Raw genomic sequence first — 67,397 nt, 5'->3', positions numbered from 1 at the left:
CAATTTTCGAGGGATGTGATGGGGTTTATTTGTTCTCCAAGGGCAATGAGAACTCTTTTGACAGTGGCAAAATGGTATTGGTCACTCTTTCTTTTGTTTAATCACAGTTTTTTTTTCTTTGTAAATTTCTAAAGGTGCATAGCATATCATAATAATTATCTTGTGAATGAAGATCTTAAGGAGGTTGGATGGCAGCCGTTTCTGCTCTCCCTGATGAGCACGGCTTGCACACAGACACTAATACACATACACACACGCACACAAACACCCCCCACACACAGAACACACACACACATATACACAATACAGCACACTCTTATACAACATCTACAACATATCCAACGTTGGTTTATGTTTTGATAACCCGGAAAAAAAAACCCAGAAAAAACACAAGTTACATGCAAGCAACAGCATTCATCGAATATCAAGGTTAAGCCATAATTGAGCTACGGTTAAACGCTCACGAATTATCTTTACACTTCTGCCCAGTCATACTTGGGAAAATTGAGAGCATAATCATGCACATTATCATAGACACAGAAACCTGTCATTTAAGTAAACAGTCACACATTTGCAAACACACACATACACACACATACACACACGTACACACACAAAGTCTCTTCTAACAAAAATCTTTTGGAAAAATGAGCAAAGAAAACGGAATTTCCAAATATTTCAATATACCTTAACCTACCACACACCCACAAACTTTACGACAATGTACTTTGAATCAAAGTTATAGGAGAGTACAAAAGTAAGGGTTAATGTAACTTTGCATGTTTTTCACCCCCGCACAAACTCCGAAGGTTTGTTCTGTGTTTGCCTTACATTACCCCCTGCTGAGTTACTTCATCATAACGGGAACACAAAGGAGTTCATGAGTTGAGTCTCTCTTATTCTCAGCTCATAGGTTGAGCTCTTTATTAATCGTGATGGCTTTTCTTTTTCTTTTTCTTTTCTGGTAGGGTTAGACTGTCACGCTCTAGTGTACGCAATGACTCCCGCTCTTCTTTGTCTTTTGAATCTTGCATGCGTTGATTGGTCACCAATAATTTCACATAATTGGTAGGTACAGACATTCTAATGATTACATTTTTCGTCTGTACTTGTATTTGTCATTGATTTGTTATTGGTAATCACCCATACATCAACAATGTCATGATATTACAATAGGTCAGGGTTATACTACTACTACTTCTACTACTACTACTACTAATAATAATAATAATGATAATAATAATAATAATAATAATAACATTAATATTATTATTAATAATAATAATGATAATAATAATAATAACAATAATAATAATAATAAGGTATTATTTATCCAGGGTAGCCTCTTTTGCCACTGCTCTTCCAGAGGGCCCTGCCATTATTATTACCCTAACGTTGCCAGTGGTTGCCAGGTACCCATTAATACACCCGGGTAGAGAGGGACATGGTGGGTAAGACATCTTGTCCAAGGACGTAAGCGCTGGGCGGGATTCGAACTCGAGTCCTCTGATCGGGAGTCGGGAGTCTTATCTACCAGTAGTAATTATACGGCACTGTTATCTACTATGCCACAGCGCCCCCAGGGTTATGTGAAGTAATAGCGGATCAATTGATATTAAAGAATTTCAAGAAAATGATCGTTACAGATTATCTAGCTGTCTGTCAGCCGAGTTTACTTTGAAATCATAGCGATGCAGTTAACACACAAACAAAACTTAAAACCATCATTCGTTTGATATTTTTTTTAATGCTGCAAACGCTCAAACTGATGTTATACCATTAATTGTGGTGTGAAATCCATATCCCCAAGCTAATGAGGATATGTATCACTTCACGACATTGTGCATTTGCGTAATGGATCTTATTGTGAACACAGCACGTCTTACATGATTCAGTTCATGATTTCAATACAGTACTCTGCAGATCAGTTTCACTATCTTGCATTCATAAGCCAATTCAGACCTAAAGCTGGTTCGACAGTGCATTGCGCCGCCAGCGCCGGAAAATTATAACTGTACCAGTGCACAGGGTACTTCATTAATAGATAATCCATACTGCTTACCCATGATACTAAAGGCAGTTCAGGGGATCTAATATAAATGCTTAGAACCGATAGGTTTGAAAGTTGGCTCTGTAGTCTCCACTGTTTCACTTTATAAAGGGAGAAATTTACTGGGAGAGAATGAGGATTTATTGTAGGCAATCCAACATCAGCTCATAGTAATCACGCGCTCCTCAAGCCCATTACCTGTCATCGATGTATGTGTTCTCTATCATTAGAGTTTAGTTAAAACCTATTCATTTCTAACTAAATGTATCTGCAAAAACAAAAACAAAAACAAAAAATAAAACAAAGACACATATTCCATGGTGTAAAATTAAATAAAAGTGTAACCCACATACCACTTTAGGAAAACAACCACAGAAAGAAATGGATGGAATCATGTGGAAACCAAGTATACGAAAACTACATTACGTTTTGTACGTAAGTTCATGTACTTCTGAAAGACCTTTCATAACAGCATAACATGATTAACATTTTGTAGGTTGAAAACCACTAATGTACTCCTAGTGGGCCTTCTGTTTCGACTTCTACTATAGTTACAGTATATTATAGGTTTTCCCGGCCAATTTCGCACTTTTGTCAGTCCATTTGATAAAAGGTTCATTCAATTTTGCAAAAATCCTCGTCACTGCACATTCTGTCATTCAAAATTGCAACTTGTTCATTCAATATTATTTAGCATTTACATGTGCCTTTCGAATTCGTAAAATGGGCATTCAAATTGGAACGTGCTCTTCAGTCATTCAAATTCGCCAGCACTGGCGGAAAATGGTATTTCAGTCATTCAATTTCGCGTATGGGCATTCAAATTCCAAACATGTTCATTCAAATTGGCGTAATGTTTGAATTTTTGAAAAGGTGAGAACCGTGATTTATACGTATTCAAATGTGATTTTTTTTGTTTTGTTTCATCCTTACACTGTTAAGTATATTGTAAAGGTATTTTGACTCTCAATAACTCAAGTTTGTCGTTCTGTAACGTCCCTCTTCTTTCATACATGTTATCAGAACTATACATGCACCAGTACCATAGATTCACTTCACTTTCTTATGTCCAGTCATGGCAGCACAAGTTAGATACAGGCGTATCTCTCAAGAAGACAGGGAAAGAATCATAGAAGCATTTGAGGGTAATAACCGTGACAAATTGATGACTAGAGCTCATTTAAAAACTTTATTCCTAATGATGATTAACGCAATATAGCACCCACCAAATGAAAATAATGAGACATGCAGATGAAAGAAATAATCACGATGTCGTGAACCTCCTTCTCCCAATTAATGTCAAAACAAACTTAAGATTAATGTATCTTTGAATGAAATAATCAAACATTATAAACAAATACACATATTTTGAAAGTACTGTTGCCTAGATGATATCAGAATAAAGAATGAATACGAAAATATGAAATGTTATGATGCTTGCAAACAATACCTATGATGAATGAAAATGAAAAAAAAAAGGAATAAAAACATTAACGTGTCTGTTAAATTGACTGTAGTAAATGCGAAATTGGGTGCCCAAGAATGAATTCGAATGAACGAGCGCAGCGAATACGTGATCGCGTGACTATATCATGCTAAATTGAATGTCCGATTTGCGAAATGGTGCTTCTCTTACGATTTTGAACTGAAAAAAAGTGCTGATTCGAATGATGTTAAAGGTAATTTGAATGCTCCAAAATGAATTTTAATGAAAAGATTATAAAATTGAAATACCGAACATGCCATCTGGGCTAAATTGTGCTAAATTGAATGCACCAATTAGGAATTGGACTGATAAAAGTGCGAAATTGGCCGGGAAAACCTATGTTTATACTACTACTACTGCTACTTCTACCAGTAAACTCTATACTACTACGAATAATTATACGAACAGTAACAAACATGTGTGATAGTCCTATTTCACATCAGTATTCATGTGTATAGTTACTTTTACTTCATATTGCCAAAAAATAATTTTTTTTTTCTGAAATTTTTGTTACAATCCACTTGATCAAATACATTAAAACGTTTGCCTAGTCGAGGATTATGAAAACAGTAAAACAACATCTTTTGCAAATAATTTCATTGTACGGAAACTATACAGAAGCTTCGGAATCACACTTAGAGGCCTATATCATGTATATGCTAAGAAAAAACATAATTAAAGTGATACTTTTGCAGAGAAAATATACAAAAAGTATAAGTTGCCTCAAAAGGAAGAAGCCTTGAACCATGATGTGGTTCTAGAATGGGATTGGATTCACTGTGGCAAGAAATGACAGTCGACATGACAGCTGCTATAAGGCCACATCATTTATATTCAAATTCACATCAAACCAGACTAGACACCATCAAACTAGAAAATCTACCATTTGCGAGACAAGTACTCTGAATAATAATGATAATATTGAAAATGATATAATATGACTTCTATTGCGCCAAATCGACTCTGTAGAGTGCTCAAGGAGCATACATACTATTATTACCACGGTCACTGGATAGGTCTACATTTAATATTTCCAACAGGCACTAATGTCAGTGTTCACTCTCAACTCCTGGGGAGTATTCCAGCCAGTCGCCATTTTAGGCGCGCACATGCTGATCAACCAACATTCTCATACTGTCGGTTACCAATTGGAAGATGGAAGCTGGAAGATTACATCAGGGGGCATTTCATGAAGCATTTTGTCCGACAAAGTTGTCGGACAAATATAAGTAGTCGGACAAATATGCTTTCAGCCATCAGATGCAAGGATTTCATTAACTTGTAACAGTTTGTTAGAAAAATATCTGACCAAAACGCTTCATGAAATGCCCCCAGATGTCATTAAGACCGGCAGAAGTCACGAAAAGTGTTTACTAACTACATCTTTCAACCTGGTTTACAAAACTACTGTATATGAGAATTCGATTCTAGATTTTGTTATGTGAGGTCGGTCCCTCATATTATGAAAACAGATAATTAACAATTCACCAGTAGCTCCCTCGTTACGAGACGTGGACTTATATGTATCCTTAGAGTTATTGAATCACTTTAAATCTACCGTAGACGGGGTGTGGAGTGGGGTAGGGTGGGGAAGAGAGAAGCAAGCTCCGGACACAATGCACTGAAATATTGAAGCAATTATAGTAGGAGTATAGACTAAACGTTGATTCTATCATACTCTCTCAAACAGAAATGAAAGAGGGCGTGCTTTCTCCTGCAAAGTCTGAGATTAAACATTTTGCCATGTATTCCATTTTTTTTTCTTGTCCGGCTTCATCAATTCAATTCAAGATTTTGTCCGCATAAAGTCGATCTACAAGACGAAGAAAAGATGTGACACAATGTTCTATGAATGATACAAGCAAAATGGTCATGTGTTATTGGTAAACATTTCATTTTTATTTCAATTCATTTCATTTCACTTCCTTTATTTCATTTCCAACAAATACAATTATAACATTTGAATACACAGAGAAAATATGATACATATTTATGGGTAAAACTGGCAAAAGATCTTATGAATGTTTCATGTCAATGAAAAGACTAATATGGCGAAGACAACAAATATCAAATCTTTCATGATGTTTTAAATGAAATCAGTACGAAATTTAAATCTTTTTGAATGAGGAATATTGGTCCACTGCCATGCGAAGCTTTATAATCTCTCATCTAATAGCTAATTTAGAGTTGCTAATCTGATAAGATGAATGAGTTACCACTATTGTAAGTATAATGTGCATACCTCGAATCATTGCCACACGTTTTTCTTTGGGGGCGCTGTGGCATAAATATGGATGAAACTCCTGACTCCCGATAGGAGGCCTGAGTTCGATTCCTGCCCAGTGTTTACGTCGTTTGGACAAAATGTTTTTACCTTCCATGTCCCTCTCTACCCAGGTGTATAAGTGGGTACCTGGCAACGCTAGGGTAATAATAATGGCATGATCCTCTGGTAGAGCAGTGGCAACACTGAAGAGGCTACCCTGGGTAAATAAGACCCTATTATAAATATTATCTTTGTTTGTACTCAATTGAAATTTCTTTTTGCAGGGGAGGGGGATTGAATGAGGAGGTAATGGGGAAATAACTTTGAAAAATGTTTGAGTTGGGTACTTGAGTATCTCCAGTGAGAGCTCAACGCTTTTTTTTTCTTCGTTCTTCTTTTTTTTTTTTTAAATTCGACCTACTTTATTCGCAGTCGCCAAGTGTGTCCTGGAATTTTTATGCTTTTCCTCTCAAGATTTAAAAAAATTGGATGTATCTAGCTAGGTGATTTTAGGGTGTAAATTTTGTTCAAGAATTAGTTGTAACGGACGTTATCTTACAAGCCCTAGAAATCTAGCTAAGACTCAGTTTGTAAACATTGCTGCCTGTTCCTGAATTGTTTCCCAGATGTAGTGAAAGCCGAGATAAAACTGAATCTGGACGAAAAAGAATCATCTTCTGTCACAGATTGCAGACAAACTTGCTATTTAGGGCACGTCTTTCTTCCTCTACATAACGATGACGACGCATATCACGACGGCAAGAACGAAAAGGGAATTGAGAAGGCCGCAAGTTGTAAGTAAGTTATCGCAAGTTTCTGCAGTATTTCAGCTACAGAACCAGGAGAAACAAACAGACAGAGAGACGGTGAGGTATATTATGTAAATGACGTTTTAGTCATTAATATTTGGATCTTATCAGATTGTGGTTGTTGTTTGTAAATTAGCCCGATGAAATAAACTTTTGGTACAATCGCACATCACCAAACATTTTCCGCCATGAAGCATAACTAAAGTTACATTTATTTTCTCCTCAAAGTAGATGTTATCATGATCTAATATTGTTCTGAATCTCAGTTTAAAAATCGTGTTTTAACCCTAAAAGTGCTGGGGAAGGGGTTGAATCAACCCCCTCCCCCCTCGACATTTTTCGCGACTATTCCGCCACGCGAAATTTTTTGACCGCTCCATTCGCTGACTTTTTACTTTTAAGTCTCACACATCTTTTGACACCATTCTCGTGAAAATCGCACGTACTGTTACGACGCTGCACGACATATTATACTTGCCTGTCAGACCGAAAATGGCTCAAAAACGTGATTTTGTGTACAAAGTCTATGCAAATAGAGTTTTCTCACTTTATTCAAAAAGATATGATCATTTTCACTTTCAATTGCTAAAGTCAATTGATTTTAGCATAATCATGCTTAAAATGGGTTCTGTAAGAAATTTTGTTAAAAACACACAGAAAATGATCTTGAGATGACCTCACCTTCTAGAGTAATTCACAAATTTTACAAGCTATGCTTTTCTTGTGAATTCCTCTTTTCCACGTAAAGTTATAAATTAAGATTGTATTGCTTACGTGTTTATTTATCCAAACCAGAGTTGATATCATTATGATAATTGTATTCATGTTTTGTTGAAAATCACGTAATTGAAAGTTCCTTTTGATGTTATATACTCATGTAAGCGTTATGTATATTGCTTTGTATTACTTTATGTGGAAATAAAATCATTTGAATTGAATTGAATGGAAAACAAAAGGGTCAAATAACAAAGAAACACATAAGAAATTAACTTTGATACCAGATTTTTTTTCAAGTACATTGTTACAGATGCTACAAAGAATGTTATCACCAAAAATTAGGATTCGAGGAACTTTACTTTCTTGTTTAGAACAAAATGTATGATTTTATGCATATATTAGCATAATAATTTAATATAATGAAAATTTCAATTTCTTTTTTATTTGTACAGTTTGGTAGATTACGCTACAGGTAATGCGTGTGCCAATTTTCATGGCGATTGCGCGATCAACGGCCGAGATCTCCGGGGGGTTGTTTCAACCCTCCCCGGCCACAGAACACCACAAAAAGCTGGTTAGGGTTAAAAATCGTGGCTTACACTCAAGCGTACTGGGATATTCATATATAAATTGATAATATCTATAGAGTCTGTAGCTACCTTTGCGGCAATGCAAACTACACAAAACTATTCAAGAGAGGTCATTGACCCATGGATATTGCATCCTGTCCACCCCATCTATCAAGATCTAATGGGGGAAGATTGTACTTCATGTAGATGTCACTGAATTACAGTTGGGTTATTTACTTTTCCCCATAATCTACAAACTAGAGCATTACGTTAGAATATCTCGTGTTCTTATACTTCCAACATTTTCATCTTCTTTTTCTTGCTTCTCTATAGTCATAGAACTGGTTTAATAGCTATGACGCCTCCAGTTTCTTTTACTCTCAGACTATCAACTTTGAAATGCAGGGACTCAGTCTGTACTGAGCAATGTTGTGTGTAAACATACCGTCCCCTCTAGCAAGAGGCAAAACACTCTGTCCCTCGGATAGGACATAAAATGGAGGTCCCGTATATGAGAGCGTCACAGCTCATGCACGTAAAAGATCCCGCTTCATTCATTCATCGCAAAGAGCAGGGTGTCTAACCCGGTGAAGTGGTCCCACCCCACCTCCAACTGGACCCTATGGAAGACCAGCTTAGTGTAGCTGAATATGGGCTATCCAGCCATCTTCACAGATGGAAAATGAACAACAACAACAACAACCATTTAAGATGTTCATAGATTATCTTTATTTTTCTAATAAATTGTTAGGTATCTATTCAGATTTGTGATATTCTCACGGAAAACGATGTTTCCAAAATAAAGGAATATGGAATCTTTATTTTTTGTCCCGATTGTCGAAGATGAAATAATAACGATAGTTGATAAGTTAAATAAAAAAAAAGTTCGGGATATGATGGAATCACAAACTTCTTGGTAAAAAAATGTGATTCATGAAATAATTTCGCCTCTTATATATATTTTCAATCCGCAATCTTTATCTACTGGTAAAGTTCCTCAAAAAATGAAAGTAGCAAGAGTTGTTCCCATTTTTAAAAAGGGGCGAAAAGACCTTGTCAATAATTATCGCCCCATTTCTCTTTTAACTTCCTTTTCAAAGATACTTGAAAGACTTGTGTATAAACGCACCCTTAATTTTCTTCTTCAGGCAAAAATATTTACTGAATCTCAATTTGGATTTCGGAAAAAACATAGTACAACTCACGCATTACTCAAGTTTATTGATTAGATAGCTCATGCTATAGATGATGTTTCTCACACTGTCGGTGTTTTCCTTGACTTCTCCAAGGCGTTTGATACAATAGACCATGACATTTTACTTTATAAGTTAAATCATTACGGAATTCGGAGAAGGGCGCTAGAATGGTTCACTGATTATTTAACAAATAGAAAACAATTTGTAAGTATCCACGGTCACGACTCCCAACCAAAACTGATTTCTTGTGGTGTTCCACAGGGTTCCTTGTTAGGCCCACTTCTCTTTATTTTATATATTAACGATATCCAGAACTCCTCTAAGATTCTTTCCTTCGTTTGTTTTGCAGATGATACAAATTTGTTCTTCTCTCATCAAAATCCTGATGCGCTTAGAAACATAATAAATAAAGAACTTATTTCTGTTCAATCTTGGATTTTTGCGAACAAATTATCCTTAAACATCGATAAAACTCAGTATATGTTATTCAGTAATTCGCCACCTGTGTTACCTCTCTCTGTCAAGATAAACAACATTGATCTGTCACAGGTCAACAGTACAACATTTTTGGGTCTTTATATCGATAGTGATTTGTCTTGGAGAACCCACGTTAATTATGTAAGCAGAATTATTGCTAGAAATACCGGGGTTCTTAAAGGGGAAGGCTAGTAACTGATCAGTGGGAATCAGTGGAAATGCTGGGAGATGATTGTTCCAATCCTTATGGGATTCATTCAAGAGTTCATTGTATATCTATTGTTGTGTGAAAATGATTTGCTTCAGAACGGTCTCATATTCAAGTAATGTGCAGATTAATGCTCCGTCACTGACCAGGGACGCTTACCTGGAAGCATTAAACTGCACATTACTTGAATATGAGACCATTCTAAAGCAAATCATTTTCACACAACAATAGATATACAATGAACTCTTGAATGAATCCCATAAGGATTGAAACAATCATCTTCCAGCATTTCCACTGATTCCCACTGATCAGTTACTAGCCTTCCCCTTTAACAAACTTTGCTATTATTTTCCATGTAATATTCTACAGAGCATAATATTCAACTTTGATATCTCCCTATCTCAACTATGGGATTCTTGCGTGGGGAAATGCTTCTAAAAACCTTATCGATTCCTTATTTCTTGTACAAAAACGCGCTGTTAGAATTGTTAACCACACTGGATATTTATCCCACACGAACGAACTTTTTGTTAGTAACAAAATTTTGAAAATTCCCGAGTTATTTTATTACAACGTTGGCCTGTTTATGTTTCAATTTTCAACTGTATGGCTAATTACCAGACGTATTTTCCCAAATGTTTACACGAAATTATACAGTCCATGATTATCCAACTCGTCAACGTTACGCATATCACCTTCCACGTACCCGAACAATTTTCGCGAAAAAAAAACAACATTATGTTCACTGGGCCCAAATATTGGAACGAACTCTCTATACGGAACTTGTAAGTTGTACCACTGTAACCTCATTCAAACGAAAACTGAAGCAATATCTTCTTAGGGTGGGATTTCACGGAGCACGCGAACGATTTGCGAATGACGCGAATGGCAAAATCCAGCATTCGCATTTTAGTCTGCAAAAGATCGCCAAACAAACGTGAGGGTTCGGAAGCGTCGTCAATTGTTCGCGAATGTCGTTTTTACTTCGGCGAGAATTTCAAAAAAGTTTGAAATTTTTTGCGAATCTTTTCCGCACACTTAGTCGGGATTTGCTCGTGAATTGTTCTCGAAAGTGTCTTTAAAGCTTCGTCATAGGCGCAAGACCTTCGCAAGACACGCGCGATATTCGCAAAATGTTCGTGAAACCCCAAACAGACTCCGAAACTTTGGAGAATGTCTCGCATATGTTATGCGAAATCTGCGAAGTTTTTCCGATCATTTTACGACGTAATCGCAAACTGTTCGCGTACCTTTTGAGACATTCTCGCGAACGTTTACCGCACGATTGGGGGATGTATGACTTATACGTTATCTACAGATAAAAATCGTAGAATACATCTAAACATCAAAGAATTATTAACAACTATAGTAACAAAAGAAATTAAAAACTAGCAAAGAGAAAGAAATGTTTGATATAATATACAAAAAAAAATCGCAGAATGCACTAAAAATTAATCTCAAGTATGTAAAATTTCATTTGAACTATAGAGATTATGTGCGGGAGGAACTGCTAAAAAAATCAAATGCTTTACTAGTGGAGATAGGTCCTAAACAGGAAAAAAAAATGTAGGCAAGCACGCGATAGAGAAAATAGAGAAAAAGAAAGGAGAAACAGAACAAAGAAAAAAAAATCAACTGAAGACAGCTTCCACCTCTCCTTGGGTACATTTTCTCCCATGATTATTGAAAATTTTTCGTTGTTCGCATTTCCGTCGCGTGTTCTTCGTGTACGTAACATGCTGTACTTTAGCAATGATACACACGACATTCGCACATACGTCGTGGAAACTTCGCACAAATTGCGCAAGAATAGTTTTCGGCTTCATTGTCGGAACACATTCGGAGAAAAACTTTTCCGAATGTTGGATTTTGTCATTCGCGTCCTTCGCAAATCGTTCGCGTGCTCCGTGAAATCCCACCCTTAGCAAGCTACATTGTACGGCATGCATAGTGTATAGTTCTTGTTGCTCTTTATGTTACCCCTTGTTTATCCCTTATTAGTAGTCCGGCGGGATCCTAACCATGAACACTATTTTTGATCAGTCTGCCTGTTGCGCTTTTCATGCACCTAACTGCAGTTACTGTTTATTGTTGGGTGTTGAAAATATGTGGTGAAAGCTGTCCACTCGGTTATTGAAATTATCGCGCGTGACAGCTGTCGGTTACTATGGTCACACGGAATGCTTGGTTTTAGGACCCATGCTGGAATGTTACTCCTGAGCTTTATTTCCCTAGTACACGGTATTGTTTACATTCACGACAAATCTCATCATCATTCCACCTTCTATTTATGTATTTATGTCATACAGTTACGCCATTTTCTATACTCTGCAACACACCCCTTGAATCTCTGCAACCCCAGTTGTTGTTCTACCAATGTCCTTACTAAGTAGTAGGTTATACTGCTGCAACATGTGGCCTTTCGGTATTTTTATTTAGTGACAATTGGATTTTTTGTTTTGTTTGTTTTAATTGGTTTCCCCATTCCAGTTGCATTTTAAACTTCCCCTAATCTGATTACTCACGGGACCTGCGGCTGTACAAGCTAATGCTTTTACGCAGGCCCCATCATATTTTTTTCGCATCATGACCACAGTTTAATTCGCATGCACACAGACCTTGTGTTTATACAAAATCAAAACTTCTGTACATTCCGATGAAGTCTCATCTAAATTATGTTTTGTATAATTTTCGTATTTACAATGTATATACTTTATTGTGATATATGAGAGAAATATGAAAATAAATTGAAATGAAAAAAAAAAACGAAATGAAAATGACGCATTTGTAAAACGTATAAAAGCATTTTGATCATTCAATTTAAGCTGCTTGGAAAAAAAAAAAAAACCCGAAAAGATAAAGACATACACAAAAACATCACGTAAAACTCACATAGTAATACACGTTTTCTCATTCGCACGCATAATTATACACTTACACACACACACACACATAAACAAAACAAACGCACGTATAATTTTACTCGAATCTGTGAATCTACTTTATTTATAGGGCAGTATAAGCCTACTGTTAATGTTTCCTCAGTGTTTGTCCAACCAAGATCTTTAGTCCCAATGTAAGTTACTTCAGTACAATTTTTAGGTCTTGTCGATAAAGTGGTCGACGGCCGGGATGATAATGACAAAGTCTTCTTTCCAACCTCGATTCGGAATGTATGCAGTGGAGGATGAATCATAGCCGTTTCATTTACGTGACAGTTTACGACTAATATTGGTTAGTTGTTTTCACCCCGTTCCTCTTCCAACTGAATGTCGATCATTCCAGCAATAGATTGATCTGTATGAAAATTCTATCGATCGAAAAACCTAGTTTGTCGCGATAAACTGAGTTTATTGCCCCCCCCCCAAAAAAAAACAAACAAACAAACAAACAAACAAACATCAGTTTAAGCTTAGTTTTCGAGAAAAATTATGTTTATTGAAAGTGAAACTGAGTTTATCACGATAAACTTTTTTTTTTTTTCGCTAGATAGATTGAGTTTATGAATTTAGTTTATCGCTCGATAATTACAGTTTCTCTTTCTCATGTATACCAAGGGTGGCAAAACAAAATGCTAAGACTTGAGAAGATGTGAACTAATGATGGCTTAATGTACTTGGATTCATAACATACACGAAAAGGCTTACTTTACCCAGATTTTTGCTTACATTTAACGTTATTTTACAATGAAACAAAATAATAGATACAAAAAAGTACATCAAGAAATGCAGCTGTGTAAACATTCTGACTCCAGATAACCCACATTACTTGTACTTGTGTAAAGCAATTGCTTGATGTAAGTGATTTAAAATAAATGAAAAAAATCCTTATTTTTCAGCATGAGCGTTTTCTTAATCTTTTCTTTCTGACTTGCGAGCATTGCATCTTCCATAAGTTAGTCACGCAGTTGTGACTATAGTGGGTTCAGTTGCTCGTGTACTGATGAGTTATTCTCTGTTGATCAGAAAAAGAGAGATGTGCCAATGTTTTTTTTTTTAATTAGACATTATAAGAGAAATGAAAATGGTGTGAAAAGCACTGTACTTTGTGAGGGATAAGACAGTTTGTAGAAGAAGTGGGACAATAACTGTCTTGCGTTTAATAAACTGTAAGAAACGACACAAAGTGTATTATGTGATGCTCTTGCCAGATAATTTCATTTTATTGTTGGATGACTGTCATATCAACCTGTATATTGCTATCTTGAAAATCTCGATTTTGATATCTAGGCCTTTTTCATTTGAGCTTTGAAAGATGTTAATCAGGATAAACATCAAATCCTGATTGTGTTGAGACCTAACCATGAACGTGACGAAGGCAGAAATTTCAAACAAAGCGGACTCTTTTTGTTCTGGTTTTGGTTTACTTGGCAGAAAATTTAATATTCACTTCTGATAGAACAAATATTTCCGATCTGATTACAGAGCTCGCATCGCTTAATAAATTGATGACTCATTTGAGTGTATTATATTCAAAAGACACAGAAAAATACATATCTACAGCTGAGGCGCAAATGCCTACACATCACAGTTTCCAGTCAACGATTTTCATCATTTTTATTTTGGTTATTGGTGCACGAGATACGAGTTAGGAGGGTTTAGATAATGATAAATGATAAAGTAACACAATGACAAAGGATAATGTGATAATTGCGCGTGTATCTATTAACTTTAAACGCTCATAAGGGTGTTATTGTGTTGCGGTAAAACAGACAAGAGAAGAAAGTATTAAAGGTCCAGTTTACCTTAAACTGATTTAAAAAATGTTCAAGATATCACATTTGATGCTTATGTATAGGTCTGTTGTATCACAAAACATTCCTACTATATAAAATTTTAGCAATAAAGCCTAAAGTATAAGAAGATATCAGCGTTTTTTCTCAATAAACGTAACTGTAGACGGTTAAGCCTGGAAACGTTTCTATTATAACTATTGTTCACATTTTGAGTATTACACCTAACATCGATTATACGGATTCAAAATTTTAATGAGGTTGTTTCTATGCCTAACTCACATTTTAGAACTATTTTGAAGCACTAAAGCTGGGCTTTTGTTTCATCTGCAAGTGGTAAACTATGCCTTTGAGAGATTATGGTGTACGTAGCTTGAGAGCGGCGTAGCGAGCTGCCTGGAAAGACTTGGTCGACAGAGAACGGCGGTGGATGTCGTGACCATCGAAATTGCCCTAGTATCAAAGAAAAATAAATTATATATATATATATCATGTATCAACGACAACGCCAAAATAAACATACACACACAGGTAGCACACACAGGCATCGACATATTGATAGGTAATAATGAGATTAAACTCATTCATGTACACACGCAGCATAACATTTATCACTAATATTCCTCAGTTACCATTCTTAAAGGAAGCTGAGAGGAGTACCTGAAATACAATTTTCATCATCCTTTACTTTCATTTGGTAACGATTGTTATATTCCAAATTATGTAAAATTACAACGATTTATCCAGTATTAACATCAGCAGCGAAGAGGCAAAATAACATTGCTCAAAATAAAATGTTTTGAGGAAAGGTATTCTTAAGATATTCTTCAAGAATACTTTAATAGAATTTCAGAACAAAATAATTTGCTTGTCGTTTTAGAGTAAATGCCATTATTTGTTGAAATACATGCATGAATCACTTTGTATTTGCCTCTCTACTATATGAATATTCATATGCATGCCTTTCAGGTGATACACTAAATCAATCTCAGACAGCGCTTGGTACTCCTCAAGTGAAATAAGATGTCATAAATCATTAACCAACTCACAGAATCGTACTCTTCAGGGCAGTTACTGGGAATGACGAATTTTTTCTCATCAACCTCTGGCACATAGTCCACGTATTCAGAACTGAATGAAACTGAAAGAAACATAATCACGGACACTGAGATTTAAGGTGAGTAAAATGATTGCAAACTATCTGGTTATCTTACTATTAGATATAAAATGGCTATAATTATCATTATTATCAATGTTATTGTTATCATCATTTTCATCATTATTATCAATGCATAATTGTTGTATTTATTATCTTTACCATCATTATCATCATCATGATTAATATCACCATTTTTATCATCATCACAACCATCATTACTGAGCACTGTACGCGTTCTTCAAATTATTGCTCTTATGTTATTTAACACTCAGAATTGTGTAAGTGGAAATCTGTTGAGTGTATTGTAGGGTCCGAATGAATGTTTGTATATTATAATTGAAAAAGTTTGGAAAGGACTGTAGCATTTGGTATATTTGTATATATCATATAATGTATACCATCAATTTTTGATACATTAAGCTGCATAAATATAGGGCTCGTATGTGCCATGTACGCAGAGTGTGAAATTGTATTCTCATTGCGGTTTTTTTTTTCCTATAAAGCAACAAATTTACCTGCGTCTTTAACAGACAATTACCAAGACGATATTATTGCAATAAGTCGTATGAGGAAGAACAAGTACATTATAAAGCATATAATTTGGATTGGAATGACAATAGATATCGCAGTTTACATCACATTATGCCCATCTGCCTGGATAGAACAGTTATCATATTCCTTTTATGATCATGCCAAGTTAATTCATTATTCAAACTAACTGCCCAAAATTTAGTAGATGTTCGTCCAATTCACAATTTTTGAGCTTGCCGGTCGTGTGGTAAAATGCGAAAATCTTTCATGACCACAAAAATAGAAAAACGATCGGATATTTCGGAACAGTATACTACAAAAAAAAAAAATAGCAGTGAGAAAACTGTATGGAAAATAAATCATGTCATCAATACGCGTTTTTTGTTGTATAAATGTATGTTTATTTAGTAATGTTGGGAGACATTGTATCACGAGAATGTTGACATAAATAATAATGAAATTATGTTTCCGCTTAAATAGCTAATATAATGAAAAAGAGTTCGAAATAATGAAATACAAGCAAGAAAAAAAAAACTCACTGAGCTCTGATGAGTCAGAAAGTTGGAGTGATCCCAACATCTCTTCTCTGAGTAAGAGGTAAGTCTCATCAGGATCATCCGAGTTTTTGGTATATGTCAACCACATCTGACCAGTTACCCATTCGTCATCAAGGTCCATTCTGAAAGTTTCTTGGTTGATCGCATTTGAAGAATCTTTGAATCCACCTAGATATGACGTGCTTTCAGGGCTCATCACACCTAATACAATAGACACGAATGAGATATGAGATAGATTTTTTTTTATTAGCTTCGTTGTGTACTGTAAATGGTATATGGGTACTGAATATTAAGTTGATAGAAATAGAGCGATTAATACATTTACTTATTATTAAGACTTTATCAAAGGAGAATTCATAAATTGATACCATCATCGGTAGGATATACTTTTCTCACGCTGGCCTGAAAGGTGTCTCGCAAGAATAACTCTATTCCAGAAAGCTAACTAAGCGGGCATGCTATTCAAAGGGGATTTTTGAAGCGTAAATCGTATGCAATTGAAAATCCACTGGAATCGAATTTGCTGATTACTCTGTGATTACTCTGTATTGGACAAATTGAGGTGCTTAGTATATGAACTTCGGTCACACATGATTGCACTGATAATAGGGCTTTATCGCACTTCTTAGCGGTGTAGAAGTACCTTATGGCATCTGTTGATATTTGTAATATCAAAACACTGTTGTAAAGAAATTGTATTCTGATAAACGAAAGTTTGTGCAATAGAAAACATAGCCTGTCTATATCTTTAGATAGGCTAGTTTTTTTCACTTTTCTACAGATTAATAACATTCATTTTCTTTCTTTCTTTCTTTCTTTACATATAAAAAAGCAACAGTCTGTGAATTCATCTAACTGATTAAAGTAATGAGGCGATAAATGTCTACATCATCACTAGTTAACAAGGCATTTCGAAAGACAGGTTATCTTCTTTTAGATTTCAAATTTCAAATTTATTTTTATTTCTACCAAATAAACAGAAAATTATTTTCAATGTATAAGCAGAACATATTTGTAATAATTGCAGAAAAACGTAAATTAACAAAATACATGTCATAATGAGTAGCAAAATGAAAAAAACATAAATATACTAGGTGTTTAAAAAACATTTCCCACTTTTGATTCTTAATATTTAATAAACTGTATATTAGATAACACTGTCATTGATATGAGTGATAGCTGAATAGCAAACAATTTTGTTGGAGGTGGTTTAAATATGAAAGCATAAATCAGTTTCATGAAATCCATGATTAATTTCACAGTTAGGTTCCAGATTTTGCTCTATTTTCAACCCTCTGTACAAAACTTTCACTTTGCTCAGGTGTCAATGGTGTGTATGGGAGTGTGTGGTTAACACACTGACAATGGTCCTGAACAATGGCCAGGGTTTGACTGCTCACTATTTATTCATGAGAAATTCCACTATCACAACTAGTCTTTATTCAGCCTCTGGCAGTATCTGTGTAAAGTCAAACGCCTGCCGATAGTGTCGTTGAGTGGCGACAGTGCTCTTCCTACTTTTGAAAAACGAAATTACAGTGAATACCTTCTGTTCTGTCGTAAACATGGTGACAGGAAGCAAAGAATATTAATTAGAGTATACACTTGTGTATATGGAGCCTTAAATAAATCTACTGTGAAACAAATCGCCCCAACGAAAAGTGCTGCTTAACTCTTTACCAAAAATGATCTCTTTTTATCGAAAAAGCGACAAATTTGTCAGACTATTAGTAGACAGTTATATCAAAATGAAGAACTTTAGATCATTTATGCTTATTTGTATCCCAGATTTAGTGATATGTGAAGCAAAATTTGAAAATGATTGCAAGCTAGTAGAATGAAATGTGGTGTTTGCGAGCACATAGATCTAGAAGCATAATCGTGCTTTCTTTTTTCATGTGCATGCATTTTGCCCTTTACCGTGCATGAATTCAGACCAGCAGTGCCCAGGGCAATCCACATGAATTAATGATTAGGCATTCATGTCCCTGGGAGCGCGAGACTGACGCCTAGGCAACAGGTGGCTCAGGCATGTCCATTGTTCAGTGCCATTGTCAGCACACACTCACATACACATCATTGGTTCCTGTGCACAGTTCATTTTTGTACAGAGGGTTAAAATTTGACCTAAATCTGAAACCTTACTTCAAAATCAATCTTAGATTTAATGAAACTGATTCATGCTTTCACATTCAAATCACCTCCAACAAAATTGTACATTATTCAGTTATTACTCATATCAATGACACTTTTATCGGATGAATAGTTTTTGGACTATTAATGATCAAAAGTGGGAAATGTTTTTTGAAACACCTAGTATGCATCATATATATATATATGTATATATATATATATATATACAGATTATATATACGTATTTTCTTTAAATATATACATATGCATAGTACAAATTAAATAGAAATGGGAATGGAAATGGAGAGTCCCAATAAAAAGGAGAGCTTGTGCGATTGGGACCCTCACAAAATGCATAAGAGAAAAAGTAATGTATTAATGAATCTACAAACAGATATAAAACGAAATCAAAGAAACCAAACTTTGGAAGTTTGAAGGCCATTTCACCCTGTTTAAAGATCTTCCATAACCGGCACAAATCTCTGAGAAAAGAAAATTACTTTGGAAGTATATAAATAGGAGGATGTCGAAATTTTGAGCATGTATAAGCATTCCACCACATAACACTCTAACATACTTCAATATTGTGATATATCGAAGCATTCTAGGAAAAAAACACACACACACGTACACACATGATTATCTAGCTCCTCGCTGTAAGTTTTCTACTGTGACGTATGTTGGATTTCCCACTTAACATTACTTAGAGTGCACCTTTTGTCAGATTCGAAGCGTTCTTTCACAAGGAGAAATGTAAGAGAGGGAGAGAGAGAGAAGCATAGGGGGAGGAAGGGGTGGGGAGATGTCCTACCATTGAAGCATGATGTGAAGCTGCTTTGAAGTTGTTCTGTCAGACGGTACTTTCTGCATTCTCCGTTCTGGATCATATAATTCGCGTTCTGATGTGGATGAAAAATAAAGAAGAATATTCTCATTCAGTTTCTGTTTGTTTTATTTTTCCTTTTTGTTCGAAAGAAACTAGTATGACAAAATAAAAACAAAAAACACCTAAAAACATATGCAAGAGTACTCATAAGAAATAGATAATTACACGAATAGTATACGTATATGATATTTCAGGTTACATGTATTTCCTAAGGTGTACAGGTGGAGAATACCGATATCGATAAGCAATTTGTTTGACTTGGATGACGGCCTCTGGACATTATCATGCCAGTTTGTTACAGTTCTCCCCTATTCTTAACTTTCCAATCTAATCCAATCCATAGGAAATATTGATGAACAATTTTGCGCATGTAATTTATATAATTTATTTTTTTTCTATTTTTTTATTTTATTATAATTTTATTTAATAGAAATACCTCCCGAGTCTGTATGTCATGCGCAGTGCTGACTTTTAATGATACAATCAGAATTTTATGAAGATGTTGTCTATCCGACTGGCGAGGACTTTGCTTGCACACACATCACGATTGTGCAAACTATCAAAAAAAAAAAAAAAAAAAGGAATGAGAGAGTACCAGAATAGGTCTGCGTTTTACCGATAACAAGCAATGCATGCTTTAATCACGTAAGCACTCGAAAGTTAACATATCGCATTATTAGTGACACCAAAAATGAGGATGTGTAAAAGAGTGTATCGAATTCAAGTGGAGGTGTCTTAAGACTACGGATTACAGAAAATATTTCATTAGTCTCACATTTTGAATATCCATGATAAGCTCGTATCCGACAGTCTTGGCCGTAGAGTCGACAGGGAAAAGGGTATAGTTGGTGTAGTATCGCTCGTTGACGTAATCAAAAGCTGAGAGTGAACGATGTCTTCCTGTCATGGCAACGTTTCCTGAGTTTGACTGGATGCCGACTATGGGATGTACCATGGACAAAACAATCAAGTTGCGAAATAATATCGACGTGTTTCGCGTTATATAGAAATTCTGGAAAAAAAGACAAATCCAAACGAGCGGTGTCGATATTGAAAGAATTATGCTGCTGCTCGTGTGAATCTTCCACGATATGTAGAGATAGAATAAGCCTGATTCCCTTTTTTTTTTCATTATTTCCAACCGCCAAGTCTGATTTTTACACACAATGTATCCATTACTGTCACTTGAATACATCATATTTTATGAAATATAATTCTCTGATTTATAATATTTGTAGTATTTATATCTGTCTGTATACGATATGCGAGTTTTAGATATTTATTGCACTATAAGGCCAGACCCTGCATTTAAAACTAGAAATCATCTGAAGTGCTCTGGCTGAGAACCCCTCCCCCTCCCCCCCAAAAAAAGTAAAATAAAAATTTTCTTCAGCAAAATATCATATAAAAACATTTGTACGATAAGCTACTTACAAAGGAATTCTGCAATATTTGACTTCTATAGAATCGCATACATCTCCCTTGTCACTGTTGCTTGTGCATACTTCCAGCATGTCGTTACGTGTAACTTTTTACCATTTAGAAAGAACTAAACTAAAACCCACGATTTCTTCCGGCAGTTTTATACATTATCACGTTATCATGGATGTATACTGTCGTAATATCATGGTAAGACGCTATTGATTCATTTTTATTTCGACGGAAATGTTATGGAACTACGGAAACAAAAATGTTAAACTTACCCTGAACTGCCGTATATTGCTTTATGGAACAATAAGTAGTCGTCTCTGCCGTGGAGGCTTGTGAGAACGAGGCCAGACAAAGAAAAATGACATACGTGACAATCATGTCTTTTAGTGAGAAAAGAATCTGGGTAATACGTAAGTTTGACTCCTGTTAATTTCTCGAGCCTTCACACTCCTTAAGCCAGCCACGCCCTCTTATACAGTCTCGTCAGGCAGGTGATCTACCAAACGGGGTTGTGTGAGAGAACGCGAACACACAAAGCCACAGAAGAAAACGTCTTTGCGACTTTGGCATCAAATCGCAATCTGACTGTGAGAGGTGGTAGCTGTTTTGTGAAAAATAGTGTGGTGTGGCTTGGCGTGGGATGGTGTTATTATCTGTATTATAATATCAAACGTGATAACTTACAGGTTGAACAGTTCTGTGTAAATATCTCTTGCTTGACTGGGAATGCCACGACAATAGGTCGGTCGTAGGAAAACCGTGGGCTTGGCCGTATGACGTCAAGTCATCAATTTTGTTCCCACTGTTGTGAAGGACTCCGAATGGGTGCAGGCAATAGCCTTTTCATTTTCATTTCGACTACCGATCCTAATGTGTTTGTGTGTGTGTGTGTGTGTGTGTGTGTGTGTGTGTATGTGTGTGTTATTTATAATGCGGATTATGAATTAGTTGTTAATTGCAGACCAGATCAGGGAGGCGTTGCGCCTCAAAATCTAGACTATTACATTAAACTGTTACATTAAACTGATCTCAGTGTAATGAATACCTTACAGAACACGCTCTTTTTCGTGTCAGCTAGTGAAAAAAATAGAAATAAAGAAATAAAAATCACAGCCGGTGTAGTATACAGTTTCCAATATCACGTCGTGACGACTCCTTGAATAGATGTAATTTTGTATTAGATAGCCCAAATATATATGTATATAGTGGCAATCCTTAATATGGGTGATTGAAACCTAGATTTGTTAAAGTGTAAAGAATGATGATGATTTTTTTTTCACAAGATGTTTTAGATTTGCTTCTTCTATTTTCTTATGTATGCTTCTCTATATAAATTATCCCCCTCTCTCTCCCTCCTAATTGATATGCATGTCAGCGTGTTACTAGTATTGTAATTCTTATATACAGTTCTCGATATCTAATGGTACAATAGTTATTATCTTCATGAATAATTCGTGGTAGACAACGTCGGTAAATTTAGATGAAATACATGCAGTTCATTTTAGGGTATGAAGAATTCTGTATTTATTGAATGAAGATACAAATAATGTCGGGTAATTACTACCATACACATTTCCCATATACCTCTGGCATTGTCTAGCCTCAACGCCACTATGGTAACAGACGTTACAAGCTATAGCCTACGATTAATGTGGGTTTTTTTTTCTTTTGTCCCCCATATTAAATAATTTACTGCATCATCTCTGCCAGTTCAAGAAGAACTAATATGGATTACATTCTTCATTAATTAATTTCGTTTATTCATTGTATGCATGTTAATTAGAATTACTATTGAAAAATAATGTCACCTCGAATCAATGACAAGTCATCTAGCAATTTATAATTGCAATTTATTAAAATGCCTTTTCGTTGTGTTTTCTTTCAGACCCATGTTGTAACGCACTGATGGATTAACGATAAAAAGTGCACTCGCGTAAACTGCTCTAAAATTGATCACAGATCAAATATCATGGAATAAAACGGCGAAAAGTAAGGATCACACAAGTCATGTACCCAGATTATTTATTGTACCGTTTTGTTACACATTGTAAAGCCAGTGGAAACAAAACTAGGAAGATGACAACACGTAATGATGCAACGTAAGATAAATTATGCTATCATAAAATAGAATATTATAAAAATTACCACTCACTGAGTAAACATGGTAAACAGCAAGCAAACATCAATTGTTCAAGTCCGACAGCAATCACCAGAGGTCATGCGTCTTTTGTCACACTCATCAGGAATTTGGGGCATTAACTCACTAAAGGGTAAAGCTTAGCGACAGTTACAATAATGAATAATGAATGACTGTCGTATCATTTCCCCGACTACTTCTGGTATGGAGGCATGCTTTTCATTTAGTTTCACGTCACTTCCATGACGTAGATACGTAAAGATCATTGGTATACAGGCAAATTAGTCACTTTAAGAAACTGTAGATGAGATACTAGTTTGATAACATGAATAATTTTGCAGTGAGTTAAGATACAAAGTGTACAAAATTAATTATAATTCCTCATTCAAAAGAAATCTTGTTGCCAAGCATCCACAGCTTTCCATTACGATGGCCCCGGCAGAGTAGTGTACCTGCAGAAAATAGATGTCATAAAGGGGATTTTAATTTGATAGGGTGCCAATAGTATATATATATATATATATATACATATATATGGTTGAGAGCGTCCTGTGCTCTCAATAAAAGCAAGTTTGTCTGTTGAAAGGCAGGTGGCATGCTGATGCATGGTTTTAAAAAGTGTACAACGAATACAAGCAAATTATCTGAGGTATTCCTGCCATTTGAAATTAAAACACAAGGAAGGCAGTGAGTATACGTTGCGAAAGAATCACAAATAAAATAAAAGTGTAGGGCATTGTGCATCCAGAAGCATCTAATAAGACGAAAGTGGATGATGAACGGTATCGGCCGCAACATTTAAAGTTTAAAGTTCCCCTGTTTAAAGTTTGGAGTGTTTATATTATTGTTAAAAGGCATTTACCAAAATGACCAAGTATACGAAAAACGCAGCATGTATTGTCAGTCAAGCCAAGAAGTGTGATTTTTTCGAAGAAAGTTTGTTTTTTTCATAAACGATTCCATCTCGTTTGCAATTCTCGTAATTCTAGTTACGTGATGACCTCCTTTAAGCCAGGTTTACACCAAAGCCGAATTCTCCCGAATAAACTTTGACCGATTCTGCGCGAATATGGTCTGAATCAGATGGATTCGGTGGATTCGGAACATATTCGTCTCTGATTCGGGGAGCTCCCCGAATCAGAGACGAGTAGGTTCCGAATCAGTCCCGAATCAGAGCAGAATTGCCAATCTGGCTATATTCACGATGTGTATTTTAGGCCATTCTGGCCACTCAATCGACCTATTCGGCTGCTTTTCGGTCGTATTCTGGCCTATTCGGCTCACTCGCCTGTATTCTGCTCTGTATTCGGGTAATGATTGAATTGATTCGGGGAGGTATTCGGGGCATTCTGGGCAGATTCGGTTCTATTCGTGATATTCGGGTCTATTTGGCTATAGTTGATTCGGGCCGTTACTCCCCTAATGATACGAATAGGCCCGAATCTGCCAAGAATGCCCCGAATGCCTCTCCGATTCCAACCGAATTCCATCTGAATACACCCCAAATGTGGCCCGAGTGAAATTTGTCGGGGCCACATTCGGGAGTAGTTTTGAGTGCATTCGACTGGTTTTGAACATTTCAAAACGAGCTGCGGAATCCCTCCACGAATGTTCCACAATCCCTCCCGAATTTTCGCCCATTTAGGTATGGAGAACAGAATGCTTCCGAATCCATCCGAATACGTGTATTCGGGTCGATTAGCAGCTGATTCGGCTCCGGTGTAGCCGAGGCTTTAAGACGAGTATGAGAGCTTTTTACTAAGTACCAACACACTTATACGGTAAACATAATATAGCAATAATCGAAAATGTTTTAATATCCTATTTGATCATTCTGTGAAAAGTACATAATATACTGAAATAATCCTAGTGAATATACTCACCTCGATCAGTAGACACTTTTTCTCTTCATGAGAACAGTGAGGCAGGTGATGACGGAGAGGATGAAAACGACGACGAGAAGAGCGTACGTGGTCGACGATTGTTGAAGGACCCGTCGATGAGGACAAGCTATGGGACCTCCTATCGATAGAGCACCAAAGAACAACAATAATGTTTGCTTCTTCCTGATTTCTTTTCCATACATTTTCTCAGTAGTGTATTGATTAAGGCAAGGACCTTTTCCCTGCTTTTTTTTTTTTTTTTTTTTTACTAAACGAGACGCCACCCGAGTCAACGATATTTAGTCATGATCCTGTATGAAGACACTTTCGTTGCTGACTCTTTTCCTGTTCAAATCGTCGACTTAAGTTTTTTTTTTCTTATACGTCAGTGAAAGCAAATTATATTTGGCAAAACGCTGCAGAACATCTGTCTAAAACAAGGAGAAATAAAAAAAAAATACAGTCGTATTGTTCATACTAACTAATGAGATATTATAACGTTCCCATTCGACCTGGAACGCTTCTGAACGTAATGACTAATACTATCAAAACAGGCGCATCACTTGTATCCATCTGTCAGTAAAGCTCTCTGGCGCCCTCTTGTCTTGCGTGGCTCTTCGCTCTCGGATTATCATTTTTTTTTTTTAAATCTGCACTTCGTGAAAGGAGATTTCTGATCCCTGATTTCCGAGCCTGTGATACTCTAACCTGTTGACCAGTTGGATAAATTTCATACTTATTATACACACACTACATTCTCTGATCTCAGAAAGATGGACCAAAATAATGTTTTTTTAACCTACCAAAAAGAATTTCTGCCCGGCAGTGTACTATCCATGACAACGTATCTCCAAATCCGTTGGTCGCAGAACACGTGACATTGATGCAAGTATCGGGGAGTGGAAACAGGATCGTTGAGGCACAGCTGGAGGAGGACAAGGTATCGTTATCAGCTGTAATGGTGTATGTATGGAGATGTGGGTAAGGCTGGTCAGAGAGGTCAACATGACAGGTGATGATTAGAGTGACCAGGTTTCCTTCAGCTCTGATTTCCGTCGTCTGGATCCTAAGGATGTTGCTACCAGGTTGTTCGGGGCCGGCTGTCAAAAGTGAAATAGAATTTAGAAAAAGGAAAGGGTGATTTATCAGTAATTATAAGGGAAGAGATTAGAAGGTTTCTTTTCATACTCAAAGCAATGATCTAATAGCAACCTGAAACATGATCAGATCAGCAGTTTAGATTTTGATTGCTGAGAACTTGAAATCATACAGTTTGTTTAGTCATTGAAGATCAGCACTTTTCTAGTAAAAGGTGTCACAATGTTGTTATTGTCAACATGTTTGTCTTCATTGCAAACCCGCGAGTACCACTTACATTCTGAAGTTTGCAGAACGGCTGTAAATGTAACGTATTTAACAAACGTAAAACCTTTGCAGAATCATATGAACAAAATTGCAGTGTTTGATATTCTTTTCAATTTGGGGAGACAATAAAAACGGTAAAAGGAAAACAATGCAAAACTTTCAAATAAGAAATGTTACTGTAATTCCGAGAAAAAAAGAAACCTGTGTTTTTTATTCACCTGTCTTAGAGGGACAGTAGGTCTTCGTCATTTCAGTCTCTCCATATTCATTTATTCCAGTACACACGACATTGATGCATGTGTTGGCTTGAGGGTCAATCGTCACCGTAGGAGAAGCTGAATCGGAAATCACGTTATCTTCGACTGCAATGAGGTACGTGTTGATTGGAGGAAAGGGTTGGTCTTCTGGATCCACGAGGCAAGTAATGACGAGGTTTGGTTCATCATCTCCTCGAATCTCAAATTCTACGCTGATGATATCTTCATCTGGCCTGTCTGTTTGATAATTATGATTATTGTTATGCATTGATCTGCGTCCAAATCGGAAATGAAAGTGGAGGTTCCTCAAGATGAAATGTGATTCCTTGACGTCACATATGGTAAAAACAAACAAACTAACAATTTGTAGGAAGTTGACCTTGACTCCCAGGCGTCCAGTTAGTACGTATTTTATATATATGAAACCGAGATTATATACAATACTGTGATTGATAATGCAATGACATTTCAGGTGGCAATTCTGGCTTCGATAAAGAAACGCCGAGGTAGCCCGACATGGCAGAATGAATTAAAGTGGTGTCACCAAGGATGCTTAAACGAGCATGATAAATTTGAGTTGTGCTATTAGACTGCTGAAAACAAACAGTGTTCCGAGGGTTCGTTAATCCGAAAATGAAATCAAGGTCGTTATTCTGAAGGTTAGTTCATCCGAAAACGAGATGATTAAAGGTTCGTTTATCCGAAAACGAAATGTCAGTCGTTATTCCGCAAATTGAATAATTCATGGCAAAGAAGTGCTCATCCTGATGATGATGTAGAAGAGGGGGATTGTGGCATACCAATACGGAGGAGGAGAAGATACTTCTTTTTCATCAATTACATAATTACAATTATTCCATCAGTTCGTCAATAAGTACGTATTATATACCGTGTTTGCTTTTATGTGTTACACGTTTGTGTGTGTGCGTGTGTGTGTGTGCGTGTGTGTGGGGGGTTTTTTAATTCAGCTTTCATTGTTTAATTGATACCCTAAAAAAATTTTTAAGTAGATCATCGTATTACGTAGTTAAATTATATATCATTTTTTTCTTTTTCGGCCGGAATTCCGAACCATATTTCATTTTTGGATTTACAAATAACTTATAACGAACCCTATTCTCTTTTGGAATTAATGAACCGTATTTAATTTTCGGATAAACCCACCTTGGGAATAACGAACCTTATTCCATTTTAGGAGTCACGAAACCTTGGGAGTATCGAACATCGGGAATAACGACCTTTTTTTTCATTTTCGGATTAACGAACCTTCGGAATGATGAACCTTCGGAATAACGCACTGTAACCTCTTGAAAACACATAACATGTACTAAAATATCCTCAAGGAATGCTGCATTGTAGGAATAGCACAACTCACTACTTAGTCCGTAAAATTATGAGTTAGTTGTAATGATGAATACCGTTAGGACAGTGTGTTAGCGTGGCTGAGGTCGTCCCAATCCCGTTCGTCGCGGAGCACGTGAGTTCGATGCAGGCGTTGGGGCGTGGTGAGAGGATGGCTGAGGCGCAGCTTGATGACGATAGAGTCGTAGTCTCAGTCCCGATGGTGTAGGTGTGGAGGTACGGGGACGGCTGATCAGTGAAGTTCACGTGACAGGAGATGACCAGATTAACCAGATTATTTTCGCCTTTAATCTCTACAGCATTGATGGATAAGATGTTCTCTCGTGGAGGGGTAACGGGACTTGGCGTGATACATGGAGTGATAGACTGGGGCACACCACCTCCTGTTAGTCAATTTAAGCATTTATTGTTGAAATCGCATGTTACGAGTTGACATCTTAAAGTAATGAACTATTTCAAGTGTAATCGTAGGTCATATCAAAGCACAAGTAGAACTTTAAAATTAAAAATATTAAATTGATATGGGAGTCTCTGATTACACAGAGAAACAAAATTGTGGCACAGTACAAGTGTAATACAAAGTATCGCCAAAACAGAAGTTGTATAAAGAGGACATAGAGAATCGTTTAGACTATTGTGCGCTATAAGTAAATTACTACAATAATACTATCATCATTCATGTTTAGATTTTCGCGATGATACTTTTGAACCATGTGGCCTTCTGTATCCTAATTTTGTGCTTGTTTTGTAGATCTACACGATCAACGTGATATGGGTATGATAGAAGAAGCAGGCAAACATACAATTTTCTTCTACTTGCTACATTACCATAAACTACATGTGCTCGATGGGACATGTACAGCTATTACTTGTGGCGCAAATAAAGTGAACGAAGGGAAATTCATCAAGCACATGCATAAACAAACATGCTGACCCTTATGCAAACACAGAGAAACATTGGGTGAATATGTCAATTCACATGCATATGAGATATATTATAGTGACTTTATTTAGTATGGTAAACCCTCTGGCTAAAGCAATTAGTGAAAAGCAATTAAAAAAAAAACGTAGCAGACATGGAAATGATTTCTTCTTACCCGATAATTTGATACATTAATGTACATAATGATACATGATAACATTCTTTTAAATTCTTTAAATTTGTAGGGTGATTATTATACGGTTAACATTACAAAAGCGTCGTAGAGTTTCATAACCACAACAATTAGAATTTGATAATTTCGAATACGTTGACACGCTTTAATAATGTCTTTGTATTTAGGAAATGCACTTTTATCTGGTATATTAATTTCTACAAGGCTTCGACTTATATAGTTCACAGAGAGGGAAAATTTCCACCAACATCAACATAAGAGGTGTAATATTTGTGACGAATAAAACTGGCATGCAGTGCGTGTGAAATAGTAAAATTTAATGGATTTACCTGTAACCTTAAGAGTGACAGAACGCACGACACCGTACACTTGACACTGAAGTATATCGCCGTTGTTTGTTATCGTTGGAGTGAATGTCAACTCGCTGCTTATGTCGTAGTAAGTAAAGCGATCAACCCCGGCGCTCAAGCCTTTGTTCAAGTCAACGTTAGTAAATATTGCGGCTGCAGCACCCTCATCTCCTGTTTACACACACATCAGAATGAATGGATAAAAGAATAAGGTATTAGATAAATGACGTATTTTGTACATCAGTACATCTGTACAATTTCTACATCCAACAGGATGACAGGACATTGATCATTAACACATGATGGAATTAGAGACATATAGTGAAGTACTACTAAAATGGGGTGGCATATGGTTATGTGACGCTTACGTCATGTAGCTCATTAATTCTCCTGATTTCGATTTGCATTTGGAACCACTATTGCAATAATATCATTTTTGACAGCAATATAGCTAACATTTCGATCAAAAAGTTTGTATTTGATTATTGGAGAAATAACTAAACATCTTTACATGTTAAATCTTGAAGAGAAACACAAAGCATATAGGGGTGGTCATACCAAAATCAGTGAATAGGATATCAATGATCTTGTATGGTGATATAGATACCAATTCTGTTCATGCTGATATGTGAGATGTTCCAGTCATGATTAAATGTCATACTTCAAGTGAATTCTCTCCGAAACAACAACAGCGAATATGATATGATTAGATTTGAATATTGATATTGATAAGTAATAATGTTAATAATGATAATATACTAATAATGATAATGATAGTAATAATAATACAAATAATAACAATTCTTTATCCAAGGTAGATTCCACAGTGTTGCCATTGCTCTACCAGAGAGCCTTGTCATTATCATTTCCCTAGCTTTGCCAGATACCCATTTATACACCTGGGTCGAGAGGGACACGGTGGATAAAAACATCAAGGACGTAAACACTGGGCTAGAATCGAACTCGGGCCCTGCGATGTGGAGTCGGGAGTCTTATCCACTAGGCCACAGCGCCCCCACCCTATGCCAAACTGTAATGATTATTCACAAATATCGTGAAAAAAAGGAGAAAGAATATGACAAAATTGAAACTAGAGAAGCACTCTGAGAGCGCAGACCTCCGCCAAGCAGTCATTTTCACCACTGATCTTGTTCTCCCACAGAGATCAGTGGTTTCCATCCATACGCATGCATACTGAAACTAGACTCGGAATTTGTCAAGACTGACAAATTAGGTGATCCGATTTTTTTTTTTTTTAATCAATGATTCGAGTCCTGATCGCAATAGGCATGACCATATAGGTTTCATCTGTGTTTAGAGACATTGGCCGTGTGATATTTGGATTCTCATTTACAAAAGAGAGTCAGGTCTACCATCTTTGGTACCAAATTCGGTATAAACCAGGGAGGTACCTCCCTGGTATAAACTATAACGAAGATACAGAATGAAGTACATTTAACCATTGACCCAACTTTGCACAGCCAAGATGGCATCTGAGCAAAAAGTGGTTATTTTGTGAAATGATTCTTGTAACATGGTCTTTGCGTGTGCAAAATATTGGAAAGATAGGACATGTATTCACCAAGATACAGGTTGAAACATTTATGACCTTTGACCCTAATTTACATACCCAAGATGGTGTCTGATCAAGTAGTTGTTATTTTATGAAATAATGTACGTGACATAAACTAAACATGTGCAAAATATGGGGGTGATAGGGGCTGTTTTTCTAGAGTTATTGCAAAGAAAGTTGCAGAAAGAAAGAAATATCTCAATACATCGAAGATAAGTTTGATTTCAACCAAGTTTTTTGACGTGATCTCGGCGTCGTATGAAAAGATGGAGCGAATATTTACGATAGCCCAAAGTCTCAGCTACAACATATTAAAATCTGGGAGAAATTCACCGAGGAGTAAGTGAGCTAGTGCTCGATAAAGACCGTCATGTCAATTTTCATTTCCAGAAAAATTCCCTCCCATAGAGATAACACGTAAACTGGTTAAATTTGACAAGGTTACATTATATCCATTTTCACGAGGTGAAGACATCATCCGATTAAAATTTTGATGAACAAAACTTAAAGAGTATTAAATTGGCTACAACATACTAAAATCTGGAAGAAATTCACCGAAGGGTAAGTGAGCTAGTCGTCAATAAAGACAATCATGTCAATTTTCACATCTAGAAAAATTCCCTCCCATACAGATAACACGTCATAACGAAGATACAGGAAGAAGTACATATGACCTTTGACCCCACTTTGCACAGCCAAGATGGCATCTGAGCAAAAAGTGGTTATTTTGTGAAATGATCCTTGTAACATGGTCTTTACGTGTGCAAAATATGGTAAAGATAGGACATGTATTCACCAAGATACAGGATGAAACATTTATGACCTTTGACCCTAATTTACATACCCAAGATGGTGTCCGATCAAGAAGTTGTTATTTTATGAAATAATGTACGTGACATGAACTAAACATGTGCAAAATATGAGATTGATAACCATTGTTGTTCTTCATCTATTGCACAGAATGTAGTAGAAAGAAAGAAAAATAAAGAAAAAATTATGTTATTTTATAGAAATTTGAAGGAGAAGCATTAAAAAATCAGAAAAAGATAAAGTTAGGAAGGGAGATTAAGACTAAATAAAGAAAAAGAAGAAAAAAGAGTTTGGAAAAAAAAATAAAAAAATATTGGCAAGGGTGAGGCTCGAACCAGGGACCTTAGGATTACGAGTCGGATGCGCTATGCAATGACCTATTTCATGCTCCATAGGCCCTGTGTATTAAGCAAAATGACGCTGCATCGAAGCCACGTGCCATTTTCAACCAAGTTTTTCGACGTGATGCCGGCCTCGTATGAAAAAATGGAGGGCACATTCACGATAGCCCAAAGTCTCAGCTACAACATACTAAAATCTGGGAAAAATTCACCGAAGCATAAGTGAGCTAATGCTCGAAAAAGATAGTCATGTCAATTTTCACTGCCAGAAAAACTGCTCTCCCATAGAGATAACACGTAAACTGGTCAAATTTGACAAGATTACTTTTAATCCATTTTTACGAGGTGATGCCGCCATCCAATCAAAATGTTGTTATTACATTAATGAAAGAACATTTAATAAGCTACAACATACTGAAATCTGAGTGAAAATTGGCAGAGGATAAGTGAGATACGCCCAAGTAAACTTGAAAATTGATGACGTCATTTTGAAAATTTACTTTTTTTACTTTATTAAGAAATTTGATATCTTTTAATCACTTTTTCAGTATCGCCAACCCATAAACTGACATGTACAACTCATCAGCTTTCAGAATATGTAAAGAAAATGGGGGGTCACCGTCCATCCTGACGAGTAAAATCGGATTTAAAATTGGCGGTTTTTGGGCATTGTTGTACTGTATATCGCCATTGACGCGCGCGCGGAATTTCAACTTTGACAGTCCCGTATGACGTCATATTGAGTCGGATTGACTTGAAACTTGCTAGAAATGTTCCTTGACTTTTCAGACATCCGATAAATGTAAAAAATCGGGAAATTTCTGTTGCATATGAGCTGTACGTGCGTATATGTGCGCGCGCGTACGCGTCCGTCCAATTTTTTCAATTTTTCAAAAAATGCTGCAAATGGTCTGAAACGTGTGCAAAAAAAAATTGAGCTCGATTTGAGCATACAAATATTTCAACGCGCGCGTACGCGCACGTTTTAAGAGAAAATATGAATTTTGAGAATATGAGTAGAATGCGCATAACTTGAAATATATGTGACGTAAATTTCATTGAAAAACTCTATTCCATTAGTGAGATATGATTGAGAATGTGTTTTCATATAATGACGTCACAGTGACGTCACGGTCGACTGATCACTATTATACATTAGATCTGTCGTCTTTGGGACATGATACATATATGGTATAATTTTGAAATTGATAGGAAGAGGACTTTCTGAGCTAACCTCTACACAAATTTTGTCCAGAAATAAAGAAGAAGAAGAACCAACAAAGAATCCGTACAGATACAGAAGGTGATCCGAGAGGATTCTCGGATCACCTAATTAGCCCGATTTCCCGATATAAAAGCTTTTTGTTACATCTTCAATTCCCAGCTGCGCGGTGCCACGCCCGCGCATAGCCGCAGAACCCCCCCCCCCCCCAAAAAAAAGCAAACAAACAAACAAACAAACAAAAAAACGCGCAGCTTGAACTCCTGAATGACCCAACCTGCCAAAATATCAAAAAAAAAAAAAAAAAAAATCTTCATAAAATCCATGAAAAAATTCCCTGATCACTACCAAAATTTAATCATCTATTTCTTGTGTCATTCTCAAACCTTTTCTATAAGTTTTAAACAAATTCGTTCCCAATTTTTCGAGTTATTTTGCACACAGACAAATGAACAAACAGACAAACAAACAAACACCAGCAAAAGACATAACCTCCTTAGCGGAGGATATAAAGAATAAGAATTATACTCACGTTCTCCAGCACATCGTACGCCAACGTCATCGTCGTGCCCACAGCTTTCGTCCCAGTCAGCAGGGTGGCATCCCCACGGGTAGTGATAGCACTCTAAAAGGGAATTTTTATCCAGTGTGGGACACTTAATTCCATGGTCTAACCAAATGGGACCAGATCCTTCTCCGAAATGGGCGTCGTGATAAACCGAGGCAGCCGATGAGTACCCAAGCTGTCGGCACACCGCGTTCCCTTCCTCAGTATCCCAACCCCAGTCACACGCCGTGCCCCAGACCCCGTCACACAGTATCTCCACTCGACCTTCGTGCTCGTCTGTCCCTCCCACAAGTCTCACTGAAAAACAAAAACAAAAACAAAAACAAAAACAACAAACAAAACAAAATATTAGGAGGCAATTTCAAATGAGACATTGAGTCATATTTTCTGAATCATACATTACAGCACTAAGGGAACTGCACAGTAAATATTCAACAATGTTCAAGTAACAATGGATGCGGTTGGGGCCTTTCTGATAGCAACGTTGATTTGCATTCGCTGTTCTAAAAAAATGGTACAGAGTGTAGACAAGATATTGGAGAGGCATGCTTTTGCTCACAATTACTTCAACACAACTAGATGAATATTGTAAGTGACTTGTAATTAATGATAAGCACTAAGATATTTCATATGTTCAAACAGATTACCTATCAGTAAAAGTACCCCAAGAGCCTCACTTTTTTTATTTAAAGATTATAACTATGGCAACGCAAACATCTTTCCAGTGTGGCCGGGTTGAATAGGTTTAGACATTTTTACACGCAGTTGGGAAAGAATCGGCTGTATAATGTAAATTAAGGTGTGATCCAGACGTGCTGTCAAAATGTGGCCCGCCACGCCTGAAGAATTAGGGAGCTTTTAGATTTTAATAGACGCTGACTTTTAGGGAGGAAAAGCCTGTCCTGCGCATGCGCAAAGTCGCTTATCACAATCGATCCCGCGTCGTCTGAGTTTTTACGTCATTTTCGGGTCATGTTTGCGTCGGCTCAAATTCACGACGCAGAAAACTTGGTCTTACTTGATGCAATGATCATATGAGGGTACCACTTTACTTTGTAAAGGCTGTGTCTTCGCGAAATCAAAAGCTACTTTGCAGCAGGACGCAGGGTTAGAGAAGAAAAGGGCCAACGCAGTTGTCGTCTGCAATAGCGTCCTCGTCGCAAATCTAAAGCTTCTATGAGAGTAGGCCTACATCAGCGAGAAGCTTCACCCGCCATAAGACGAGGATTAGCAAGGGGCCATGAAGCAGGCTTGGTGTGTTCTAACAGTAACACAACTGTAACAAAACAATAAGTCATTTTGCAAATAACGCAGGTTCAAATGATAATTATTAAAACAATGAATAACACCTCCTGCGTGCAATGATTCCACCACAAACGGCCATGTTGGTTGGGAGAATACTGATTTCCGATGTTTCAAATAAGACAAGCACCCAGAATATCCGAGTGGTTTGCCCTTTCAGAACAACGTTGCATTTACCAAAGCTCGATCATGCTCTGCAAGTCTTGTTACACACACAATGCACTGTTACATACCTTATGCTTTGTAACTTAAAAGGGTGAAATAGATGAATCAATGGACACGTTATAAAGGATCAGAACTTCCATGGGCTGAGAAACACGCAAAGTTTAATGAGCTACACATTCTCTCTTGTGTTAGTCTGTTAGTTTGGTTTTTTGGAATGAATCCATATTTTTCGCTGTACTCACCAGTTCTACCATCGCACGGTCTTGAGCAGTGACTTCCTCGGAAACCGTAGTAAAAAGTCTAACATTGCCCCTGAGCGACTGTGGCCATCTGCAAAGTCCGTGTTTCTCATTCGTTTTTTCCTTCTTTTCCTTTTGCTTCAAAGATTGTGGCAATGCAATCGACAAAATATCCATAAAGCTTCGATCTTATCTTTCGTGCAATTACATTTCATATCATTACTTCGTTTTCGTTTTGCACCTTATCTCCACATCACATGGGAGTCAATTGTACATGGAAACACACTAAAGATATTTTTTCCATTTCCGTCGTTCGTACAGAAAATGACACGAGCTACCAAAATGTGACAAGTAAGAAACTCACAGGTAAACAATGCATCAATGCAAGAGATTCTAGAGATTAATGTCGCCAAGAAATATGTCTGATAACATAGTGATCTATGTCATTACTGAACTTATGACCATTAAGATTGATAAAAAGATGATCATTTTTACATAAACGGTTTTACATGTCTGCCAAATTCACTTAAGAAGATCACGTCGATACCATCGAAATTCGTCGGCAATATTACCTTTATTAGAAATATGGTTAATAATATCCACCCATGTTTGTCAGTGAAACATAATGAGTGGGGATCGGACTTTGAAATGAGACATGACTTATACGTGAGCCAATGGACACAAAAGGGCAGAAAGAATCTCCTTATTTTGAATGAATCTATTTTTCTTCCATAGTTTACATCATTTCATTCCAACTAGAAAAATGATAATTACAAAATATGTGTTATTATCTTTATACCACACCTTTTCAAAACCGTAAAGTCATAAGATGAAAAGATATACCGGCGTCCGTAAGTTTATTCCAGGTATAACGGAATATCCTCAGAGAGTCCGATGAGGGAGTAGAAAATTTCTGCCTTCGGAGCCTTACATCAGATCGAGGGAACGTGCTTGGGATTTTCGTATTTTCTGGTCAAACGACGAACCACCTGTTTCAATATTTTGACATCATCTTCTCAGGGATATCCCCAAAAGATCTTATTTCTTCATCTCACGACATTGCTCTACCGCGGTACCGTAAATTCGACTTGAAAGAGTGTGCTGATGTATCCGTGTGAAAGTTCACTTCCGTCACACAATACTCTGTACCATCGACTCAATGTTTGGATTCGGATGAGGAGGGGATGTTCCTTAAAGGGATAGTATAGTTTTGGTTGAGGTGAGGGTTCAGTCTTTAACTTTTGAATGATACTTAGAAACTACTTTAGAAATGTTGAAGAGTATATGATTCTAAGAGGATTTAAAAGTTTATTTGATGAAAATTAGTTTTAAAATTGCTGAGATATCCAAAACAGAGTAAAACAAAACGATCCTAATATAAAGGTGCATGGTTCTCTCCTTTTATTAGGATTGCTTTGTTTTGGATGTCTCAGCCCTTTCAAGACCAATTTTCATTATATGAATTCTTCTTACAAGTTATGCTCTTTTATATTTCATAAGAGGTTTCTCATTATTTGAAGAAAAAAAATCATTATATAAAAAAGCACGTTGGAAACCTGTAGTCCTATCTCAACCGAAACAGTGCGACTCACACACTGTTTTTTTTTATGAATACACATGTCAAACTTAGATTCTTCTTTTTTGTTTTTTATCGGCAGATTGAGAAAGATCTAATCTTGCATTGAATATTCATGGATCATAATGGTGTCTGTGTCTGTGAGTGTTCATGGTTGTTATATAGAACTCATATCTAAAGCGTAGGGTATCTTTTTTATTTTTCATCGAAAGTCATTGATAAAATGAGGAAAAATACACAGATAAGGACAGTGTCACAGTTACCGCGGCTAGATAGCAGAGAAAATAAAAAATAGATATCATCGGCAGGAAAACGAGAAAAAAAAAAGAACAAGTGTCAATTTCCACTTTCATTCAATAATTAAAAAAATAACAGTAAAATTTGCTCATGCTTTAGAAAGAAAGAAAGAATTAATTTTGACGAAATCGTTCATTCTTATAATTCGCGGAATTGATTTGTCAATTTCAGCATTCTATCTCATCATCTGACGTCACGTGTCTGAGGGACGATGTGATATTTTGGGCAACTTTCCAAGATAGAGGTAGGGTGGCAGAAAATGATACCAAAATCCAAGCAGTTTTTCAAGAATATCACGAAATTGCCAAAAACTATGGCAAAAGAGCTTACGAATTTAAGATATGCATCCAAAAACAATGTCATCTTAAACTTTTAGACATTAAGAGCCTATATCCAAATTTTCTGTCAGACCCTCTAAACAGTGGATCAGACTATCCACTGTGCTAGTTGTTTGTACGCCATCGGTAATCTGTACGCCATTTAAGTACCAGATCACGTGTTCTGAGCCAAACACTCCATCGGCTGTACAGTTAGCTGTTACTTCCAGGTTTGGTGTCAGAGGGCTTGGTACTTCAAGAGTAACGCTGGTTCCACCTAGATAAAATAATAACAAAAGAAAATAAAAGAGTATAGTTAATCACCTCACTTGAAATTGATTCCAAAAGCTCTTTCACTTGAAACTTCCATGGGTATGTAATCGTCTTGGAGATAAAGGAACAGTCAACTATTTTCAAGACATTGCGCAGACACGGTCATTGTGAATGACAATTTTGTGCTTCTTGTTGCACATTATATCCTATTCTTATTTCCGTTGATCCGAAGTTTTGTGTAGCGCTATGCATTTCCCTACAGAAGAAAAATATTTAAAAGAAAAAAAGTAAGCCATATAAACCGAGGTGGGAAGGAAATCTAAGCAACAAATTCACAGATAATTTTGCTGTGAAAAGGTATGCGTATGTATTTTTATGTATTGAATAAAAATTGAACCTGTTTTGATGTTTACATCTTACCTATATTTCGAATGGCGATGCAAAATACCCCAAAGAGGATCAATACTCGTTTATCAGTCGTCATTCCCGGACACCGGTGAATCCTGTAGGTGAAACGTCGAAGAAGGAATTTTCTGCACTGTTCAAAAGTTCTATAGACATTCTAAACATGCAAATTTTTGCTTTCGTTTTTTAAACTTATTGTAGATAAAATGTTACACTGTTACACGACCTAAATGATCTGACGAGACTGACCGCCTGATGTCCAATTTCTCCCCCGACCATTATTCGAGTATGTATGGAGACCATTCGACCATTTCACACTATATCTGCATATTGCTCCGCGTTTGCCGTTCTTGCTATAATTATTTGATAGTCCCAAATATTTTCCAAACCCACATTATACGCATGAATTATATTACAAGTGTGTCTGTATAAACTATTGCATCATTTTTTTTTCACTATAAAAGCAGATTTTCTAGCTTTCTAAGTGCATTTGAGTGGAACTATTTCATCTATGTGCGGCATGATACAATGATAATCATGTACGATAGTGCACGATAGTGTTGTAAAGACTCAGTTAGATACATGAACTTCATAAGCGAACTTCCAGTATGGGTTTGGAACTTAGTTATGCAGATATCACAAAGCACATACAGCCAATATTTCCGTATAATCATCACATTATGCAGTGGATTGTTGTTCTTTCCTTTGCCTAACAAAACACAGGAAATGATTGGTATTAACTTCGTCAACAGACACGTTGTAAGATAATCAAAGAACCATAATTTGACACCACGTGAATGACTCCCTTTCCTCTCTCAAATTTTTGAAGTATGTTTCACTTATGCTGACGCAAAATCAGCCGTGGCTTACTTCCGCATGTGCGAACAAGCATACTCTTCCTCTTTTTCTGAAGTGTTTCAAGGATAGAAATTGCATTTCCTCGAGACATTCATTTCCCTCACAGATGGATAATGACGCCAAAGATACGTTTAACTTTCTGCCAGTATAGGATTTCTCTCAGTATAGGATTATTCAGGTCTGTGGGTTTTGTTTGTTTGTTTGTTTGTTTGCTTGCTTGTTTGTTTACCTTTGTGAGGGAGAGATGTGAGAGATGGGGAGGAGAGAAGGGGGAAAAGGTCAGTCCTCCGAGACAGTATTTCGTTCAGTTGAAAATCATGTCTCGTATCTGTAATCAATGACTAAAATTTATCATTATCGCATTAATATAGATAAGATGTCTTGTCTGAGCATACATAAACTATCAACCACGAGCACATACACACACACACACACACACACACACACACACACACACACACACACACACACACATCCCACTCACCACACACTCAATACACGTATTTTATTTCGTGCATGTTACCTGAAACTTTTTTTTTAAAGATTGGAGAATGCATTAAAAAAAAAACAGACCCATGTATACGCTTGACAAGAAGCAGGCCTTCAGTCATTGTCAGTAGCTGTGGTTGGTGAAGGTGAATGTCTCTACAAATTGTACCTCATTTAGAGTTATACATTATATATTTCGGCGAATTTTTGCACAAAAAAAAATATAATAGATAAATAATTCCTATACGAGTAAAAACCATATCTTCTTCAAGCAGGTCTAGGTTTCGAGGAGAAAACAAAATCGTGGTATTATGAAGAATTAAAGTAAAACAAACCAATAATCACATTAAAAAGAAATTCTTGCAATCCTTTGATTCTAACTAACATTGTACCTCTACGGAGAACTGCAATCTTTAATTTTGTGGGGAATGCGTATTTGAGAGTATAATCAACAGCGCAGTTATTGTAATTTACTCATTTTGTTTGTTTGATTGCTTGCTTGCTTTTCTATATTTATCTCAAAGCTAGACACACGTGTAACAGTATCTTTGTTCGCATTTGAACAGTTCAGTTCACTGCTGCATGTATTCCATTCCAAGTCCCATTAGACCTGATGTAGCTATATTACAGATGAACCCCCTCACACCCATTAAAAAAATGTGCAAACACATTGCCTATAGATATGGTGATGGCAAAGTCAAAGCATAAACATGTAGTCATCTTAATAAAGGCGTTATTCACCATTTACAGATGAAGCCAAAACCCAGGTTTAGTGCTTCAAAATAGTTTTAAATGTGTCTTTCGGATAAAAACAACCAATGTAAAAATGTTTAGCAGTATACATAATCAATGTTAAATATTGTTAGATATACAAAATGTGAACAATAGTGATAATAAAATTGTTTCCAGAATAAACCGTCTACATACTGACAAAATAGTGATATCTCCTTATATCCTAGGTTTTATTGCGTCATTTTTATATGATATGGATGTTTTGATAACACTGTCGTGCACATATGCATCAAAATGTGATAACTTTTGATTTTTAAATCACTGCGCACAATGTAAACAATACCTTTAATTAAAAAAAAATCTCAGCAATGCTTATAGCGCCCTCTTGCTACCGCTATTAGAAGAGGACATTTCTCAATACAGTTCTGAGCTTTTGTCAGTATTAAATTGATGTGCCAAACCTTATAGTTCTTACTAGTATACACTTAGTATTAAACGTCCATATCATTGAATTTAGAAACAATTTTCATAGACCTTGTCGATTTTCATATTTTCGATGTAGATAACAGTACATGTATAACTTACAGAACCCCATTATTGCTACTTTTTATGGCGTTTTGAGAAGGAAAGACTGCATTGATAACTAGCCATTAGCTGAAAAGCACTTTTTTTTTCTTTAATTTCGGCAGTAAAGGAGTATATTTGATTTTGCAGCCTGCAAATAGCATTTATAGCATGCTTGAGGACTTTTGGAGTTCCTATCTTGATATGACTCTCTAATTGCATAAAACTGTAATTCATCAACTCTAAATATCAATACTGATGAAGATTTTGTAAAATTTTTTTCTTTGACGATTTGAGTTGAAGGTTGCGCGTGTAAACGAATACGATTTAACACAAATTAGGTACAAAGCTTCTTTGCAACTTGAACAGGTCCGTACAATTTATATTACAGAGTATGATTAAACACTTGGTAGCTGTTTTCATTCTTTGAACTGGTTTGAAAAAAAAAAAAAACACCCACACACAAACCTAACTACATAAATCTTATTCACAGATGAATCTGTCGGCGCATATTATGACCCTCAGACTTACAAAATAATACTCCCCAATTCAGCTCTGACTTCTGATGTTATACTATAACATTTCGCCCGATCTGCATGGTGCATATTCCATTACACGAGTTATGATAACCAAACATATAAACGTTTGCAGTTGGCACTTTTCATCTTATATTAATGGAGGATCTTTAGGCAAATGGATGGGTGCGAATACCGTCCTTTTGGACAAGCAACAGCCTCATGCACACTCTACATGCGTGTAGAAGTAGATTTGACCTTCATGTCTATATAATTTCTCTCACCGTGCTCACAATGCATGAAAGCGACCATCAAGTATGACTGTATGATGAATTGAAACAAACAAACAAACAAACAAAGATACATTTGCTGGAATCGTGTGCAAAACAATGCAAACGAAGATGCAACACTGAATTACAAGGTCTTCGACCAGCCTTTAATGTATAGCATTCACCCGTTACGTCATTTCCCAAACCTGTAAAGGACAAGTGCATCCTCAAACAATGATTTCATCTTATATTAATGGAGGATCTTTAGGCAAATGGATGGGTGCGAATACCGTCCTTTTGGACAAGCAACAGCCTCATGCACACTCTACATGCGTGTAGAAGTAGATTTGACCTTCATGTCTATATAATTTCTCTCACCGTGCTCACAATGCATGAAAGCGACCATCAAGTATGACTGTATGATGAATTGAAACAAACAAACAAACAAACAAAGATACATTTGCTGGAATCGTGTGCAAAACAATGCAAACGAAGATGCAACACTGAATTACAAGGTCTTCGACCAGCCTTTAATGTATAGCATTCACCCGTTACGTCATTTCCCAAACCTGTAAAGGACAAGTGCATCCTCAAACAATGATTTCCTCTCATTGACGTTTCACAGGCGTAATGATCCCTGTCTTATGTATAATACACAAAGTCAAAGATTCAATCGGTTTTTATAGAAACGTTTATTGCAAAAGTCGGTAGTTTTTGTCATTCATGTAATGCGTCATAACACATCGATTCATTCTTTTAAAACCATAATCCTTTTGAGATACCATTCTTTTCATGAGAAATACAAGATCATTCTCTCTGCATTTCCTCTTCTAAAAATCAGCAATACAAATGTATCTGCATAAACTGTCTACACTTTTGCACCATGCTGCACCATTCCGCGTTTGTTTCCCCACTCGGAATCCGTTTGATGAGTGATGACTGGATTGTCTTTGATTATATTGTGAATATTCGAGGCCATTATCCTCGTCCAGCATCTGCGTATGATAATGATCTCCTGCATTTTTATCACCCCAGGTTTAGTTTCATCTGTCTTTTGAACAACAGGTACGTCAAATATTATTTTCATTTAATGCGGAAAAAACACCTGCTCATAATAATTTTGCATAATAAAGAAAAACAGTGATATACATTTAAGTCAAGAATTAACCTTTGTCCACGTCATTCAATGTCCAATAATGATTTACTCAATATCTTTTTTGACTTCTTGTTATATTCTTGTATGAAAAGATACATGCTATGAATCTTGTCATTAACTGAGCAAACAGCAAAGCAACAACAACCGCGTGAGATCATACGCCAAATATCATGCTTATCAGGGGTTTTGGACATTAATTCACCACACAGCAAAGTTTCTAATTAGTTGAATTTTTGTAATTAACTAATTAAAACTATGAAATTCATCAGTTGCTAATGAAAAGCTTATCAACAATTAAAGTAAGCATGAATTACAGTAGTATTAAATTCGTTACCTGACTATTCATTTCAAAGCATTCTCTTCGTTAACTCGTTTTAAGTCACTTCCATCAGCAAAGACGAAACAATCATTAAAATTATGGGCAATAATTTTATCCGGAAACTACAGATGAGACATAAAGATTTACTTCCTTGTTTGTTTGATTTATTTTATTTTCTTCAACATGATTTCATACAAAATCAAATTTCTTTTCAGTGATATGACAAAAAACTTCACTATACGGATTACAATGTACATAATTCGAAGAAATTGTGTTCATTCTGAAATTGTGGACATTACTGCCATTGAGACAATTTACATTGTATAACAAAATTTAAAATTCAAATTTAAAGGACCCGACTGCCACCATGAGCAGTTGCTTAAACACATGATGGCAGTCCAGAAAACCTATCGGGGGGGGGGGGGGGGGGGACTGAGGAGGGCGGGGTAGGAGCATAATTTTATATACAGTTTGTTATAGCAGAATGGGGAAAAGACCTGAACATGTAGAAAGCAATAGGTTTTGAATTCTAGTTCATAACTAGTAACGAAGATATGGTAAACTATAATGATTATGATGATGGCAGACTGATGAAAAAAAAAAAAAAACCATGGTAATAGTGAAGATGATAGTGATGGTGGTGATGATGAAGGTGATGGTGATGAAATGGTAGACACAGAAACATTAATTGTGTATATTTTCAGTAGTTTTAAATGTAATTTAGAAAAATAAAAAAAAATCATGGTCAATAGGGGGCCTACTAAAACCGTGTCGTCTAACAGTAACATACATGCAGTTTTCACTCTATAGCCTTAAAAAAACATATCATTTACATTATTTAACATAATTTAAATTTGCATGCCAATTGTCTGGCCCATTATATATTTTTATCACCCCTGGTTTAGTTTCATCTGTCTTTTGAACAACAGGTACGTCAAATATTATTTTCATTTAATGCGGAAAAAACACCTGCTCATAATATACATGTATTTTGCAGAATAAAGAAAAACGGTGATATACATTTAAGTCAAGAATTAACCTTTGTCCACGTCATTCAATGTCCAATAATGATTTACTCAATATCTTTTTTGACTTCTTGTTATATTCTTGTATGAAAAGATAAAATGCTATAAATCTTGTCATTAACTGAGCAAACAGCAAAGCAACAGCAACCGCGTGAGATCATACGCCAAATATCATGCTTATCAGGGGTTTTGGACATTAACTCACCACACAGCAAAGTTTCTAATTAATTGAATTTTCGAAATTAACTAATCAAAATTATGAAATTCATCAGTTGCTAATGAAAAGCTTATCAACAATTAAAGTAAGCATAATTACAGTAGTATTAAATTCGTTACCTGACTATTCATTTCAAAGCATGCTCTTCGTTAACTCGTTTTAAGTCACTTCCATCAGCAAAGACGAAACAATCATTTAAAATATGGGCAATAATTCTATCCGGAAACTACAGAAGAGACATATAGATTTGCTTGCTTGTTTGTTTCATTTATTTTATTTTCTTCAACATAATTTCATACAAAATCAAATTTCTTTTCAGTAATATCACAGAAAACATCATTATACAGATTACAATGTACATAAGTCGAAGAAATTGTGTTCATTGTGAAATTGTGGACATTTCGATCCGACTGCCACTATGAGAGGTTGCTTAAACACATGGTATAGTCCAGAAAAACTATCGGGGGGGGGGGGGGACTGAGGAGGGCGGGGCAGGAGCATACATACATACAGTTTGTTTAGCAAAATGGGGGAAATGACCTGAACATGTAGAAAGCAATAGGTTTTGAATTCTAGTTCATAACTAGTAACGAAGATATCGTAAACTAATGATTATGATGATGGCAGACTGATGAAAAAAATGGTAATAGTGAAGATGAGAGTGATGGTGGTGATGATGAAGGTGATGGTGATGAAATGGTAGACACAGAAACATTAATTGTGTATATTTTCAGTAGTTTTAAATGTAATTTAGAGAAATAAAAAAAAAAATCATGGTCAATAGGGGGCCTACTAAAACCGTGTTCACAAATTGTCGTCTAACAGTAACATACATGCAGTTTCACTCTATAGCCTTAAAAAAACACATCATTTACATGATTTAACATAATTTAAATTTGCATGCCAATTGTCTGGCCCATTATGTCTCATGGATTTTTCTGCAATTGATTTCTTGGGATTTATTCAATTAAAGTTGTGCAATTACGAATAGAATAAAAGAATGAACAGTATTATTCAATTCAAAAAAAAAAAAAAAATCCTGAAGAGAAACCGGGAATAGATTGTTCAAATATATAAATATGAAAAGTAAACACTGAAATTCATCAATACTAGATATGTTTACTTTTATCAACTGATTAAAAAAAAGAGAGATAAATTAAATTATTTTAAAGTTGGTTAGGACACAAAGTGTACAAAATTATGATTGTTCAAGAGGAGGAAAACGTGTTGCCAATAATCCAAGGTTTTCCCTCATTTTGACCCTCGCAGCGTTCCATACCTGCAGGAAAATATCATAAAGGAAATCATAAATCTTTGCCAGAGAAATGGTGAGGCAAGCATTAAAGTCTTGGTGACAATTGAGAGAACTAAAGGGGCATGTAGGAGATTCTGAGAGTACGTTCTTCACAAAAAGTTTGTCTATAGAAAGGCTGGTGCTACACTATATGAAGCACTCCTGAAAATGAAGCACAAAGAACCACAAGGAAGGCAATTAATGAATATACGCCACTGAGGAATGTAGTAATGGATATGAAGAATCTACGGTCTAATGTATCGAACAGCTTCTAATGCTTTGAGACAAAAGTGAGTGATGAAAATGAAATACAATAGTAGCAATATAAGCTGACAGTGTTTTCAGTGATCATTGTCTCAATTTATTTGCAAAGTATACACTAAGAAGAATCAAACATGTCAATATTAAGGTGTTAGTTCTCCAATGAAAGTTGATATTCTATTTTTTTCTTTTCTTTTCAATGAAAGCTTTCGTCTCGTCGCCTGGTTGTCTCATAATTTTGTCTAGGTGTAGACTCCAAATACGGTTTCCCAGGAGTACAACAGTTTCTTAGCAAATACCAACACACTAATATGTAAATAATGTAGCAAATAGTAATTGAAAATGTGAAAATTCCAGTTGACCACTCTGTCAGAGCAAGAATACCGAAAATTATGCACACTGTTAATTAAATCACCTCAATCAGTAGACATTTTTTCTCTTCATGAGGACAGTGAGGCAGGTGATGATGGAGAGGATGAAAATGACGACGAGAAGAGCGTACGTGGTCGACGATTTCTGGAGAGCCCCTTGACGAGGGCTCGCTATGGGACCCCCTATGATGATATAATATATGATAAAAGCACCAATGGACAACGGTTTTTCTATATGTTTATTGTTTTTGTTTTTAGCAGGCAGAGATATCACCAACCTGAAGGCTGTCGAAGTATACAGTAATCCGTTACGAAGACGCATTCATTGCTGAATCACTTTGAATGTATTTCATTGATTTTTTTTTCTCCCTACCTCAATATTTGTCAGAGCGTTGCAGCTTACCAGTTTACCGAAAGAAAAAAAAAAAGTAACTGTCTTATTGTTCACATTAAGTATACGTTAATCGAATTTAAACACTAACACGTGCAGGACTTAAATATTGCTATGGTTAATATCAGACGACAGTGACATCGCTCATTTGTAGCTTTTCACTGAAAGCCCTCTGGCGCCCTCTTGTGTCTCTGTGATGTCGGATTATCATTTCCTTCACATTATGTGGATATACCCCGTGAAGTGACTACGAGATTTCTGATCCTCATCATGTACTTTCGTAATCAAATCTAACTTGGAAGTGAGATGCAGCTAGTGATGATTGAGACGGTTAAACAGTGGTACTTTCCTTCCCTAATATTGAAAAGGGATCCCTTTTTAGTCCACATGCATACAATCTGTGTGCTTTGTTTTAAGAAGGAAAGCTCTTGTTATTTAACATACCACTCGGAGTTTCTGTCCGGCAATGTTCCATCCATGACAACGTGTCTCCGATTCCGTTGGTCGCAGAACACGTGACATTGATGCAGGCATCCGGGAGTGGAGACAGGATCGCTGAGGCACAGCTGGAGGAGGACAAGGTGTCATTATCAGCTGAAATGGTGTATGTGTGAAGATGTGGGTAAGGCTGGTCAGAGAGATCAACATGACAGGTGATGATTAGAGTTACCAGGTTTCCTTCACCTCTGATTTCCGTCGTCTGGATCCCAAGGATGTTACTACCAGGTTGTTCGGGGCCCGGTTCTGGAATGAGATAGAATAGTGAAAAAGGGGAAAAAACTTACCAGGGAAGAGCCTGGTTAGAAGGTTCGTTTTCACTTTCTCAACTATGATTTCAAAGCACGACGAAATTATCTCTACAGTTGACTGTATAGATGTTGACTGTTGGGAACTATGAAGGGCTGGTATAGTTTTGGTTGACATCAGGGCTACAGGTTTCCAACTTTGTTGCTAGACAAAAATTAGAAACCACTAATGAATCATGAAAGAGCATACAATTCAAAGATAATTCAAATAGAAGTCATACTTTTGACAATATAACAAAATAGTGACACCTGTCATGCCTGTGACTATCAAGTACTGAGACCAGAACGACTACATACTGTGTGAACTTAAAGAGGTGGTATATTTTTGATTGAGATGAGGGACTGTGGATTCAAACCTTTTGTGAGATAATTAGAAACCAATTATGTGATGATAAAGATCATATAATCTAGAGGAATTCGATGTTTATTTGATGAAAATTGGTTTTCAAAATTTTCCAAACCCCTAATCAAAAAACAAAAAATAAAAGGTGGGTCTAACCTTTTATCAGGACAACTTTGTTTTATATCTTTGCTATTTCAAAAGTATATGACTTCAACTACAAACTCACTAGTACCTAAAATTCTGAAGTATGCAGAACAGCTCTTGATCAATCGTATTTAACAATGTTAAACTTCTTTAGAATAAAAGTTACTAAAAGCTTCAATTCATTTTATTTTTCACTGATTTTGGGGAGACAAAATCGAAAGAACGAAAACAATGTATGTAAACTTTTCCCCAAAAAAAGTTTTGCTGTCACTGAGCTGTTAGCCTCCCCCCCCCCCCACACACACAAAAAAAAAAGTGCTTTACATTTACCTGACTGAGTGGGACAGTAGGTCTTGGTCGCTTCAGTCTCTCCATATTCATTCATACCAGTACACACAACATCGATGCATTCGTTGGGTCGAGGGGCTATTGTCACCGTAGGAGAAGCTGAATCGGAAATGACGCTATCGTCGACTGCAATGAGGTACGTGTTGATTGGTGGAAAGGGTTGGTCTTCCGGATCCACGTGACAAGTAATGACGAGACTTGGTTCATCATCCTCTAGAGTCTCGAACTCCACGCTGATGATTCCTTCTGGTGGCTTATCTGTTAGATATGATAATTGTTACACATTGTTCAACGTCCGAAAACCATAACCGGTCATCGATGGTAAATTAAAATGGATCGCTAGGTTGCTAAGTTGAAAATGTAATAGCGTTAGGTGGATGGAAATGGGGTCGGAAATGTTTTTATTTATTTTTATTTTAATTTGCTCAAAATTCGCAAGAGATCTTCATTCAGTAACCAAGTGTTAAACAGAATATAAAGAGCAACCATTTACAAAAGTTATCACTATAGGCCTACCTGACAACAATGTAGGCCCTCTATACAGTGTCCGCGTGACATTTCAGGTGGCTTCGCTGGCTTCTTTCATGAGATCAATATTTTTGAAAGAATGGTGTCAAGAAGGATGCTTTCAAGAGCATGACACGATTTCACTTGTGATATACGCTTTCAGTTTGATTCCACACCGCAGTAATATTGATGGCAGCCTTTAGAATAGTGAGAATGTATATGATACAAGAGTTCGTTCGACTACAGTCACGATGGCTGCTGAAATCATGTAACGTTATGTAATACCCCCCCCCCCCCCCCCTCACAAATGCTGCATCGTTGGCAGTTGCTACCTACTTCGCTGACTCCATACTGTATATTCAAGGAGGAGCTAGACGAGCTAGCCTGGTACCTCCTTGGTATAATGACTATAGTTACCTTGAGGACAGTGTGTGAGTGTGGCTGAGGTCGTTCCAATCCCGTTCGTCGCGGAGCACGTGAGTTCGATGCAGGCGTTGGGGCGTGGTGAGAGGATGGCTGAGCCGGAGCTTGATGACGATAGAGTTGTAGTCTCAGTCCCGATGGTGTAGGTGTGGAGGTACGGGGACGGCTGATCAGTGAAGCTCACGTGACAGGAGATGACAAGATTAACCAGGTTATCCTCACCTTTGATCTCTACAGCATCGATGGATAAGATGTTCTCTCCTGGAGGGGTACCGGGACTTGGAGTGATACATGGAGCGATAGAACGGGGTACGTCTACACCTCCTGTTGAATCATTTAAAGCATAATTGCTCATTATCCGTCGAAGACTTAACTGATAAACGTATTGCAGGTGTATTATATCATATCATTAAAATGCAAGCCAAACCTTAAAATTGAAAACATATTATTTATATGGGAGTCTATGCAATGACGATAAATACAGGTATAGAAATGCACATTTCAAACATATTGTGAATCAGTAATCTATAGGGTTTGGAACTCATTACCCCAGGCTGTCGTCTCCTGTACCTCTCTGTCAAGCTCAAAGAGAGAGGTACTCAAGGTCCAGTTCCGTTAAGGTACGACTGCCTGTTTTTAGCCGCACATAGTTCCATGTCTACAGAGTTTTCTTAAGCCAGACACTGTACACATTCCTGCACAGCACAACAGTACGAAAATACACCTGACGGTGGACTGTACTTAATAATGAAGAAGATGAAGAAGGGTTCGTATATTCATTTATCTATTTATTCACAGCATCTTTTAGCAGGAACACTCCGTTCAGTTCTGCAGACATCCAGCAGACCTACTTTTCAAGGAAGCCCTGTATACAGTATACATAAACTTTCAGCTTGAAACAAGCATTACAAAACAAACAATCAAACAAACATGAATAAAAGAAACAAAGTATATACAGTATTTACAATCATTCTTTACAGCTACATTTGTAAAGGGTACTAAAATGGGTACCAGTGTGTAAGTACACAGATCAACCCCATTCAGAGTCAGATAAACAAAATATAAGTCCTTAAACCCGGCTATCCCATGTATGCAAATGTTTGCTTCACATTTTATTCAGCAAAAACATGGAAGACAAACGTGTAGGTAAGATTTAGTCAAGGGAATCGTACGAGAACGCAGATTTTGACACTGATTTTTGTTTGCGATTATAATTATATTCCTTGTTGAAAAGAAATTGCATATTGATACACATGGCCGCAGCTGAAAGTATCGTGTTTCAATGACACTTTTGGGCCACACGTGGCCTTCTGTACGGCTTTACATATTTGATATTGTGTAGGTTTCCTGATCAACATGATAGTATGGACAATATGATTGTGGCGGGACATTGTTGCCGAAATTTGATCTACTTTCGTTGAATTAACCAAACAATAACTTCAGAAATAACTTGTCATGTTTCAGCCACTTACAATTTGTAAAATAATGATAAAATGATGATAATTTAGTAAAAAAAAAAAAATGATTATAATAATGATGATGATAATGATAATAATGATAATGATGAAATGGTAATAATAATAATGATAGTGATAATGATGATAATAATAGTGATAATCATGATTATCCTTTATAGGTGTATTCACGTGCGATATGTTAACATTGGTTATCATGCTTGGTTCTTAATTTTTTTTTTTTTTTTTGAGTGTGATTACAGTACATTGGATGGCATTACGAAAACATTTCATAGTCTTATTACCACAACAATTAGCATTTGATTCATTGGAATAGGTTGGCACGCTTCATGCTTTTGTAGTTCTTCAGCGAATTGCATGTTTATGTCGAAAATAAAGCTTGGAATTTGAAAGTAATATTATGTGAATAGGGGGACATTAATTTATACTTTAGTGTATTTTCCGCCATTCCATAAATATACATAGAGAGGTGCAGTATTTTAGGTTATCTACCAGAACTAAAAAGTGTGCATATATTATGATAAATTCACCTGTAACCTCCAGAGTGGCCGAGCGCACAACACCTAACACATGACACTGAAGTGTATCGCCGTTGTTTGCTGTTGTTGGGGTGAATGTCAATCTACTCGTCATGTTGTAATAAGTGAAGCGATCAACGCCGTAACTCAGGCCTTCGTTCAAGTCCGCGTTGTCAAATATTGCGGCTGCAGCACTCGGATCTCCTGCACAGTAATAATATAGCGTATTCACTAAATCGGTACATCAGCACATCAGTTGAACGTCTGTATCCAACATCATGAAAGGACATTGATCATGTGATTGTCAGACGACCTCTGCTGAATCAGAGACCGTTGTAGTGAAGGTATTGCTGAAAAGAGGGATGGAGGTTAATTTTACCTGTTGAATCCCTTGAAGTCTCCTCATTATGATATCATATATGCACTTGGAACCAATACACCAATGGTATGATTCTTCATAACAATATTATGAATACTTCGATAAAACTTTGTGCTTGATAATTGGTGTAAAATATTCTTTGACCCTTTCAGATAGAATTAAAGGGAAGGTAAACCCAAAGAGCAATGTGGATTGAGTGAAAGCAGCAACATTAGTAGAACACATCAGTGAAAGTTTGAGAAAAATCGGACAATCGATGCAAAAGTTATGAATTTTTAAAGTTTTGGTGTTGGAACCGCTGGATGAGGAGACTACTAGAGGATATGACGTATGAGTGGACAACAATTAAAGGAAATATAAAGGATATTCAACAAAAATTCACTTTTCTAGAATTATGAAAGAGCAGTGGACCAACCGCTTTCAGAAAGCAGGGGGAATAATTGCTACTCTTAACATATATGTCAATATCAAGTTGATGGAATTTGTAATTTTCATGAAAAATTGATTTTTGTAGTATTTTCTTTATATTTTCTTGATATTGTAGTCCACTCATACGTCATAACCTCTAGTAGTCTCCTCATCCAGCGGTTCCAACATCAAAACTTTAAAAATTCATAACTTTTGCATCGATTGTCCGATTTTCTTCAAACTTTCACTGATGTGTTCTACTAATGTTGCTGCTTTCACTCAATCCACATTGTTCTTGGGGTTTATCTTCCCTTTAAGAGAAACGCTTAATAAAACATAAGTGTGCACAATATTAAATCAGTGCATTAGTGATGCATATTGCATGCTAAATAATGCCTTTTCTGTTCATGTCATTCACGTCATTTCATTTGTTTCATTTCCATCAAAAATGCATTTGCAATATAACATTAACATAATCATACTTATACAAATCAATGCAACAGTATGATAAAGGAAAATACTGTGAACAGAAATACATTATACTATAGGTGTTAACATTTCCCACTTTTGATCCTTAGATATAGTTTGAAAACTACACATAAGATAACACTGTCACTACACCTGAATTGTAGTATACGATTTAGTTGAAGGGGATTGGAATAATTTTCATTATGAGAGCATGAATCAGTTTCGTTAAAACCATGATTGATTTCAAAGTTAAGTTCCAGATTTTGATTAAATTTGAACCCTCCGTACAAAATTGAACTTTGCACGAGAGCCAGTGATGTGTATGTGATTGTGTGATTGCAATGACCCTGAACAATAGACATGAATACCACGAATACCACTTTTTCAGAGCTCTGCTGACTAGGCGTCTGGACTCTTGCTCCAAAGCACATGAATGCTTTATTAATAATTCATGACGGATTGCCCTGGGCACTGCTAGCCTGAATTCATGGTAAAGGGTAAATGCATGCACATGAAAAAATGCATATTCTTCATTTCAGGATGAATAAAGACTAGCTGTAATAGTGGAATTTCTCATGAATACATAATATAGCATTCAAACCCTGGCCATTGTTCAGGACTATAGTCTGGGTGTTCACTACACAATCCCATACACACCAATTGACCCCTGTGCAAAATTTCGTACAGAGGGTTGAAAATAAGAGCAAAATCTGAAATCTAACTTAAAGACAAATCTTGAATTTAATAAAAATTAGTTATGCTTTTTTTTTTAAATTACCTCCAACAAAATTGTAGACTATTCAGCTATTGCTCATGTCAAGGTCAGTGTTATCTGATCGTTCTTGAACTATTAAGGATCAAAATTGGGATTTTTTTTTGTAACACCTATACCATGGCTCGACACTAACTTTTTTGTTTGGTGGCCCGATGGGGCCACCAAAATCCTAAATTTCAAATTTTTGGTGGCCCGAGAGAAAAATTTGGTGGCCCGAAAAAACACAATAAAAAACATTAAAAGTCCTTTTTTTTTTTTAAATGAGTCAAATATTTAAGTTTTATGATAGTAAGAATTAGAAGTTGGACATATCTACTCAACAAACTTGCAACACTCACTCTCAGGCACTCATTCAGTCCTTTTCATCCATCCTTTAAACAAATTTATCTGCTAATTTCCGGCGCAAAAAGTTACGAATTTATTGACATACTTTTCAAAAAAATGTTGGTGGCCCGAGGCGGGCCACCAAATTTGCCTTTTTTAAAAATTTGGTGGCCCGACTTTCATTTTTGGTGGCCCCGGGCCACAGGGCCACCGTTAGTGTCGAGCCCTGTATATACTGTGACTTTTAAAACTGCACCAAAACAAAGTTGTTAAAATGGAGGTGACTGCTAAAAAGCAGAGTTTGTAATTTGCAGTCCCCTCATGAGCAATAACTAACTTTTATTTACTGAACTAACAAAAGAGGCAGATTCCCTAAAACAAGAAAAAAAAAGAAAAGAAGATAAAAAAATGCACACACACAAACTCTCTCTCACACACACACACACATACACACAAACTCACGAACAAATAAACACGATGTACTTGATACTAATTTTTTTGATACTGATGATTCTGATTTACACTTTCAAGGATTCCTTAACGGATGACCACGGATCGTCATCTGTGGTGTTCCGGCATGCAAAATATCGATTTTCCTCTCAATGCCGATGTGAATACGATCCCGGTGTCTACACGGACAAGTACGGAGGCTACACAGACAAGTACGGGGCCTACACGAACAGACAAGGAATGAACGCAAGCCACAGCGGAAAAGATACGGAGCTAACACGGATATCAAGGAAGAGCATGGATGCAACTGGGTCCCTTCGCAGTCTTTACACCTGTACACGGATATCCCCAAAATGTTGACAGAGGAAATTTGCTTTTGCTTTTGAAACTTTATCAGCATGCCTCCAAAGCTAAGCATAACAAGCACACCAGGGAATCTGCAGTAGCCTTCATACGCCTCTGCTTATCGACATCATAAAGGCAAATCTCTTTGTTGCAAACTCTTATTTTGCGGAAACATCATAACATAAACAAAGCAAAACAAAACAAAACAGATCAAGAAAAAAAAAACTGTGAGGAGATGTGTGTGTGGGTCACTAAAGCTTCTCAGGCGACCACTATACGGACAGTATGAGGTATTGATGACTGAACTGATGGGGGAAGGTGTTAGCCAATCTCTCAGACTTTATGAGCTTGTATTGGCAAATTACATGAATTTTTCATCCAGGATGGAGCCGATGCTAATACGGACGTCCCGATATCTTCACGGATTGTCCCGGAATGAGTACGGAGGCAACACGGTGTAGACGGTGCCGACAAAGAAGAGTTCGTATTGATTTTAATTCGTGATGTCCGGGATGAAAAATTAAGCAAGCTTAATATTCTTTTTTTCCGCAGACATGCAGGCCGGATGATCAAGCTAGATAATGCCTGATGACTTTAGGGAGCCAATACGGTCATGCCGGAAACAGTACGGATGATCCCGGATCGACGATCCGTGGTCATCCGTGATGTGACCCGTGAAAGTGTAAAAGGGGCTTAAGTCACATTGTGGGATGTTCCGGTCATGATTAATTGACAGTAAACAATGAATTCTTTCCGGGAATCACAATTCAAGCGTGATCAAATTTGATATTAATATGTCTGCCGGAGCAGTAATGATAACTCGCAGTAAATGTATTAAAAAAGAACAAAGAATATAACATAACACAATTGATTTAAAAACATGAATGTTCTGTAATAGATGAAAATATACTCACGTACTCCGGCACAGCGTACGCCAACATCGTAGTCGTGCCCGCAGCTGGGCTCGTCGGATGAATCATAGCATCCCCACGGGTAACGAAAGCACTCTAATAGCGAATTTTTATTCGATGTGGGACAGTAGACTCCATGGTCTAACCAAATAGGTCCTGATCCTTGTCCGAAATGAGCGTCGGGATGGACCGAAGCTACCGATGAGTACCCAAGCTGACGACACACCGCGTTCCCCTCCTCCGTACCCCAACCCCAGTCACACGCTGTGCCCCAGACCCCGTCACACAGTATCTCCACTCGGCCTTCATGGTCGTCTGCCCCTCCACTCAGTCTCACTGAAAATTGGGGAAAGAACATGGAGTGGTATTGGTTATATCAGAGATCATCAAATCCGAGTGGAACCATTGTAGATTCAAATGCAACTGAAAGAAAGTTGTAGTACCGACGGTACGTGGCTGGGCAGTAAATATTCAAGACGCAATCGATGCTTTACTGTTTTTGAAAACCAAGAGAGATTTGAATTCCCTGTTCCACAAAATTGTACATAAGGGGAAATGAAGATGTTGCTGTGAGATTTTTGGCTAACATTTGCTCTGACACAAGTAGAAGCATGTTATATACGAAATCAAAGTGTAATCTACAAAAAAATACTGAAAGACATTTAAAAAAAAGTAGAAGAGATATCAACAAGGGTACCTGAATAGCGTCATGTTTTTAACTCTAAGGAAACCAAAACCCAAAGAGAATTGTGGATTGAGTAAAAGCAGCAACCTTAGTTGAACAACATCAGTGAAAGTTTGTGGAAAATCGGACAATCGATGCAAAAGTAATGAATTTTTAAAAAAAGTTTTGGTGTTGAGACCGCTGGATGAGGAGACTGCTGGAGATCATGATGTCGTGTGTGGACAACAAAATAAAGACAATATAAAAAGGGAATTCATTTTTCATGAAAATTACACATTCCATCAACTTGATACTGACATACTTATGCTAAGGGTTGTAATGATTCCCCCTGCTTTCTAAAAGCTGTTAGTTAAGTGCTCTTTCATTATATGCTAGAAAAGTGAAATCACGTTTAATTTTCTTTATATTTCCTTTATATTATTGTCCAAACACGATGTCATAAGCTCTAGTACTCTCCTCATCCAGCAGTTTCAACACAAAAACTTTAATTCATAACCGTTGCACCGATTGTCCGATTTTCCTCAAACTTTCACTGATGTCTTCGACTAATGTTGCTGCTTTCACTCAATCCAAATTTCTGTTTGGGCTTTTGATTTCCTTTATAGATAATACCATCATAACTGACAGTATTATGTTGCAATGAGACTGACTAGATTTGGCTTGAATATTTGTACACAGAAAGAGGTTCACAGTTTGAAAGAAATTGGTCACATAATGCAAAGGTACGATGCGATATGCTTAAACTTGCTGTCAAAATGTGGGCCGGCCATGCAGGCCTACGAAATCACTAGAGTAGATCAACCAGGAGCTTCACGGACCCGAAATGGACAGCCTGCCCGCGAGGCTGAGGCAGGTGCCGTGCTAAAATAACCAAACAAAAACTAAGGTTTAGTAGTCGTAGCTAGACCCACCTGTTTTTTTTTTTTTTTTTTTTTGTAACTTACCTCATGCTTGTAGCATGAATTTGTGGAATAGATTAATCGATAGACATGCAAATGTACGAATAGAACTTACATGAACTGAGAAACACGCACGTATCAGCAAGCTACCCATTTGCCTGTGTGTTAGTCTGGTTCTTTGGAATGGATCCACATTTTTCGCTGTACTCACCAGTTCTACCGTCGCACGGCCGCGAGCAGTGACTTCCTTGGAAGTAATATCAATATTGCCGCTGAGGACCCGATGACATCTGCAAAATCAGTGTTTGTCAATTGCTGTTCTTTTCTCACTTTTTGCTCAAAATATTGGGTGAAAATGTTGAAGGAATTATCTATAAATCTTTTACTTTTCATCTTCTAGAGAATAATGTCCCATATTTTGTCCTAGCATTTGTTTTTCACCTTTTTTCTACATCATGAGGGATGATTGTAGATAGAAACACATAATGAGATCATTTTCGTTTCCGTCGTTCGTACAGAAAAAACAAACGAATCAGCAAATGTGATGGACATGAAACTCACAGGTAAACAAATTTACAATGTGTGAGAGTCCTCAGATTAATCTCGTCGAGAATATGTGTCTAAAACGTAGTGATCTGTGTCATTATTGAACTTATCACCATTAAGACTGATTAAAGCATCATCATTTCGACTTAAATGATTTAACATTTCTGAAAAATTCTTCCAACAAGATCACACTGATATGCCTGAAATTCATCGGCAATATGGCCTTCATTAATAAAATAGTCCGTAATACCCAGCCATGGTCGTCAGTATCGCATAATGAACAGGGATAAGATTTTGAATTGAGACATGACTTACACGTGAACATATTGGGTCCTGAGGGCAGAAAAAACCTCCTCGTTTTGAATAGATGTATTATCTTAAACAACTCACATTAATTTCTACCCGATTTGAGAGGTGATGATTACAAAATAGATGATATCATCTTTCTGTCACACTTTTTTCAAAATCAAAAAGTCTGAGATAAAAGATGTTCCGGCGTCGCTAGGTATATACCATAGAGAGTACGCTGATGAAACAGCATTATCTTCTTTCGGCTGCGTATTATTTGTGTTGTGGGTTTGTCCTCGATTGACATGATCTTTTAATGACAGAATTCCATCTCTTATGTTTAGCTTAGACACGTCTGTATTTCACGCTATACCACTATATATAACAAAACAGTTGTTCTTTTTTTGTGTTTTTACAAACTGAACGATGTATTATAGAGGATGGTCACAGAATCTTCGTAAAATTGCTGAAAATCAACCCTTATATATTGCATGAGACTTTAGAGGAGTAAGAGACAAAATATGCCAGGAATTTCATTGTTTCAAGCTTCGCACAAAAAAAGTTTTCATATCAACAACTCTCGATAAGGACACTGTCACTAATTCCTTTAAATTTGTTGTGCTTACTGAGTAGCTAACGTCTACTTTGCTTAATCACACTAACGAAAAGACACCCAATATTCGTATGTACCTGAAGGACAGCATCTGGTAACATTAGAGTGTGACGAAAAACGTTGAGCTCTAAACAATGATCAAGTCCAGTTCATTGCTTAGACAAGCTTTCTGTGTTGATGATAATGTCCTTATTGGTTTATGAACGTCACGTTGAACGTGCAATGATGATTTGGAAACGATTATAACAAAGACAAAAATTTCTTCGTTTCACCCTAGGTCCACTAAGGAGGCCGATGTTGCTTGCAGCTGTTCAGTCTTCTAACTCCCTATGGAACCTTGGTCGCATGTCATGTAAAATCAGAAGATTTCACAGCAATTATTTGTCATATCAAACCGAAAACTGTACAATCATATTCTTTATACTTGCAACCTACGAACCGAGTACTCTGCAAGGAATTGCGTACTCGCTGTTTGAATGGGAGACAGATTTTATCTCCTTCCACTCGCATGAGGCAAAAGTTCATTTCCGTTTCTTTTTGTTCCTCTGTCACAAATTGTGGAATCAATGAAGATAGAGTTATTTTGAGTGCGTTTGGTTTGTAGTGTACTAATTAGTGATAACACCCCTAATTGGATAAATTGACCACTATACGTAGCAACATGCTACTAAATGTATTAAGCTCTTGTTCAGAAGCTGAGATTGGAGAAAATAGGACATATCTCGCGTAGGCAAAAACATCCCTTGACTGTGCGAGACAAACGTCTTTGCGTAAATTCAACCAGTGCAATCACGGACACATAGAGACCACATACAATGGGAGGAAGAAAAATCAATCTTTAGTGTATCCGAAAGGATTGTATTTTTAGTGCTTAGAGGTTTCCATGTCAGGCGGCATTGTGATTTGTGAAAGATTGGCTGTAAGAGGATATTGTTCTGCACAATTTGGTCAATTTTATTCCTATTTTCAAATTGACATCGTCCTCTCTATAATATCCTCAGAGAGTCCGATGAAGGAGTAGCAAATTTCTGCCTTTGAAGCATTACATCGGATGAAGGGAATGTGCTTGGTATTTTTGTATTTTCTGGTCAAACGAAGTAAACTATAGTTTCGATATTCGCGCATTATCTTCTCAGGGATAACACCGATGAATTTCATGTATTTTTCTAGCAGCATCCCTCTATCGCATTACCGTGAAGTCGATTTGAAAGAGTGTGGTGATGTATATGTGTGAAGGTTCACTTCCGTCTCACAAAATTATGTATCGCTGACTCAGTGTTTGGGTTCGGAAGAGGAGCGGATATTCTATATTTATGAATAATCTCCTTTGATTCGGGTATACCAGAGATTATCTGAGAATGCATTCTGAGTAAGGAAGCTTTCATTATCATTGAATACAATTTGTTTGGCTATAGTTACTGGTATGTCACCAGCTATTCTACCATGTCTACGATTGTATGTTAAGTTTATAAGTACCAAATTTTCGCCTTCTAAAATCTAACCTTTTTCAGAGTATATTGAAAATGCGATTTTTACCGATTTTACACATTGATTTTTTTTTCTTCTGTTGTGTGATGTATTGCGAAAGTTAAAACAGGTATTAAATGCGATCTGATTTTGGATTGTATGTCACTTTTCCTTGAGCGAGGTTTTTTTCTGAATCAAGTTGTTATTTAATAACCACAATATTGAGTGTGATGTTTGTCAAAATACCAAGGAAAATCACTGTCGCCCAGTGTTTTCTTTTTTAATAAATAAACATGTCGCAATTAGTCTATCAGTTTGTTTTTCATCGGCAGATTAAGAGAACCTTAATCTTGGATTAAACATTTCATGGCTTATTTTGTTTGCATGTGGGGAGTGTGTATAGTGGTTTATATCGTATGTGGAGGGGGATTCTTTACATTTCATCGAAAGTCGTTGACAAAATGAGAGAAACATGCACATATTATTAGGACAATCCCAGAATGATTAACATTACATAACAATGACAAACAACTGTAAAGAATAAAAGAAAACATCGTAGATAATAGATACGACATTTGAAAAATCAGTTATTAGCACAAAATATTATGGGTACTGAGATGAAAAAACGAAGAATGTCAATTTCCACTTTAACTTAATGGACTCAGAATAACAGTATTTTAGCTAATGCCAGGAAAAAGAGAAAGTTAGAATTTGACAAAGAATTTTGTTCAAGAAATCAGCATCCAGTCGGGTTTGTCCTTCTCATGTACACATTACGTTCAACTTCTCCCACCATTCTGCCAGCCTGTGTATGAAAACACATTCTGGTTTATTCCATTTAGCTTAAATTTCCTTGAAAAGGGAATCCCACTCGTCATCTGACGTCACGGGTTTGAAGGACGATGCGACATTTTGGGCAAGGTTCCAGGGAGAGGAAGGCGCGAAGGATGGCAGAAAATGGTACTAAAATCCAATCAGTTTTTCAAGTACATCATGAAAATTGCAAAAAGTATGGTAACAATTTTATGAATCTGAAATGTGCTTCTTGAAAGCAATGTAACCTACTAATCTAGGATATCAAAAACCTATTTTGAAATCTTTGTCGAACCCTCTATAATCGGTCAGACTATCTACTGTACTGGTTGTTTGCACGCCATCGGTAATCTGTACGCCATTTAAGTACCAGATCACGCGTTCTGATCCAAACACTTTATCGGCTGTACAGATAGCCGTAACTTCCTGGTTTGGTGTTAGAGGGCTTGGTACTTCGAGAGTCACTCTGGTTCCACCTGAATAAGATGATAACAAAAGAGAATAATAGATGATAATGCGGCTTGATGGACTAAGGAAGAAAAAAAAAACTTCACTTGAAATTCATTCCGCCAGATCCTTTGGAACTTCATGTAATCACTCTGGAGGTATCGAAACAAATTCACCATTTTCGAACATGTTACGCAGCCACTGTCATGTAAATGACATTTTGTGTTTTTTATTGTTAGATATTATATCCTATTCTTATTTTTGTTTATCTCAGGTTTTCTGTATTGATATACAATACCGTAAAAGGGAGATACTTACAAAAATGTAAGAGAAAAACTAAACAAACAGATGATGAGGAAGAAAATTTTAAGCAATGTATCCACAATATAATTTGCTTGGAAAGTATTCATACGTATATCATGTATATTTATATGTTGAATTTGCATAAAACTTGAAGCTGTTTTTATGTTGATATCTTACCAATATGTCGAATGGCGATTGAAAATATCCCAAATAGGAGGAATACTCGTTTGTCAGTCATCATTCCTGGACACCGGTGAATCCTGTAGGTGAAATATAAAAGATAGTAATGTATACACTGTTTAAAGACCTAACGGAAGGAATGCAGATTTTCGCTTCCATTGAATTTGATAAACTTATCATGGATACACACCATCAAAGATAGAGCGAAATCCCTCTATACTGTAAAGTCTACTTTCGACCTGAAAAACCCCCCAAAATGCATATGTTCATACATAATAATACCTAAGATTTCTTAACTCGACGTAGAAACTTTGGCAAGATTGACCGTCCTGAAGTCCGCTCTCTCCTCTCCGCCGACCTTTTATTTGAATGTGTGTGCAGACCATTCGACCATCGCACACTATTTCTGCAGGAGATTGCTCCGCGTTTGCGGTTGTTACTTATTTGATAGTTTAAATTATTTGCCCAACGCATGTACGTATCATGTAATACATACACGTATGTCTGTCAGATACTGCATCATTTCCTTTTTTTTTTTTTTTGTCGTGAAAGCAGTTTCTCGAGCTTTCTATCCGCATTTGTGTGGAACTATTTTATCAAGTTGCGCCATCACACAATTATGATAATGTAAAACGGTATTGTAAAGTGTGTTAGTTTAATACATGAAACCCTGTTTCCTGTGTGCTTGTATAACAGTTTGTATAACAAAGACTAAACTGATGTGTCATCAATACATCTTGGTTTCAAGATTCAACACGACGTATATGATTTCTTGTTATATTGTTAACATGATAATAGTTAACCATAAGAGATTCAGGATGTGTTAAAGGATGACGTGTGAAAACTTTTTATTAAACCTGGCGCATTTTAGACACGAATTTAGTATCACCATGTGAGAAAGTCCATAAAGTATCAGCACACTTGGCTCATGAATCATATACTCTCTGATGTTTTGTAACACTGTGTTTAGAGAGTTAGTGCAGAAACACACTCTATCGACATTATGATCTATTTCAGCTCTATCATACTCCAGCCCCTCTCTGGTTCAGATACCAAGCTGCACATATGCTCACACATTACCATATCATAAATCTTATAGACCTCTACTATACAGTTTTGTCAATGTTGTGTCCAATTATCTTTTCTTTTTTTTTTTTCTTTTTTTTTTTTTTTTGCAATGAGAAAATTACCTAAAAAACCAGTAGAAAATAACCTACATATCAGCAACTTTATAATACAAGCGTAATACGAAAAAGGGAAGAGTGTCCTGCTATTTCTGAAGTTCAATTACTGAACTGGAGATGCAAAATAGACCGCTTATACTTAAACCCTGGAAATGACTTCCAATCAATCCCCACCCAAAATTTCTGGGATATTCTGTTAGGTTTACTTATGTATCTATTTTTCTTATTTTTGGGGGTCATCCGAAATTCATTTGCAAGCCAAACCAGGAAAAAGTATAATATTTTCTCAGCTGCTAAACATAGGAACCAGATTGCCCCCCAAAATGGGGGAAAATGGATCAGTTTCAATGATACGATGTGATGATTTTCAAGGAGAGCAGTTGCTGTCGTTACCAATATATCATTATCGACATGATACATATATGTAATATATACATATATTATAAATGTGATATATATGTATATATATATATATATATATATATATATATATATATATATAATATTTTTTTTTCCACGTGTTGGACTTCGAATGTTATAAGAAGAATGAGTCTCAAATACGCCATCTGTAGATCGTAGATCCACCAAAAAAGTTTTTATTCACAAAATTCAGTGAATAAAAACCTTCTTGTTGGATCTGCAGACGGCGTATTTGAGACTCATTCTTCATATATATATTACGAAGCCGTGGAGAATACAATTGATATGCCATCAATGTAATCAGGTAAAAATAATAAGGAAACATCGTCCGTTTTTTATAATGACAACAAAGAACTCATAAACCCTGATGAAATATCTGATGCTTTTAACTCATACTTCGTAAATATTGGCCCCCAATTAGCTTCAAAAATAAAAAACAAACATGTTCATTCAAACTTTACTGAATTTCTTCCACCAAACTGCGACAAATCCCTTTTCTTTACCCCAACAGATGAGGAAGAAATACTGGAGATTGTTAACAGATTAAAGCCAAGTAGATCTAGTGGCCATGATGAAATAAGCGTTTATATACTGAAGAAAATCATCAAACAAATAACCACACCTTTATCCTACATTTTCAATCTTTCACTGTCTTCTGGAATATGCCCGAACTCATTAAAAATTGCGAAAGTAGTTCCAATTTTCAAAAGAAAAGACGACCCTTCTCTTTTAACAAATTATAGACCAATATCGTTATTACCTAGTATTTCTAAAATTCTGGAAAAAATTATTCATAAACGCCTGTACATTTTTCTTCATGTAAATGACCTACTTATACCTAATCAGTTTGGATTTAGAAAGGGCCATTCCACCGATTTAGCTATAATTCAATTGTTAGATAAGATTACTGAATCTTTTGCAAATAAAAAACATTTTATAGGAATTTTCATGGATTTATCAAAGGCTTTTGATACCATAGATCATGATATATTAATTTACAAATTAAAAAGATATGGTATTCGTGGTTTAGCACTTTCTTGGATTATTGATTATTTATCCAACAGAAAGCAATATGTACTATTTAAGTCATCTAAATCTCCGAATTCTAATATTGTATGTGGTGTTCCCCAGGGATCAATTCTTGGCCCCCTACTGTTCCTTGTATATATTAATGATATAATAAATACATCAAAAACTCTTAAATTTATACTTTTTGCGGATGATACTAATATTTTTACTCCCATGAGAACCTCGAAACACTGTTTAATACTCTGAACACGGAAATAGACAAAGTCTCCCGATGGTTTATATGTAATAAATTATCCCTTAATGTCTCTAAAACAAATTTTATACGTTTCAAACCTACTGCTTCACAGAACATTAACAGCAGTTATAATATCAATATTGATGGATTATCTTTAACTGAAGTAAGATCTACTAAATTTTTAGGAATCACAATTGACTCGAGTTTAACTTGGAACGATCACATTCATAATATCCACACGTCTGTCTCAAGAACTGTAGGAATTTTATATCGACTGAAAAACTTCATTTCTCAAAATTCCCTGACTATTCTATACAATGCATTGATCTTACCACATATCACATACTGCAATATCGTTTGGGGAAACTGTGGCTCAACTAAAATTAATCCAATTCTTACTCTCCAAAAACGTGCTGTACGTTTGATTACCAATTCCCGTTACTTATCCCCATCCAATCCCCTATTTTATCAACTAAAAACATTGAAAATTGAGGATCTTCACACCTTTCAAACTGCTGTTTTTATGTATAAATATACATTTAATTGTCTTCCAAAAATTTTTGATGGCTTCTTCACTCCAAATTTCACCGTTCATTCATATCCAACACGTCAGTCGTCCGATTACCATCTCGAAAACCCCAGAATCATTTTAGCTCAAAAATCTTTAAAGCACAATGGACCAGATATTTGGAATTCTTTACCCCCTAATTTAAAACAACGTACGTCGTTGAACATTTTTAAACGAGAACTAAAAAACACCCTCATAATCCAGTATACTTTTGACACATAAAAATATTTATACCACCTGGTCAACAAACACCCTAAACAATGAGTTCACGGCCATAACTGAAGTAATATTCACCTCATCACACTGATACACAAAATAACACTCAACGTACAAACCAAGATTCATCCCAACACAATGCACACCGCACTGCACCGCACGCCCTTCGCACAATTTACTTCCCACTCAGTGAGTGGCAAGATTTTCTTTATGTATCTCTTCGTTGTGCCCTTTGCACAATTACCCCCCACTCAGTGAGTGGCAAGATTTTCTTTATGTATCTCTTTACCTGGGGCCATCTTCCTCGTCAAGCTTAGCTTATGATGATGGTCCCCTGCATTTCATTTTTATCATTTCCTATTGCTTCCTTTCATATATGATATTCGTTCTTGAAAAAAAAAAAAAAATGTATGTAAGATCCAAACGTTACGAATATTAGCTGTGTAAATGACTATGTAAGTATTTTGTTGATTTGTGGATTTGTATTGATTTTGAAATGCAGAAATAAAAACTGAACTGAACTGAACTGAATGCTGTATGGAATCTACATTGCATGTGTGATGTGGAGGAATGTCATAGTTGGTGGAAACTTTAGAAACTTAATATTTCTAGATGTCCCCACGTCAATTCTATGCTGTCTAAGATTTTTCTCTTATTTTCAAATTCTAGAGTAAAATCATTATGACTCTGCGAGTAATGTGCAAAGATGTTTTTCTTTTCACATTTTGTCCAACTGAGTCGTCTATGCTCCCAACGATGGTGAGGAATTTTTGTTCTCTTTAATGCACTGGGACAGCAGTTGAAGGAAATTAATGCAATATTTTGATTCATATTATGATTTTACGACTTTTTTTTTTTAATTTGCCTAATTTGCCTGATTTTTCACCAGCTGTGTCATTGTGCCTTCACCGCATCTAATCATTAAGTCAGGGGGGACTTAGCTTTGAATCTGCACATCAAGTCATGATCTGATATCACAGAGAGCACATATACATTCGAGATTTCCGTAGTACACATGTATCATAATATCATGCCATCGATTGTTGTTCTTTCCTTTGCCTAACAAAACACAGGAAACGCTTCGTACTGACTTTGTTAGCAGACACGTTGTAGAAGAACCTAAGAGCTATAATTTGACACCTCGTGAATGACTCTTTTTCTCACCCAAAGTTTCCAAATACATTTCACTCACCCGCGCAAATATCATTAACCATGGGTCGTGGCTTCCTTCCGCGTTTGAGAACATGGCTTGCGTATACTCTTTTTCCTCCTTTCCTGGAGCGTTTCGTGGATAGAAATTGCATATCCTTGTGACATTCATTAGTATTTCTCTTGCAAATGGATAATGGCAATACATTTCTGCAAGTATATAGAATTATGCATGTTTGCGGGTTTGTTTATTTGTTTGCTTGTTTGATTGATTGTTTGTTCACCTATCTGAGGGAGAGATGAGAGAGAGGGGGGAGAAGGGGTATAAGAGGTCAGTCTTTCGAGACAACATTTCGTTCAGTTAGAAAGCACTCTCGTATTTGTAATCAAGGGTTAAAAGTTATCATAATCGCACTACAGTACTATCAATAAGATGTCTTGTCTGGGCGTACATACTTTTAGCTACTCACATGCACACACACACACACACACACACACACACACAC

At 36.5% G+C, this 67,397-nt stretch overlaps 3 protein-coding genes across 3 annotated transcripts; all 3 read right to left on the bottom strand.

Moving 5' to 3' along the window:
- Positions 1-14,867: 14,867 nt before the first annotated feature.
- On the bottom strand, positions 14,868-21,585 carry LOC140240710 (uncharacterized). The gene is made up of 6 exons (XM_072320474.1): positions 21,480-21,585; positions 20,552-20,715; positions 19,702-19,789; positions 16,740-16,958; positions 15,560-15,651; positions 14,868-14,963 (listed from the first exon to the last, which is right to left on the bottom strand). Exons 1-6 carry the CDS (start codon positions 21,583-21,585, stop codon positions 14,868-14,870), a joined length of 765 nt encoding a protein of 254 aa, XP_072176575.1.
- A 3,647-nt stretch (positions 21,586-25,232) lies between these two features.
- On the bottom strand, positions 25,233-41,438 carry LOC140240486 (uncharacterized). Its single transcript, XM_072320260.1, has 8 exons — positions 41,429-41,438; positions 34,155-34,487; positions 29,656-29,847; positions 28,268-28,594; positions 26,811-27,086; positions 26,603-26,605; positions 26,031-26,327; positions 25,233-25,366 (listed from the first exon to the last, which is right to left on the bottom strand). Exons 1-8 carry the CDS (start codon positions 41,436-41,438, stop codon positions 25,233-25,235), a joined length of 1,572 nt encoding a protein of 523 aa, XP_072176361.1.
- Positions 41,439-46,123: 4,685 nt separating this feature from the next.
- Positions 46,124-58,304, bottom strand: LOC140240485 (uncharacterized). The gene is made up of 8 exons (XM_072320258.1): positions 58,295-58,304; positions 55,853-56,185; positions 51,802-51,993; positions 49,791-50,120; positions 48,849-49,124; positions 47,670-47,969; positions 46,879-47,017; positions 46,124-46,187 (listed from the first exon to the last, which is right to left on the bottom strand). The coding sequence occupies exons 1-7, from the start codon at positions 58,302-58,304 to the stop codon at positions 46,884-46,886; spliced, it is 1,575 nt and encodes a 524-aa protein (XP_072176359.1). The 3' UTR covers positions 46,124-46,187; positions 46,879-46,883.
- Between the last annotated feature and the right edge of the window lie 9,093 nt (positions 58,305-67,397).

The sequence above is a fragment of the Diadema setosum genome, chromosome 17 (genome assembly GCF_964275005.1).
Source record: "Diadema setosum chromosome 17, eeDiaSeto1, whole genome shotgun sequence".
Classification (NCBI taxonomy): domain Eukaryota; kingdom Metazoa; phylum Echinodermata; class Echinoidea; order Diadematoida; family Diadematidae; genus Diadema; species Diadema setosum.
This window is presented reverse-complemented; position numbering and strand designations above follow the sequence as displayed.

What these genes read in the sequence shown, in the direction of transcription:
- LOC140240710 (XM_072320474.1), bottom strand. Translation starts at nt 21,585, where the DNA reads ATGATTGTCACGTATGTCATTTTTCTTTGTCTGGCCTCGTTCTCACAA. An exon ending in CTTCACATCATGCTTCAATG is followed by an intron (nt 16,959 to 19,701) that starts GTAGGACATCTC and finishes CTATTGTATTAG; the next exon opens with GTGTGATGAGCCCTGAAAGC. An exon ending in GCCCTGAAGAGTACGATTCT is followed by an intron (nt 14,964 to 15,559) that starts GTGAGTTGGTTA and finishes CTTTGATACTAG; the next exon opens with GGCAATTTCGATGGTCACGA.
- LOC140240486 (XM_072320260.1), bottom strand. An exon ending in TGTCACTCTTAAGGTTACAG is followed by an intron (nt 28,595 to 29,655) that starts GTAAATCCATTA and finishes ATTGACTAACAG; the next exon opens with GAGGTGGTGTGCCCCAGTCT. An exon ending in GCTAACACACTGTCCTAACG is followed by an intron (nt 27,087 to 28,267) that starts GTATTCATCATT and finishes ATTATCAAACAG; the next exon opens with ACAGGCCAGATGAAGATATC.
- LOC140240485 (XM_072320258.1), bottom strand. An exon ending in CTACTGTCCCACTCAGTCAG is followed by an intron (nt 47,970 to 48,848) that starts GTAAATGTAAAG and finishes ATCTCATTCCAG; the next exon opens with AACCGGGCCCCGAACAACCT. An exon ending in CCGGACAGAAACTCCGAGTG is followed by an intron (nt 47,018 to 47,669) that starts GTATGTTAAATA and finishes ATATCATCATAG; the next exon opens with GGGGTCCCATAGCGAGCCCT.